This window comes from Gordionus sp. m RMFG-2023, chromosome 1, assembly GCF_954871325.1.
Source record: "Gordionus sp. m RMFG-2023 chromosome 1, tfGorSpeb1-WG-v2, whole genome shotgun sequence".
Lineage (NCBI taxonomy): Eukaryota > Metazoa > Nematomorpha > Gordioida > Chordodea > Parachordodidae > Gordionus > Gordionus sp. m RMFG-2023.
In genome coordinates, this window is record NC_088775.1 from 66,334,272 (window position 1) to 66,406,360 (window position 72,089).

General features: G+C 27.3%; 5 protein-coding genes and 1 long non-coding RNA gene across 8 annotated transcripts in view; 4 read left to right on the forward strand and 2 right to left on the reverse strand.

The window, feature by feature from the left end:
• LOC135931053 (protein PFC0760c-like) overlaps positions 1 to 4,188 on the forward strand; it is a 15,448-nt gene extending 11,260 nt beyond the window's left edge. For all 3 annotated transcript variants that reach the window (XM_065467912.1, XM_065467914.1, XM_065467913.1), the window contains one exon: positions 3,423 to 4,188. In XM_065467912.1, coding sequence (XP_065323984.1) covers positions 3,423 to 4,181 — 759 coding nt within the window. In that variant the 3' untranslated portion in view covers positions 4,182 to 4,188. The remainder of the gene's footprint in view (positions 1 to 3,422) is intronic.
• Positions 4,189 to 13,228: 9,040 nt separating this feature from the next.
• LOC135931234 (activator of basal transcription 1-like) lies at positions 13,229 to 26,493 on the forward strand. Its single transcript, XM_065468204.1, has 2 exons — positions 13,229 to 13,436; positions 25,816 to 26,493. The coding sequence occupies exons 1-2, from the start codon at positions 13,244 to 13,246 to the stop codon at positions 26,340 to 26,342; spliced, it is 720 nt and encodes a 239-aa protein (XP_065324276.1). The 5' UTR covers positions 13,229 to 13,243; the 3' UTR covers positions 26,343 to 26,493.
• A 299-nt stretch (positions 26,494 to 26,792) lies between these two features.
• LOC135931198 (uncharacterized) lies at positions 26,793 to 34,134 on the reverse strand. Its single transcript, XM_065468141.1, has 10 exons — positions 33,051 to 34,134; positions 32,777 to 33,010; positions 32,345 to 32,535; positions 31,907 to 32,015; positions 31,701 to 31,859; positions 28,483 to 29,465; positions 28,226 to 28,338; positions 28,033 to 28,184; positions 27,888 to 27,992; positions 26,793 to 27,845 (listed from the first exon to the last, which is right to left on the reverse strand). The coding sequence occupies exons 1-10, from the start codon at positions 34,131 to 34,133 to the stop codon at positions 26,853 to 26,855; spliced, it is 4,122 nt and encodes a 1,373-aa protein (XP_065324213.1). The 5' UTR covers position 34,134; the 3' UTR covers positions 26,793 to 26,852.
• A 733-nt stretch (positions 34,135 to 34,867) lies between these two features.
• LOC135928413 (uncharacterized) lies at positions 34,868 to 35,377 on the reverse strand. Its single transcript, XR_010572323.1, has 3 exons — positions 35,283 to 35,377; positions 35,033 to 35,242; positions 34,868 to 34,990 (listed from the first exon to the last, which is right to left on the reverse strand). It is a non-coding gene; the product is annotated as an uncharacterized LOC135928413 (long non-coding RNA).
• A 4,133-nt stretch (positions 35,378 to 39,510) lies between these two features.
• On the forward strand, positions 39,511 to 42,326 carry LOC135928757 (craniofacial development protein 2-like). Its single transcript, XM_065465221.1, has 2 exons — positions 39,511 to 39,686; positions 41,279 to 42,326. Exons 1-2 carry the CDS (start codon positions 39,511 to 39,513, stop codon positions 42,324 to 42,326), a joined length of 1,224 nt encoding a protein of 407 aa, XP_065321293.1.
• A 28,836-nt stretch (positions 42,327 to 71,162) lies between these two features.
• Positions 71,163 to 72,089, forward strand: part of LOC135928766 (serine/threonine-protein phosphatase alpha-2 isoform-like) — a 1,068-nt gene continuing 141 nt past the window's right edge. Inside the window, exon 1 of the mRNA XM_065465233.1 lies at positions 71,163 to 72,089. This exon is cut by the window's right edge and continues 141 nt beyond it. Within this exon, the coding sequence (XP_065321305.1) occupies positions 71,163 to 72,089 (927 nt within the window).

The window sequence follows — 72,089 nt, forward strand, 5'->3', positions numbered from 1 at the left end:
TGTCCCAAGTTTAAATTTATTTTACAAATAAATAAAAAAATCCAGCGAGAGCAGTTTGGGACTGCGAATCAATCAAGACAAGAGCGAATATTGTCCTCTTGGAATCATCGACCTTAACTATGATTCTATGTTCAATCATACACCATTGAACTTCTTAACACATCTCGGATCTCCAGTGGGTAAAGACGAGTCCTTTGTCAAGTTCTTCGCCGACACTCTACTAGAGATATCCCTTATGCGCGGTACACTATCTCGCCTCCCAGCCCACCAAGCGTTCTTTCTATTAAAGAACTACCTCCTAATCCCAAAAATTCTATATACACTCCGATCGTCACGTATCTTCCAATACGACGTCAACCTTGCTGCACACGAACGAGATTAAACACCTTACAGAGGATATACTCAATCTCAAATTCGGAGACCTATCTTGGCTACAAGCTACAAGCTACCTTGCCAACCAAATCCGGCGGCATTGGCATACGATCGCCTTCCCTACTCTCTGTTAGTGCGTTCATATCCTCTCGCCTGTCCTGCGAGCCCATCATACACGCACTCACAAAACATCCTGACCCTTTACTTCCCCAGGCAATTGATCTATGGAAATCTCTTTCATTAGTCGATCCTCCCTCATCGACACTGCAGAAGGACTGGGATAAGCCTCTAGTTGGCAACTCCGTTGCATACCTTAAATCGAGGAGCCAACCCGAGGACCATTCTCTACTCTTCTCCATTTCCGCAGACAGCGGGTATGAATTTTTCGAAGCTTTTCTAAGCAATGATGAGCTACGTCACGCCATCGGTCTAAGACTTAATTGTGATATGGTAATACCCTATCACTGCATCCTTTGTCAAACGCCGGTCAACTCCAAAGGCCGTCACTCTTTACACTGCAAGCGCTGTAGAGGCAGATTCATTAGACATTCAAAATGCAATGATACTATTGCCAGGGCCCTAAAATCTGCCGGTATCCCATCAACCCTAGAACCCACTGGACTCTACAATTCTGATGGTAAGCGTCCCGATGGCTCTACCATGATCCCTTGGAAGAGGGGGGAATTTCTAACCTGGGATTTCTCATGCATCGATCCCCTTGCCCCTTCCAATATAAATAGAGATGCTCTAGTAGACGCCGAGACGAATAAACTCGCTAAATATTCGCCATCGCTTCCGGCCAATTACACATTCCTACCACTAATCGCCACGACTCTAACATCGTTCGGCTCTCACGCCCTTGCCTTCTTTAAAGAGCTGGGGAAACGAATCTTTACTAGGACCGAAGATCCCAACGAGGGTTACTACCTACGCCAAAGATTAGCCCTCAATATAATAAAATCCAATTACCTCAGCTTCATATTCTCAATGACTGATACCCCCTAATTACTTACAATTTATATCTAAATTTTATTCATTAATTAATATTGAATTTATGATTTTATTTTTATATTTAGTATTACATAAATTACTAATATCTTAAATGTTCTATTATATGATATTCTAACTGATTAATATAAGTGAATAATAACATATTAAATTCAAAGAAATTCGGAAAGCCAAACAACTAGAGCTTTCCGGTTTAAAATTTATAAGGTAAATAAAAACCGCAACATTCTTTTAAAAAAATCCTTAATTTATATTAAAAGGCCTCTAATATGACATATAATTTTTATTTTTGTCATCATTATTTTTTAATCAATTTTTTTAAATCGTATTTTTCTTGGGCACTGATGATCATTGATACCTCAGAAACTATTAGTACTAGGAAGCTAAAATTTTGGATTCGATGCTTTTCAATGATACTCTCCCAGTATTCAAAATTTAAAAAATCAGGTCGTAAAGTTATTGATTTGGTAAGGAATTACCCGACGACCTTAAATTACCTTTACAGGTTTCTGATATTTATACAAATATAATGCAATTTAAGATATAATTCTTTCCCTCATCTAATTATTAATAAAATCTAAGCTGCACCTATATTTGGTATTGGTGATTTGGAAGCGATGCTGTAGGTCTAAAATTGGCTGGAAATACACTATTTCTCTAAATTTATTTTGGTATTTGAAATATAAATATTTGACTGCCTAACCTTGCTCATAATTCATTAACAAATTATATTTATTTTGGTATTTGAAATATAAATATTTGACTGCTTAACCTTGCTCATAATTCATTAACAAATTATATTTATGAATAACCATAAATTAATTGGCCGTACTTAAGTTTTTATATATAAAACTGATCTTGTAACTATATGAAAATATTTTATTCTTAGATCCCCCCATTTCCACTCAAAGGAACCGATATCCACAATCTAAATATCATTAAAAAATAAACATTTTAAAATTTACCTATAATAAGAAGTTTAAAAAAATTCTAATTTATCTGAACCACTTTCATTTGGAAAATTTGGCACCGTTACAGATTTTTTTATGTGGATGTTGCAGCTCTATTAGAAACTATCTTATAATCTTTTGTCTTTAAAATATCTATATCTTCATCTGATTTATTTTTAAAATAAGCAAAGAAATAATACCTATTTTAAAGAGAAAGGAGATTTTCTCATGGATAATATTTAATACTCGTATAAGCATCAGACGTAAAAACCTTGCGCCAATAATTGGTTGGGGTTTAGTTTCATTCGAATTTTTAATACATAGCATGAAAATATAACATTAAAAAATTAGTTGATGTGTGTATTTTCATTTCATTTTCCCCATCTCTATTTTCCCCAAAATAAAAGATATGTACCAAATAAGCTTACATAAGGATTCATGATTGATTCTGCACATTCATATCTTTATTGTATTTTATCCCCTTTTCATTGCAATTTAATTATATAATAGAAAGTTCTTAAACGTTACATTTTAATTTTTCTAACTAATTATAACCAGTACACCTTATTTTCTGTGTAACATAGATATTACGTCCCATAACTGTAACCTTTAATTTTTTGGACTAACGTGCCTACCAATAACCATTACCACATTTAATCTAAGTTTTTTTTATATTATTCATTCACTCCATTTTATTCAATTTATATTTAGTGATTATGGCTTTGTGGTCCATTGGAGTTTTGATCTTCCACTCTTTCGTTTACCCACCACTTCTAAGCTCAACCTTATTTTTTATATAGTTTTTAGTCCTTCTCATCACATCTCCATACCACCTAAGTCTGTTCACCATGGTCTTTGTTGGGTATACCTTTAAACTTCCCAGTATATTTGTATTTTTTATCCTATCCTTTTCCCCCCTGCTATCATTCTCAGCATTCTCATCTCCATTGTCTGTACACTTCTCTCATCTGATTCTTTTCTTAGTCATGTTTCCGAATAATATAGGATAGTTCATTTTATTAAACTATATATCTTCCCTTTTAATTTGTGAAGTAGTGCATTATATATTAATACTCATTTTTTATTAAATAGATTCGTTTAGATGAGTTCGCGGAAATCTTCACGAGGCATCCATTTAATCCCTATGTGATACTCGATGAAATCGAATCTTTACCAGATATATCAAGCAATTCAAATTTTTTACTCAATATCAATACTATTTTTATGCCAGGCGAAAACGGTGTTAAAATGGATGTTAACACTAAAAAATCCAAAAAGTTTATCGATCATACCACGTCGACTCGTATCTCTGTTAAAGAAAAACTATATGATAAGAAAGAAATTAATGATAAAAAAGTTGATTTGATTCATAATCATGACTCTGAAAAGGATCTCAATATAATGTTAAGCGAAATTTTGGAAGGCAATGTTAATAATATCACCAAAACAAACGGCAATAAAATTTATGTTAAAAATTTTTATCCAAACATTTCCAATGCTGTTTCTTTAACAAGCGATGATACTTCAATAAAAAAGAACGATAATGCTTATATTAAACAGCCAAATATTATTGGTAATAATAACCATATTAAGTATTTTATACCTACAAGCAAATGTAAGATCAAAAATTCATATTATCAATCCAAAAAAATAATCTCAAATAAGGAAAGTATCAATGCCACTAATGTATCTGGTGAACCTATAACCTCTAATAACAAAATCAATGAGATATATGCTGAACATATTGGCCATAATGTTATAAAGAGTGATTACGATATATCCAATAGCCCAATTCTAGAATCGGAAGAATTGTGCAATATCACTATGCCTACTTTTTTATGTGATGATTAATTACAATAATGTGTCATTATAGAAATGCGTTTTTCTATAAATAAAATTATTTATTGAACAAGTTATATGGCGTAAAAACTTCAAATATATATTTTTTATTCCATCTTATAACATTTCTATACTGTCATCTAGAGCGATGATCAGAAAGTATAAGCTATGACTAAACAATCGTTCAACACTAGAATTTGAGGGTAATGCAGTATTAAATTTAATATAAATGTTTTTTTTACAAGAAAAATAATCAAAAATATTCATTTGATTATTTTTAAATTTATAAAAGGCTTCTAAAGGATTTTCAATAGTATTATTATTTATTTCAGAAAAATCATTTATAGTAGATGGCTTTTTTGATCTGGCTAAGGTCAGTCTAAAATTATATTAGTAATAGATAGAAAATAAATATGATAAGTGGCATAAATGGCCAAGTTTGCTGACTGACCAGACCACAACCTATTAACTTTTTATCTATTGAACCAATTTTTCTCAAAATTGGTTAAAATGTGAAAGGATTGAAATATATATTTTTAACATGTTTTGATAAAATGTATAAATATATAATGAGTGGTTAATTTTAAGCATGTATAACATCTATAAATTTATAAAATATTTTCATTAAATCGCATAGTCTGAATAAAAATGAAAATTTAATGATTATTATTTATTGTTAATTTTACTTCATAATATAATTCTGGAATAATATCTTATGGGCAGTTGCAGGGCTGTAACCAAGGGGGGATTTCGGGAGGTAGACCCCCCCCCCATCCCTAAGAAATTTTTTGGCCCCAAACATGGCTTTTTGAAAAAAATTGTGTCCCCCAAATTTAAATTTTTTTTAGTTATTAAATTTTTTCACCATTAACATTTAAATCCAAAATCTAAATTTACAACAAAATTTTTAGAAAAATATTATTTATTTGATTTATACAAAATAATAAACAAGTTGTAAAAACCTGAGCATAATTATTCTTTATATTTTTATGGCGAAATCTAAAAAAATTGAATAGGAATTATTGATTTATTGTATTTTAAAGCAACAATATAATTTGCCAGGCTTATGATGGTGCAGACGTCATGTCTGGCCTAAATGGGTGATTACAAACTCTGCTTCAAAAAAAATGAATAAAAAAAGGGCCTTACATATATTGCTACAACTAGTTATGCAAAATTGCTCCATTTGAGCTGATTTTTAAAAACGGCTAACTCAATGATTTAACCGTTTTTAAAACAAGTTGCATCTTGTAGTTCTAAGTTGGTAATAATAATGATAATTTCTTATTATTAAATTTATCTAATACATTGTATAATTTTTTTAGGCGTTTTAACATATGTAAATATACAGGCCATTCCCTGGTGGACAGGTCTTTAGAAACATCTGTATCATTTATGAGAATTTGGAGCTATTGGTGAAGTATTATTTTACTTTTCTAATAGAACTCTTAACTCAGAGGTTTCCACTCATTATTTAATTGAAGCTTCTGGTCTTTTAGTTTAATGTGTTAATATAAATTACATTATGGCCATTTTAGTTTATGAGGTATTAATAACAATAGATTCACTAAATAATATCTACGGTCAGTTAGTGGATGCTAAAAATTGTATTGATTCCACAATTAATATATTAAAAAATAAAAGATAATTATTTTTGATAAGAATTAAGGCTAAGAAACTTATATTAAAATTAATCTCATCCCTCAAAAATCATCAGGGGTACGTTAAACGCCTATAAATTTCAAGATTTTAGTCGATACCAATTTGCAATTTGATTGTGAAAAGGACTACAATTGATAGTCATTTAAAAGGAATATGAAATTATTAATTACTTTTTAAATGTTTTTTAGATATTTACACAAGATAATTATAATCTTCTTAATAAATTGTTCATTTGGTCTTAATTATTTTATATCAGATAAAATGACCCCATTAGAATCATTATCAAACTTATGGAAACGTTCCAACATAAAATAAAATAACAAAATGAATATTAACTGCAGAAGTTAATGAAATATATTTTGAAAATATCGCAAATATTATGTACAAAAAAAAGTTATTGCATTTAAGGAATTGTATAAATGCAACTCAGCAGTTATCATCATATATCAACCCTTTTTGTGAGGTCTCATTCTCTACACTAAAGCGAGTTATATCGAGCATTAGAGATGATGAAAAATCGACGTAAACAAAATTTTGTATTAATGGCTTATGGAAAAAAAATAACACAGGATTTAGCTTTTAAATCATTTATGTTAAAATTTAAAAATTAAATCTTTTACAAATTTTCAGTAAAAATAGCAAAAAATATTTATGAGCGCTATTTTATTTCAAAAAAATATTGGTCCCCCTAAATAAACAGTAGCCCCCCCCCACAACCTGGAAATTCCTGGCTACCTCCCCTTTATCATAATTTATATTAATTTCCCACTCTTTTAGTTTAAATTTTAATTAAGACAAGTTTTAAATATTGAATTTAAGATAAATAATTTTTGGGTTTATCAATGTCTATAACTAATCAAGTTAAAGATATATACTAAATGAAATTATAATTATTGAAGTTGTAAAGGAAGATAATCTTGATAATATAAAAGGTCTTTAACATTTTCTTAACTCCGTAATTTTTTTTTTTTTTAGAAATTAAGCAAATGAAGTAGATTGCTTTCCCCTTTTGGGGATATTGATACTATTGCCGCAATGATACATCTAAGATATGACTATATTAATCTGACAGAATATATTACTCATTTGAAAAATCATATCAAGAATCGAATTCTAATAATAATGGATGAGTTTAAAGCTTTTTATAAAAATTCACTTTATGATCTTTTTTTATTCAAATGATGAATCAGTTAATATTTTGATAATTGAAAATAAATATATGCAGAATATAATACTTTGTCTTCAAGCATATAGAGCGCTTGTGTAATAATGCTTAATACGTTCCTAATGAAAGACGTATTTAAATAACATTAATTTTGAAAAAAAGTTATTAAAGGCTAATTTAGAAAATAATAAGGTCATAGCAGGTCCTCATAAAAGGAAATTAGATAAAAATTCTTTGCAAAAAAGAAGCGTTACAGATATTAGTATCAATAAAAATATTAAAAAGATACAAAATAAAAGTTATTTTTAATCTTTATTAAATGGGTGTATCTTAAATGCAAAATATTTGTTTAAAATATCATTACCTATTTTCAAATTGAGAAATTTAGTATTTTGCGGGAGAAATAAAATTGCGGTAGAAATATAAAAACTGCTAAAAAAAAATTTTTTGCGAGCCAATTCACTCAATTATCCGTCTATTATTTTTTATAGTTAGTTTATATAAATGGAAAGTCGGTCAATATTTTTCAAAATAAAATAACATCTTGATAAAATATATTAATTTATAAAAAAACAACGATCTTTTTAGATATAAAAGAATGTAAACAAGATAAGATTTTATAAAAAAAACGATTAACAATGTAAAAAATATATTTTATGCGAATATCCCGCAACATCGCAATTGGAAATCTACAGTGTGTGTGTAACATTATAGGGATAGGCGTTTAATTATCAGATATCAAGTTTAAATACATAATAAGATAATATTGTACTCATTTCAATTATAATTATTTTATTTATTATAGTTTAATCACATTATTATAATCAGTGCAGGGGAGTGTATCTACATTCATTGCAAAACAAAAATATTCTCCATATATAAGAAATAATATACAGATGCAACTACAGTTGCGGCAATTGTAATCACTTATCTTGTAGTACAACATTCACAGAGCTACTTATCATTACAATATAGGTGGAATCTATCCCCATAATATTTAATGACTCCAAGATAAGTGAAAACTTTACTTGTAGAACAAAAATGAGCAAGGAAATCATCAATGTTTTAGAAACTGAATCCAGGAGGTCAATTCTTGACGATTTGAAAGATGGGCATTAAGGGGAAAAATATTTCCCTTGATCCTCCGCTGTTTCAACAAAATTAAGATCGTTTCAATAAAACTATTAAATTTTTTCCCCTCAAATAGTGAAAAATCCAAAGACATAGCTATATAATGGTAAAATAGCAGATTCGGGATTATCAATAAATTGCATATCAGCTTTCTGATCTGATAATGCCTCAGTGAATTTGGAAAAACCAGAGTGTATTTATAGAATTAAGTCAGCACAATTTTGGTTTTGCGATTTGTTTCTAATACCCGCCATCGATAGAATTATAAAATTTTATAAACCTTTAAAAAAATATTTCTTAAATATAGATTATAAAAGCTGTCCTAATAACATTTTGAAATTTTTTTTCAATAATGAATGGCAGAGGTATATTTAGGAATGATATTACATGTAGGAAATCTACTACATGTTGTTCATGTGCAGTTGCAATCAGAAGAATCTTAACAATAATTCACAAAATTATGCTGCAGATAAAAAATGACAATAAATTTTATGATGCCATTGCTAAAACTATATTAAAATGTTCAAATATTTTAAAAATACCGATAGACATTGATTTCTTGTTTGAGGAGATTGTAATGCTCTCTATTTTTGATTTACAATAAAAAATATATTTATTTTATGCGAATGTATAAATAAGATTTTATAAAATATAAAAAAATATGGAAAATTAAATAGTTATAATGTTAATTATATTTTATTTGAGATTTAAATAATGGAACTAAACGTTTACCGTCGTTATTGAGATATTTATATCCTGGTATGACATATTATAAATTTGTTTAAACATTAGTCGGCCTCTAATGTTGTTAAAGCAATCCGATTTCTCTCCTTTTTCCAGGCAGTCCTCATCAGGCTAAAAATGCGCTCGGGTGAGGCATTAGAATGAGGTAAGGAGAAGAAATACTCGCATATTTTTTCCAAGCACGGGGATTTATCGTTATTACGAAAAAATTCTACCCATTTCTTATCTGCTTTTAGACTATCTAACTTTAAGTATTTTGGCGAATCATAAAAAATAGAGAGAACTATAATCTCCTCAAACAAGAAATCAATGTCTTTCTGTATTTTTAATATATTTATTAAATTACAAAAATCATCAATTGACGGTTTCTGTTCCAAGGTCATAATATTTATACATTTGTAAATAAAGTTATTAAAATCAAATTTTCATTGTAAATATTCTAAAATTGTCTTAATAAAAATATCTGCTTCATTTAAAAATGTATTAATTAGAGTATTAGTTGAACATTTTAATATAATATTTTTAGCAATAGCGCCATAAAATTTAATATCAATTTTTAACTGTTGAGATGAACAGACCTGTAGCATGATTTTGTAAATCTTTTTTAATAAAGAATATTCTGATTGCAACAGAATATTAACTGCATGAAGTAGATTTCCTACATGTGAAACTAATCCCAAATATGCTTCTGCCATTTCATATTCGAAAATTCAAAATTTTTGGACAGCTTTTAAAATCTTTATTTAAGAAATATTTTTTTTTATATTAAATTCCATCGATGGCAGGTATTAATGATAACCACCTGATAGGTACATATGGCAAAAACTCACACCATTCCAATCAAACCACTCCATCAACTCTTTTAATTCATTAACACTTTTAGTTGATGAACTAAATTCGTTAAAACACTTTAGTTCGTAGAAGGATAATAATTAAATTTTTCTATTTCACATAATTCAACCTCCCTAGTTGGTGATTTGTTGTTAAATCTGATGATTAAAGTTTAATTATGTACTAGTACTAAATTTAGAGCTTCACGCTTCTCTTAATAATATATTTTGAAGGTATTTTTTTATCATCTCATTCAATCCATATGTTCTTAAAGTGTATATGTGATAATGATGCCAAAAATTCTTCCTTATATTCATCATCTTGAAAAAACTTTCAAAAATCCTCCATTTTGTACAGCTTTTAATAAAGTTAACAATATGAAACTTGAATTTTCAAGTTTACCAAAGTTCCTCTTCCAGAAAGTGTATGGGCACTAATATTCCATAAAAAGAACTACTTTGCACTTGTAATTTGTCTAATGCAATAGCTACCGGGCTTAAGACTTTACGGTTCTTCAATATAATTTATATCTTTTAATGTTGAACTATCAATTTAATAACAAATTTAAATGTGTTTTAATTACGCTCCTTATTTTTTCTGAAGATTTGGGCCTTCCACGTGCATTAGCTTTGTTTCTCATAACTATAGTGAATTCTTCCAAGAGACTTTGAGTTTGATATTGCTAGAAAAGGACTATCTTATGTAGTAACTGAAAAGAAAGTGTCATTTGCTGTTTTACTAAAGGGAGTTCTATAGAGCACTAGAGACGATGAAAATGTAAACAAAATTTAGTACTAATGGCTTATGGAAAAAAATAACAGAATTTAGCTTTTAATTGTTAAAATTTAAAGATAAATATCATCTTATACAAATTTTTAATAGAAATAGCAAAAAATTTATATGAGTGCCTAACTATTTGTTTTATTTCAAAAAAAATTGGCCACCTAAGTAATCAGTTGCCCCCCCCCCCCCGCTATAAATTCTTGGCTATGGCCTTTGCCAGTTGAAGATACCATATTTGGACTAGACTACAAAATAGTCTTTTACATAATCATCTAGCTCTAAAACTATTAGAGATAAAGCTTTGATTCAAATTTAATTTTCAAGATTAAGGATTGTACAAATTGATATTATATTTGTTTGATATATTACTTTTAATAATTTTCTTGTTGAAGCTACTAGTCTTGTTTAATGATAAAACCTTCGCACATCTTACAATAAAATTTATATCCCATGTTAAATTTTTTTATCGAGATTAAATTACTTTACGACAGGAAAATAAAATTCCATATTATCCATTTTCCAGGAAAATTACTTTGTCCATATGATCTGTACCAATATCAATCTCTATCGTCGACATTTTAAGATATACATTGTTTGAAAACTAGATTTATAATGCAGATTTTAAAATTTAAAGTTCTAAAAAATTAGATTTTAGAATTATTAGTAAATATATTTTTATAATTTTTATGTCTCTTAATTTTATAAAGTAGCGCACGACTTTAACAACATTGATTGTTTGATTGAATAAAGGTTTATTGTATAATACAATAAATAGCTCCCAAAATTTCAAAGGAATAAAACAGGTCTCCTTTCATTTCTAAAAAATTTAGTTTTTATATTAAAAATATAAATAATTATTGCTTATACTTCAATAAAGCCATGAGATTACCAATTATTTAATTAAAAATAATTATTGTTGAATAAGGCTTTCAAAATTACCAATTGTTTTTTATTATGATTTGATGGAAATTAAGTTACTATAATAAAAATATAAAGAATTATTACCTAAACTTCTTATTATTTCCTTAAATAACAAGAGCGTGATGTTATAATCTAAATATTTGCTCGTTCATCATTGAAATTCCATCGATTCGATAAGTATGAACAAGAGAAAACGATAGAATTTTTACCTTGCTAATAGGCATATGACGTACGACTATCATCTCCCTTTGAAACATTAAGCAAAAGAAAAAAAATTTGCTGTCCAGATTTTCATTTTGCAGCAAATCGTTAGCACCCACATTATTTTGGCAAAAGCTTGTCTGCTTATGAATTTTCAACTGCCTTTATCACTCTACATAAATTAAACAATCGTATAATTTTTGATTTAAACAAAGTAATAGTAAATATAGCTAAATATCAGTGCAAATAATGTTTTTGGAAACGTCATGCTAAATGGAAAGGTATTACAAATATTTCTATTTATACAAGTCAAACAATCTGATTAATAGCTGCAAGTATTCTTAATCCCCCTATCCATTAAAGTCCTAGAAAGAATAAGGTCCACCTTTGGAAACACACAATCAAAGATAAGAAATTGACTACACCATGAAATAGTGAGAATATTGGTTTCATCCAATAAAATGAGAACAATCAATAAAGAGATATATATTTTCTAGAATGTATTTCTGATTCTGTGGATGATTTTTAATTTATCTTATATTACTCATAATAATATAAATTCGTTTCTATTTGGGTTTTTATTATTTATATTAATCTTATTATATATATATATATATAAATGAACTTCAATTTTTTCTTATTTTCCCGGGAATTTCCTCAAGTTTCAAAATATATATAAAGTTTTATTCCATCTTTCCAAGGTGAACATTGAATGAGAATGCTTTTTATTAATGAACGTTGGTGCGTTAGATTTTTAGAATGTTTAAAATTATTCATGATAAAATTGTAGTTATTATTAAATAAATAACACCAAAGATGAAGTGTCAAGTTTATTAATATGGAATAGTCAAATTATTTTTATAAATCAAACCATATAAAATATTTGACATATTAATAAGCAGAACGTCATTGTTTTTGAGCAATAATAATCGGGGATTATAGAAAAATGCATCATTGAAAAAATATTGCATTAAAAAAGAATCGTGATAGATATTTTTATTTTTAAAAAGAAAACTCGATTATGCATTTAAACCTTTTTTTAAAAAGATCATGAACGTGATTCATTCCATTTATCGATTAATAAATCTGGTCACAAGATTTTGGAATCAAAATCACTCCTTTCGAGCTGATTTTTATTAACACTAATAGTATTTTATCTGGAAAAATATTACGAAAGCCTGAAGATTGCTCATATTTGGCAAAAAGACTTGGACATCTATTAGCGAAATTTCGAGATTAGGCAATTTTTCCTAGCGAAAATATTGAGTTAGCAGATTTTATAATCGGCTTCAATGGAGCGATTTATCATCACTAACAAGATTTACATATATCCTGTAGCGTCACTGGGCGGAGGGGCAGGGGGTATAAATTTTAATTTTTTTTATACCACTAATAAAAATAAAAAAATTGAATAATATTAGCTAGAAATAAAGGATATTTTGGATAATCTTAGCTAAAAAAAAATTTATAAAATATTTTGGAGCCCCCAGAGATTGTAAAGGCTAGTGAGTTCCCCTGCATATATCACAAAAACGTAAAATGGCTATAAACCAACATATAATTACTACATGATGTCAACTATTTAAATTGAACTTTCAAGCTAACTAATTCAAACCTACTTGATGTTCCGTTAACAATGTCAATATTTAATAGATTGTCACCTGCTATGAATCTCGAAGTATCTTTTTGTTATCCAGCAATGAACATAAAAAGTGAACCTGGAATAATATATATATCTTTTTTACCTCCAAGGATGACCGTTAAACGTATTCGAAATATATTTACCAGATATGGTGAAGTTGACAGAATATTTTTAGACCCCGAAAAAGGTATTAAATATTAATATCTAAATTTAAACATTTTGTTTGCATTTATACTTAACTTTTATTATGTTATATTTTAAATGTTTTTTTATTCATGCCCCTTGTACCATTCTTACAAATTTAACATTTATTTTTCCTTCTCAATCACAATTTAGGAAATGTTTTGATCTGGAGAGTTAATAAATAATCTTCTTTCATTTTGACAGTTCTTATTTAAACATTAATTTTTTAGCCCAGTTAAATTCTATTTTACATCAGATCCACCAAAAAAGGTCTATTTTCAACCTAACCTCTTTGGAATGTGTAAAACTTTCCATTTTAATATAATTATTTCCCAGTCATGCTTACTTCTAAAGATATGGGCCCTTAAAAATGGAAATTTTAGAAAATGAACCAAGGAAATAATTTTGATAGAGCAATGATTTAGATTGTATTATAATGATTAATAATTTTTTAATATAAATTAGATTTATTATGGTAAAACATTTATTACTAAAAATGAGTGGCAAATATTAAGCCATGATAAAAATGGTGTAAGTTATTTAACCAACCATAAAATTTGCTAAGGTAATTAGCCACAACCATAAAAATGGCGAGGATAATTAGCCATAAATGGCTAAGGTTAATTAGTCAGCCATTTTATTATGTTAGACACTTAATAAACTGGCTAAGTTTTTTTATAATTGTAAGATATTATTAAGAGATATGGGTGAGAAATATTGCTTATTCATTTTATACTCTAATCTTTCTTATATTAGGCTTCTTAAATGATCAATTATTTTTTTTAAAATAGCCTTTCTCTTTGGTTTATTATGTAAAGTGATAAGGTCAATTTTAAAGTCAAATAAATTTTATAGTGTTCTTTCTTTAAATATGCAGTTTTTTTATTTAAAAGCAAAGCTTAAATTATTTAACATTAATTAATTGAATAAGCAGTTTTTAATTAAAATATACTGTTTTAAATTAAGAATGAGTTTTAATGATTGTATGGTTTTTTAATAAAGTATGCATATTTAATTATTAAATATCTGCAATTTCTACATAAATCAAAATGCAATTTTATTAAATAGGAAATTCTTAAAACCAACATTCCTATTCCATACATAATTTATGAATCATTTGCTGATCAATAGAATAATTAAAACAAATTTTCTATTCAATGTTATATGCTATTTTCTATTTATTTTTAAAATCTCAAATTATTATTTATATCCCCATATTAAAGTAAAATATAATTAAATATAAAATGAATTTTAAAAGATCTAATAATTTATATTTAAAATATTTTCTGATAATTTTGTTTTTATCAATGATAAAATTTAACAATTGACAGCTCAGGTGGGGTTTATGCGAACACCAAAAAATTTAAAAAAATGTTAAATTCTATAGGTATTTCTAGTAGTGATATGCAATACCTGGTACCCAGACATGGACTGGATAACGTTTGAAAAGAAATTCATTATGCTAAGCCAGCAAAATACTTAACGGGCCAGGCTTAAAAAAAAATTATTGGGCTAGATTATTGTTGAATTCTGATTGATAAAAGTGATAATCCATAAATTTTGGCATTTTTAATTTAATCACTCCCTTATAAATAGATGTTTATTTTGGTGATCATTATATATGGTTAGGGACCTGTATTTAAAAAAAATTGAGCTGGGCCTGACAACCTTAATAAAAGTAAATGGGCCAGGATATGCAAAGCTAAATTCTACTGAGCCGGGCCTGAAAATTTTGCCATTTGCAAATCTTTAATTTCGATGTAGATTTTTTTATAGCTTAATAAATTTTTGGGAAATATATGCAAATAAGTTATAACTGTTTTAGGCTTGGGGTGACCACAAACCCCTGCCTATTTATCCTTATAAATTTTTATATTTATTTTAACATTGATATTAATCACAAGAATAGATTTCCACAAATATCGATTTTCTCAAAAAGATATTTTTATGAATGGATTCAAGCAGAAATGTGAACCCTGGGTAAAATAAAAATAAGTGGGTTCGGGTTTGGTTCCAGGTTCATCTCGGGTTTAAGAATTTTTGAATTGATGAAAAAAAAATTATATATTTTTCATAATTAAAAAACTAGACATAAATTTGGCAAAAAAATAAATTTTTTATTTTATTTATAGGCAAAATATAGTTAAAAATACAAAGCATAGTCATGTATTTAATTTTAAAAATTTAATGACATATTTCCAAATTAACAATATCCAATATAATATTTTTTAGCTTGACTTGTTCACTTTCATTTCCTCTAATTAATAATCATTGAGAATAAGTTAAAAATTAAAAATAAATGGCGATGAATTTAATCAGGGGTTCGAACCCGAATCCGGAGAAGATACCCCGGGTTTTGGGGGGGAAAATCTGAACCCAAACCGAACCTGAACCCCGTTTTCAAAACCCCGAACTGAACCCAGGAATTTTATTTTGAACCCGGGTTCATTGTTTAAATTAATATAAGATATTTGTATAATTGTAAATACAAATATTAATAATTTATTTGATATTTTCAAATTTCCAATTAGGTGAAGTGTTAATAAATTTTAAACAACTTAATTCATTTACTCCATTTTTAAATTTTTTTAAATTTGTTCTCAAATTTCTATTAGATTGTTAATAAAAACAATTAAATTCATTTACGCCATTTATTTTTAATTTTTAACTTACTCTCAAAGATTATTAATTAGAGGAAAAAGAAAGTAAACATATTGTTAATTTAAAGAAATGCATCTAAATAAAATTTTTAAAATCTATACATGACTATGCTTTGTATTTTTAACTTATAAATAAATAGAAATTTATTTTTTATACCAAATTTATGTCTAGTTTTTTAATTATGATTTAAATATAAATTTTTTTTTTATCAATTCGAAAATTCTTAAACCCGATCTTAACCAGGAACCAAACCCGGGTTTAAAAATATCCTAAACCGAACCCACCTATATTTTTTAACCTTAAACCGAACCGCGCCACCCTGAATTTAATTGTAACACTCCAATAGGAATCTTTAAGAATAAATTAAATAAGTTTTAAAAATGGCGTAAATGAATTAAGTTGTTTAAAATTTATTAACACTTCACTTAATTGGTTGAAAATATTATAAAATCTCAATCAAATTACTAATATCTGTATTTATAATTATACAAATATCTTAATATATGATTTTAAACAATACACTAAACCTGGTTGACGGGTTCAAATAAAATTCACGGGTTCGGTTCCTTGAAAATTTTATAACGGGTTCGGTTCATGTTCAGATTTTTTCCCAAAAACCCGGGTTTTCTTCTTCGGGTTCGGTTCGAATCCCTGGATTCAAGAGATAACAATATGATAGATTCTGAAATATCTCAAATGAAAATATGTTAATAGATGAATTTGATATTATAAAATCGATAAAATGTGAAAGTAGCAAAAGTTTTTTAATATTTTACATTAATTTTATAAACATATAGTCAAATACAAATAAATCACGTTAATGTCACGGCATTCCTTTGCGGTAACACATTTACTACTGTAATGTTTTTACTGTTATGCTTCTGTAATAATATTTTCGCAATAATTACCTTAATATTTTTGCTATAATGTTTTCGCAGTTACATTCACGATAAAAGTCGCTAAATTGTATTCGTGATGCTTTGCAGTAATACATTCACTATAATCCTATTGCGGTAAGGTTTTTATCCTAATGAATTCGCGATATTGTTTTCGTGGTTATACATTCGCGGAAATATCTTTTCACGGCAGTGCATTCAGATTATCTATCGCGGGAAAAAGTTTCGCGTTGTTTATGTGATAATATGACTAAAAACTAATCTTGCGCCTCGATTTAGCCGATTTTTAAAAACGGATAACTCAAGATTTTAGTCAAAAAAGTATTCCCTAACCGATATTTTATGGTAGAAAGGTTCAAGGCTTAGGTAATATTATTTTGGCTAAAATCTCTAAGCCGTTTTAAAAAATTGGTTATATGCAAGCCACTTGGCAACACTGCTCAAAACCAAAAGTAGGTATAATAAATTTTTTTGAGAATGCTTTTATATTTTTATTAAAATCATAGATTATTTAAAACTTGAGAACTTCTAAACCCATAGGCTATAGTCTTGCAGGAGTTGCCCGTGACTTGAAAAATAATGATATATTTCTTTCCTAGTCCCTTTTTTGCCTGATTAAATATCACAATTATAAAATGAATTTAAAAAATATGAAAAGTTTTTTAAAAAAATAAGTGGGTTATATTTAGTTACTATTCATTTTCATATCATAGTTTGTAATAAATAGAATATAATAAATACATTAAATTATTAAAGTTATTGCTTAACATTAAAATAAATAAGAAAATAAATATTTTGAGCTAAAAATTGGGGCTGTGACGGGTCAGGACTAGATCCAAAAAATTGCCAATGGGTCATCTTGGGTCTAAAAATTTTGTTATTATAGGCCATACCGAAGGCGCAATCTGATTTTACAAATATAATGCACTCTATGCTTGTACATTTGAGTTTATATTTTAAGAATAGAGTAAAAAATCAGGGATCCAAACCGAACCTGAACCATTACTAAGAACGGTGTTTTTTATCGAACCTAAACCTCTAAAAAATATTTAGCCTAACCTGAACCGTACCACTAAAATGCCTTTGAACCGGTTCGAGCCTCATGATTTCTTCATGCTTATAAAACAATTTGTAAGTTATTACTAGTATATTGCAAACATTTTAATTATATTCGAATTGTTTTAGATTATTATCAATCACATTTGTTTGATAAATTCATAATTTTTATAAATATTAGTATATTGCCATTTACAACATTTTTAAAATATTTTAAGCTTATAAATTATAATGCCTAGAGAAAAATTAAATCCAATGTATAAATTATTTACATATAGTATTATAAATGACTAGTGCTGTAAACATTTTTAAAAAAATCGAACGCGTTCAACGTTCATTGACAAAAATCGAACGCGTTCACGTTCAAATTCAAAAAAAGGAACGCGTTCAAGTTCATGAACGCGTTCATGCGTTCAAAATTTTATGATAAATTTTTTTTAAAATTTAATTTAATATAAATAAATGCCTTATATTTTTCAACACAATATATTAGCCATGATAAAAAATAATAGTTTTATTTTGATAATATAATTATAAATACAATATAATAGAGCGATAAAAAAATAAATTTATTAAAAAATTTTCTTATTAATTTTTAATAATAATTGCTTTTCAAAATTTTTATCTGATAGGCATGAACGCTTGGCAGTTAATACAGCGTTAGCTATACTAAAAACTCGCTCAACAGGGGCAGATGAAGGGATTGCGGTGTTATACTTGATAAACAATTCTTTTAAAAGGGAGAATTTATTAAAAACATTTAATGTTTTATCCATTGTTTCAAAAAATTAGGGCTGTGCCGATCCACATATTTTTCACCGATCCGATCCGATATTTTCCGATATTGGTTCAAAACCGATCCGATACCGATATTTACATTAATTTTTCACCACCCCTCTTTGAACCAAATGTAATTAATAAATCAATATTTTTTATGCATAAAAGAATTATGCATAATTTAATTTTTTTATTTCAACAATAATTTAAAAAAAAATATATAATAATATATCCATTTTATGTTGGTTTATAAAATTGTAATATTTAATATATAAAATTATAATATATTAGATTTTTTTTAATAAATATAAGAGCCTCTAGATTTTCAGACAATAGGCTTCTACGATGAGGACTACCAATATCCCTTGCCGTACTGAAGGCAGACTCAGATGGGACACTTGTTGCTGGAGGAGCCAAAAATTTGCGTGCAAGTGTTGATAAAGTTGGATATTTTACAGCATTAACTCTCCAATATTCAAGTGGATATCCCTGGGGATATAATATCAATATCATCAATGTTATTCGAGTTTTCTAAATAAATAACACAAATATAAAATTAGCATTTATAAAATAGTGGGTTTCATACAAACCCAATCTTTTGTTGATTTTGAAAAATCACCCAAACAAATGGGTCAATCATAGCCCAACCAAGCAATATTTAAATTAATATGAAAAATATGTTGTTATACTTTCTATATATAAAGATTCTTTTAAATATTCCTTGATTTCTATTAGGTATGGCAGGTCATCATTTACATTACTATCGATTTCATTTATTACTAGTTTTTCTTTGATTTTCAATTTATAAGCATCCCTTAAATTAAATTTGCATTTTTTAATGTTATGTGGAACATTTTTCTCATTGTCATTACCTAAGTTAACAATAAAATCTTAATTTATTTTAAAAAATATAAAACCTGGCGAATCTTTATTAGAAATTGGAAGTTGAACATTATTATCACCATTAAAAAAAGACTCACATGCAGTCCTGAGCTTTTCTATGTATGATATGTTTTTTGGCAAAAAGAAATCCTTATATCGAGCGACAACATAATTATCATCATCATAAATATCAAAAAACCGAGTTGTTAATTGATTATTAGTGGTATTCTTCATAGTCTGCACACCTCTATCTGTGTCCCCATTAATTGTTAATTCACTTTTCAGAATTTCAACAAAGGATATAACATTGCTAATTGAACATGATTCCGTACTTATTTCTTTTGTTACTCTCTGAATTGGTTCAAGAACATCAATTACCCTTTCTGCTAATTCCCACTCATATAATGAGAGATTTCTCAAATTAGAATTATCAATAATGAACAGCTGTACTGCCCTTTTTTGTTCTATCAATCTTTCGAGCATATAGTAGGTAGAATCCCAACGGGTGGGCACATCCTGGATTAATTTGTGCTGGGCTAGACTTAATCGAATTTGGATTTCCTTTAGACAATTTTGTGCAATAGAAGAATGTTTAAAGTGTCCTACTATTTTTATAACCCGGGCAAGCATGTCAATAATAGATCTCTGTGATAAAATTGCTGCCTGTGCAACCAATTGCAAACTATGTGCAAAACACGAAACGCATTGAAATTTCCCATTTTTCATGGCCTAAGTTATATTGGGTGCATTATCTCTAATGATTAGGTGTATTTTATTTTTCTTTATACCCCAATAATTAATGATTTCATCTAAAATTTGAGCATTATTTATTGCTGTATGCGACTCATTAAATGTTTTAACATTTAGAACTCTATTAATTTGTTGAAAATTTTGGTTTATATAGTGGCATGTTAATGAGATGTGAGAATCGCCACCTGAATTTCTAGTCCATATATCTACCGTAAAGGATAAAAAAGAATCGTCAACCAAAATTTCATTACCAATTTTTTCGGAGAGTTTTTCATATATATCCGGAATAACTCCTTGCGAAAAATACTTTCTATTGGGAATTTTGTAATTTGGACATAAATGATGTTAAAGCCTATATCCTCCAAGATAGAAATCGGCTGGTGGTCACACGCTATCATTTCCCCTATAAATTTAGAAATTATTATTGATTTAGGATCAGAATGTTTCGAAATATTAGTTTTATTAAGAATGGCTGATATTGTTGGCTGACTTTCAGGGCTCTTTTTAAAAAATTTGATTTGTTTTTTCTAATATTTCTCGTTCTTTTTGTGTTAGCTTTTCGAATTCCTTTTGATGGCAACGCTTCAGATGTTTCCTAATGTTAGTTGTATTGAACGAATTTTTCAGTATTCCTCCCCGTGAAATTAGAATTCCGCAGATGACGCATTTTGCAAAATTACCTTCATCTTTATCAAAATATTTCCATAATTCAGAAACCATATTTAAAATAATTTTTATTTAAAGTATAAATAATAAAATTGGTGTTATTTTTTAAAAAAATTAAAAATAAATAAAACTTTGGGTGTTCTTTTCTATTTTTATAAAAAAACTTGTAAAATCTATTTAAAAAAATAAATAACATTTGCATTGTATAAAAAAAAATTATTTATAAAATATTATTAATGAAAAATAGAAACTCGAAAAAATTTATTTTTTTATTAATTTTTTTTTAAACAGTGCAAATGTAATTTTTTTTTAAAATAGATTTTACAAGTTTTTTTATAAAAATAGAAAGGAACACCCAAAGTTTTATTTATTTTTAATTTTTTAAAAAAATAACACCAATTTTATTATTTATACTTTAAATAAAAATTATTTTAAATATGGTTTCTGAATTATGGAAATATTTTGATAAAGATGAAGGTAATTTTGCAAAATGCGTCATCTGCGGAATTCTAATTTCATGGGGAGGAATACTGAAAAATTCGTTCAATAAAACTAACATTAGGAAACATCTGAAGCGTTGCCATCAAAAGGAATTCGAAGAGCTAACACAAAAAGAACGAGAAATATTAGAAAAAACAAATCAAATTTTTTAAAAAAAGAGCCCTGAAAGTCAGCCAACAATATCAGCCATTCTTAATAAAACTAATATTTCGAAACATTCTGATCCTAAATCAATAATAATTTCTAAATTTATAGGGGAAATGATAGCGTGTGACCACCAGCCGATTTCTATCTTGGAGGATATAGGCTTTAAAAGGCTTTTACATCATTTATGTCCAAATTACAAAATTCATAATAGAAAGTATTTTTCGCAAGGAGTTATTCCGGGTATAAATGAAAAACTCTCCGAAAAAATTCGTAAAGAAATTTTGGTTGACGATTCTTTTTTATCCTTTACGGTAGATATATGGACTAGAAATTCAGGTAGCGATTCTCACATCTCATTAACATGCCACTATTAAAACAAAATTTTCAACAAATTAATAGAGTTCTAAATGTTAAAACATTTAATGAGTCGCATACAGCAATAAATATTACTCAAATTTAAGATGAAATCATTAATTATTGGGGTATAAAGAAAAATAAAATACACCTAATCATTAGAGATAATGCACCCAATATAACTTTGGCCATGAAAAATGGGAAATTTCAAAGCGTTTTGTGTTTTGCACATAGTTTGCAATTGGTTGCACAGGCAGCAATTTTATCACAGAGATCTATTATTGACATGCTTGCCCGGGTTAGAAAAATAGTAGGACACTTTAAACATTCTTCTATTGCACAAAATTGTCTAAAAGAAATCCAAATTCGATTAAGTCTAGCCCAGCACAAATTAATCCAGGATGTGCCCACCCGTTGGGATTCTACCTATTATATGCTCGAAAGATTGATAGAACAAAAAAGGGCGGTACAGCTGTTCATTATCGATAATCCTAATTTGGGAAATCTCTCATTATATGAGTGGGAATTAGCAGAAAGGGTAATTGATGTTCTTGAACCAATTCAGAGAGTAACAAAAGAAATAAGTACTGAATCATGTTCAATTAGCAATGTTATACCCTTTGTTGAAATTCTGAAAAGTGAATTAACAATTAATGGGGACACAGATAGAGGTGTGCAGACTATGAAGAATACCACTAATAATCAATTAACAACTCGGTTTTTTGATATTTATGATGATGATAATTATGTTGTCGCTCGATATAAGGATTTCTTTTTGCCAAAAAACATATCATACATAGAAAAGTTCAGGACTGCTTGTGAGTCTTTTTTTAAAGGTGATGATAATGTTCAACTTCCATTTTCTAATAAAGATTCACCAGGTTTTATATTTTTTAAAATAAATTTAGATTTTATTGTTAACTTAGGTAATGACAATGAGAAAAATGTTCCACATAACATTAAAAAATGCAAATTTAATTTAAGGGATGCTTATAAATTGAAAATCAAAGAAAAACTAGTAATAAATTAAATCGATAGTAATGTAAATGATAACCTGCCATACCTAATAGAAATCAAGGAATTTTTAAAAGAATCTTTATATATAGAAAGTATAACAACATATTTTTCATATTAATTTAAATATTGCTTGGTTGGGCTATGATTGACCCATTTGTTTGGGTGATTTTTCAAGATCAACAAAAGATTGGGTTTGTATGAAACCCACTATTTTATAAATGCTAATTTTATATTTGTGTTATTTATTTAGAAAACTCGAATAACATTGATGATATTGATATTATATCCCCAGTGAATCCACTTGAATATTGGAGAGTTAATGCTGTAAAATATCCAACTTTATCAACACTTGCACGTAAATTTTTGGCTCCTCCAGCAACAAGTGTCCCATCTGAGTCTGCCTTCAGTACGGCAGGGGATATTGATAGTCCTCATCGTAGAAGCCTATTGCCTGAAAATCTAGAGGCTCTTATATTTATTTAAAAAAATCTAATATATTATAATTTTATATATTAAATATTACATTTTATAAACCAACATAAAATGGATATATTATTATATATTTTTTTTTAAATTATTGTTGAAATAAAAAAATTAAATTGCATAAAAAATATTGATTTATTAATTACATTTTGTTCAAAGAGGGGTGGTGAAAAATTAATATAAATATCGGATCGGTTTTGAACTAATATCGGATCGGATCGGTGAAAAATATGGATCGGCACAGCCCTAGTTACCTTATTATGTATTTTAAATTTCTTTAGAAGGTTTGAAATTGTTTCAGCTAAATAATCATATGTGTTTGCTAGTTAGCCTTTGGAAAGCTAAGCATGCCGATTTTCTTTCTAAAAGTGACAGCATCTAACCAGTGTACAGTCATGCCTAAAAACGAACTAATAATATAAAAAAATTGATATATTCAAATTTTAATGTACAAAATACCGATGGTATGATGACCATGAATCTGCTGTGATGCAAAGAATTGTTTGATTGCCTAAACAAGTTATCATTTTATTTATCATGATATTATAATCTTTTGATATTTTTGACACAAGGGTCGGGCGTGACATAACCTTTTTATTTGGTTGTAATGTGGTTATCATTTTTACAAAAGCAGGTTTTTCAACAATATTAAAAGGCTCTAGTTCTTCTATAATGAAGTTAATTATTGCATCATCATTTGTGATTGAATCACATTTGATGCATTTTTTTATAATTTAAGAGTGTCTGTTGTTTAAATTTCTCAGCCTTTACTTTTTTTAAAATTGTATCACTATAATTTGTTAAATGATCATTAATTTCTTGCATCATACTATCATGATAACTCTGTAAAAATTAAGGAATTTTTGATAAATTATGCTACAGATAATATTATTTTATTAAATTGGTAATAGCAAAGTTATGACTTATAAAATAATTCTAAAATCAGTGTTTGGCAGTACCACGATACAAGATCCTTTTGTATCTTGTACTCAGTACTTTTTGACATTTTTAACTAGTCTGAAAAGAATCTTTTTTTTCTTGACAAAAGATATATTCTTTTTAATATTTATGTTTTTTAAAATTTTACATATCACAGTATATATCTTATTTTCCCCTATTTTAAATACATTGACAAACAAAATTAGCTCCCATAAAAATACTAGCTTCCCTTTCATATCTATGCTAAGAATGGTCTAATACTAATATTAAAATGCCTTATTATAATTAACTATATATATATTATGTAATTATTTTTACTTAGAACAATTAAAATAAATTATTAACTGGCTATATAGTTATACATATTATATAATATAAAATAATTAATGTTACAATCAGATGTCTTTTTAAATTGGAGCTTGGACACATTTTACATCTGGTAACTATTGAATTACCTTTTGATTTTAAAACAGTGAAATATTTTTGATATTTGGGCCATGGTAATTCTAATTCATCTAATATTGAATTTTGATTTTCAGAATCTGATGATGAAATATTGATATCCATGCAAATGCTAATCTATTAAATTAAAATATAAAATATTCAAATTAATAAACTTTAATCTTATCTTCTCTAGCAGTAGCACGTTATGGTACGTTAATTGCAATATGAAAGAGGAAAAAGTAAAATATAAGACTTTTTTGTTAAAAAATTGGATTAAATATTAATTTTTCAATTAAATAAAAATATAAGACTTTTTTGTTAAAAATGCGGATTAATATTAATTTTTCAAATAAATAAAAATAAAAAGTGTTTTTAAAATTGAACGAACGTAAAATTGAACGCGTTCATCAAAGAAAAGAAACGCGTTCACGTTCAAAGTTCGTCAAAAAAAAGGAACCATCACCTTTTTCAAAAAAACGAACTTCGTTCACGAACGCGTTCATTTTGTATAAATGACACATCAAATCTAATATCATAATGGCAATGTTGGTTACCCAAGTTAGTGTGGAAAAATATTTTTCAACATTTAAATTTATATCTTCTTATAAATGAAATTGAGTGAGACGAATCTTGAAAATATATTAATTAAAAATTATTTCCGAGATATTTAAAATTGAAAATAAATTATACGCATTTTCTCAATTTTCCGTTTCTAAGAAAAAATATCTCTAGAAATGAGTGGCTTTAGGAAATTTTTTTTAAAATTTAATACGTACTCAATTTAACCTTATATATTTTTTTAATAAAAAGGGGATGAAAATGGTTATTTCAACAATTTTTCGCATAACAAATCAAATTCTAAATCTCATTCGAATAATAAAATCCGTAATAAACAGTACTCTGAAGGTTGGGTAGAGTTTAAAAACAAGAGAAAAGCCAAAAAGGTGGCGAATATGTTGAATGGAACTCCCATAGAAATTCATAAGAAACGAACACCGTATAACGGAATGTTATGGAATTTAAAGTATTTGAGTGGATTTAAATGGGGACATCTTTCGGAACAATCAGCTTACGAGAGAGCATCAAAAGAACAGGCCTTGAGAACGGAGGTCTTTAAAATAAAAAGGGAATCCCAGAATTATATAGAAAAACGGGAGAATGAAATGAAAAGATCGTTCAATCATTCTAATAAATCTAACACTGAATTCCAATCGCAAGGTAATACGAATACGCGTGATACATTTACGGACTCAAAAAATAATCGTATAGATGAGAAGCAAAAACAATTACCTACGATGAATTTCGATATTAAATTGTTATTATCTATATTTGATTAACTTTTTAAGCTTGATAAGTATAATATATAAACGAAATCTAATAAAGCAGGATTTTAGAAATAATTTTTAAATAAAAGCATTACCGATTTTTTAAAACGAATATTTCTATTTGATTATCCAATTGGGATTTTTCGATTCGGTAATACAAATATAAATTTGAATGAATAATTGTAAAAAAATTAATCACTCATTATCATAAATATGATTGCTAAAAAAAATTAAAAACAAATATACAAAATTATTAACATTTAAAAATATTATTTATTCGAATCTAATATTTGTGAATACTAAAATAAAATTATTCCAATATGAAAAATTGTTCGATTCTAATATATGAAATATTCGTTATTTTCAAATAATATACTTTTTTTATACCAATTTTAATAAGTTTATGACAAAGTGAAGCATATAAATATCATTTATTATCTAATCTTCTTTTTTTAGCATCATTTCATTGAATTTAACATTCACAATACATAATATTCATTTTAAAAAATGCAAGTTATTTAATTAACTAGAGGAAGATGGATCGAATAAATTTGTTAAACCAATTTCATTATTTTCTTCCATGTTTCGATTCTTGTCGGGCTGGATAGAAAGAGAATTATCAAAATTACTCCGCAATGGGTTAACTATAGTTGCATTGGCATTTATGTAATTTAAAGATTGACTATTGCTATCAGTTAGACGAGCTGCAATATTTAATGAAAGTGTTGTCTCTACTTTCTTAATAATTTTATTTCTATTATCTACTTTATAAATGCTTTTTGACTTATTTCGCTCAATCGAAGATGTTGATTTCGCATTCTTTGAAAAAAATTTGGTTTGTCGATTTGAGTCAGCTGCTTTGTGTTTTTTTTGCGGCATTTTGTCTAACAATTTTTTCCTGGAAACGTCACTATCTATATCCTCAATCAAATTATCATCGATTTCACAATCATTTTTATTGTCATTGAATAAAAAAAATTTAAAGATGTCTCGTTTGTATTTAAAATTTTTGGTAGAAGTGTAAGAGGAGCAGAGAGTATTCAAGTATTCCATGTATGAAGGGTATAAGGCTATGTCAAAATCGACCAATATCTTGTCTGCTAAAACTTTAATGCGCTCATTGTAAGAATTATAAACGGTTTTATATTCATCATTTTCATAGTTAATTATCATATTAACTGATGTATCTTGCCATTTTTGTCTTGCGTATATAAAGCTTATAAGACTGGAGTCAAGTAGTTCAGAATTTAAGGGTCGAAGAATTTGATATGCCCATAAAGCTAAATTTAAAAAATTAGGATCTATATCTAAGTTACCATCAGCGTCATTTGTATTGAAATCAGTATGCTGATTCATAATTGTAATTGGTAAAGTATAGGGAGGAAAATTATTAATTTTAAACAAAGCCTTTAATATATTATTCATTATAAAAGATTTGATTCGATCAGAATCGATATAATAACTGGCTTGATTGGCATCGAATCCATGACCATCTTCAAATTTTTGACTTATCAGCTTTTTTAAAAAAAATAGTTTATAAACATTATAAAATATTACCTCTCTTAGAATCGCCTTGGATAATAACATAGCTTTCCCAGACAAACTCTTATCTTTAGCTGATAATGTACGAAATATAACTGGTATCAAAACGTTGATTAACGTCTACAACAATATCAGAATTATTTTTAAAATATTTGAATACCTGGTTTTTCATAATAATTTTTCCTAAATCACCCATAACGTCAGCCGACCAGTTATCAGGAATATATTTATTTTTATCGTTCTTTAGATCTTGAATTGTGGCTTCTTCATTACTTTCATTTTTATATATTTCTTTGACTTCCGAAATTACGTCTAATAAAATTTTTACTATTTTTAACTGATATTAATTTAACTTTTTCTTTTTTTGATAAGTATTAGTAGGAGAAATTCGAAATATTCTTTAGAATAGGTTCTTAATAAATAATCATCAACGATACCTCTGGATTCATTGTCAATGAGTTTTAAACTTGTGGGTTTATTGATTTAAAATATTTTATGTTTATGTATAAATTTTTTTTAAATAAAATAATCCTTATAATTAATTGCATAATATTTTTAAAAAAATTCTTCTATATTTAACAATTTTTTATAATTTAATTAAAAATATTACCTTTTGTAATCCAATTCATTTTTCACTTCAACAATGCTATTATAACCAATAATATCGATTGTATTTAACACCAGAGTTGGAAAATATTGATCACCAGGAATGATTGAACAATAATCGAGCTCTTTATCAACTAGGCATCTCCTAGTCCAATTTAACGCATAAATCTGGGATAAACGTTTAATAAATCCGGTCTGAGTTGAGATAAAATTTAGCAAATTAAAATTTCGTGTTTCGTTACTGAGAGAACAGTTGGTAAATAAGGGCTTAGCAAAATTGATTAGACAGCATTTAGCTTGGAACAACGTTGGGATAGGGTCGTCTATATGTCGATTTACGAGTTCACTCTTTATTGTAGGATAAAAGTCAGGTGGCGTATCGAAAAATGATCCGGAAAAAAAATATATGGTATTTTGTTCGGTGTTGCTAAACCAGAGTTGGCCAGAATAAAAATCGGATGAAAACGATTTACTTAAGCCTGATGGAAAATGTAAAATCTTTTGAAAAAGCCCGCCTAGAATGCGATATATTCGATCGAGATTGCAATTGAAGAATTTATTAACCTCGAGCAATCTCTTATACATAATATCGCCATGACCGGTATTGAAACTTTTATCTAAGTAAGATGGGCCATTAGAACTTAAGTTGGATGAAAAGTTGTTTAGTATATTACGTTTTTCTGCTTCAGGAACATCTAGTACAGAAAAAATGCTTAAAACATTGTCTGAACTATTATTTTTTAAAAGATACATATCATAGTAATGCTGGTGCAAGGAATAATCGTTATTTTTCCCAGTTATTTTGAATGAAGAATCAAACAATGAGAGTGTGTTTTGAGCGAATTGCATAAATGGACTCAATAAATGTTTAAATGCATCAAAGATATATTTGTGGGTTTTTGTATGTTTACCATCAGGATCGGCAAAGCATTCCGCGAACTCGTACCTATTGACGACTGTAGCAAAGGCTAATAGCGAGTAACCGGTCTACACATAAAATAATCGTATTAAATTGGAATTTTAACCATCCGAGTTTATTAGTAAATAAATTTGAAAATAACAATATCACAATGTAAAAATTTCAAATCAATAGGTAAATAATTTCAATCAATATAAGAAAGATTTGATATTACATAAGAAAAGATAGGTTTTATCCAAAAGGAACATTTATGAGACTTTAAATAAGGTGAAAATTATGTTTTAATATAGGTAAAATCGAAATTAAAATTTGTTAAATAGCATAAAAAATAATAGTTTCTATAAAAAGTATATTATTAACTCTAAGAATGTTTACATATCTAATAAAGTTACGCGATGTTTTTTAATAAAAAGGATTCTGGTGAGATTCGGACTCGGAATCTCCTAAATATAGTCAAAATATCCATTTTCAATAAGCAAGGTCGCGCTAGGTAATTGTATATTTTTTTATAAAACGGTCTTTATGGGCATATATGCCACTTTAATAAGTGAACAAATACAAGAATATTGATAAAGGCGGTCATCATGAATTTAAATTGTCAGTTCTTCTTATACCATTATTCAAGTAAGTTTATTTTGTTTCATTAACATCGTTCAAAGTTCATTAAAATAATTAGCGAAGTGATGTCTCCAGGCTTAGACTAGATCGTTTATCGATAATATTGCATATATAAATAATGGGGTTTTGTTGACTTGTTACCTAAAAAGTTTTCTCAGGAAAAATCAACTATGGTATCATTAAATATGAAAATTATTATGTGTTCATGTGAATACTGCGATTTCTTTAATTTTAATCCGATTTCTTTTTGTCAAGTACTATATCAAGATTCCTGTAATTGTATCGTTTAATGGACGTTAAACTGTCTCATCAACTGATGGGAAATTGGAAAAAACTGTCTTGCGAACATTGGACTAAACAGTACTAACCCATTCCAAATCAATTTTAGATATTGTATCATCATATTTAGTTAATTTTTTTTACCTATAAATATAAGTATAGGATAAAGATAAAAACACTGTTGGTGTCTTTGGCAATAAAAAGATGTTACTAATAGATCGAAGTTATAATACCGGAAAATAAGTTCAGGCCACCAGAAAATGTACCTCAATCGTAAAATTTTAAATAAATTTTTTATTATTTAATATTTGCAACTTCACATATTATGAGTTCATAAAATTTTTCTCTTGCATACGAATCACATGATATCGTAAATATAAAATTCTTTATTTTTATTTGTATCATATATCATAAATTTATTATAACGTTAAATTATTGTATTTTGCCATTTTAATATTTTTTTAATTGATTCAAATTTCCTTTTACGGGAAGAATAAACGGTATTGTAACGATTGTATTTTTATGCGCAAATAATATATAATGTAATTTTTCTATCATATGAAAATATAATTTACAAAATTTATATTATAGCGAAGATGTACCGACAGCCAGCATTTTTTACTTTTTGCCAATATCAAATATTTTGGCTGAAATTTTGAACTAAAAAAATTAATTTTTCATTGCAAAATATATATATTTTTATAATTTATAATAAAAAAATTTTTGCGCCCAAACCCTCTTTTAAATATTACAGCTTTAAAACTTTTAAGAAATATAATGATAAAGTTATGAAAAATATGTTATGGCCATATTTTTATTTTCGTATCATACAAAGTATATGTATTCGACAAAGTTTTGAAAATTTTCGAATTAATTTTTTTGATATTTTGATCACAACCTAATAAAAAAAAGCTTGTGCTTCCCTATATTTTCAGGCTGATATTAAATTTTTTAAAATACCTTTATTCTCTTCTTAGAAAAGAAAGTTTCAAAATACTTTATATTTCCCGCCTGATTGCCGCCCCTCTATCAAAAGAAACGAATCACAATCAGAAAGAAAATCATCAAAATAATTTTTATTTCATCATTGGCTGACTGCGGTATTTGAAAAGTGGCTCAGTGGTAACTCTGTACATCTTAAAATGAAAGAGTAATTTTCCGAAAAATCAATAAAGACTGGCAATATTGAAAATTCAAGAAGTCCCTCTTCCAAATAATTTTGAGAAACAAATTTTTATTTGATTTAAATATTAATTTTATTACATTCTAAATAAAATTTAAATGGTTATAATATTGTGTCAATTTTTTAGTAATATTTTAATATTGGCATCAACCTGATACCAGACATTTTCTAGTATCGGTATGAAAAATAAGTGGTGTCGGCGCATCTCTGTGTTATAGTGAACCTTATTGTAAGGATAATCTGATTTAAGTCCACCACCTATATCTAATGTCAATGGATCTTTGTTTAGGCCAAAAAAATTTATAAAATTTTTAACAGAAGATAGAGCACCACTTCTGAATTCTGCGGAAGTCCAGAATTGTATAGGCATGTGCAATAAATTCTATAATATAATTATAACACATATAAAATAATATGATTTTTAATAACTTGATAAAATTTTAATTTTTCTTCAGAGAATTCTTGATTTTCGTTCCAAAGAAGAATTAAAGATTCCAATAATGCGAATTTATGAGTGTATGTCAAATTTGTTTCGTCACTAAGGTTCATAAAATATATAAATGAAAATTCATAATTTAACATTTAAAAAAATAGGACAATTATTACCGTATAATATAATATATTTTAATAGCATTAACATGTGATATCGTCATGGTATAAAAATTTAATACTATACCATTGTATAAATTCTATATTATATAATGTATGTATAAATATATTGCTTATTAATTTTACAAGTACAATAAAATAAAACTAAATTTTGACCAAAATTGGATTAAAAACACAATATACAATAAAATAATTTAATGTTATTTTCAATTAAAAAATAAATTAGTATATAACTGTAAAAATATTGTTGTTTCTTACTTTAGGAAAATGGATATGATACAAGATTTGATGTAATCAAAATGTGGTTTTAAATTTATTGTATTATTTTGAGATAAAACTATGAGTAATGCACATGAATGGCGAATCAGCTCCTTGCGAGAAATTTTATATGAATATGGTTTGCATAAGTCATCTTTAATGTCATCTCCATTTTCAAGATATTTAAAAATCTGCAAATTAATAAATTATGTGAGAGGGGGTGATATACAGTGCTGACCAGATTGGATGAAAAACATTTTCATATTTTTTAATTTATTCAAAAATAAAATTATTTGACTTGCAAAAAATTGTTAAAATAACATATTTATATATTCCTATCAATTTTTACAAGTTAAATTATTTTATTTATAAACAAATTAAAAAATATGAAATTTTTGAATTAAATCTGCACAACACCTTATATAATGATACCTTTTCCAGAAGGAGTCGAAAATAGTGTTGTGTTTTAGAGGGTGGAAAAAATGATAAAATTGATTTAAAATTGGATAGGCAACTCAATATATATGAAAACGTTTGGGAAAGATCATTATATTCCTCAATTTTATATATAGGAAAACAAGCTAGAGCTTGATCATTACTGAATTTATTGATAACATTGTCTATACTTAATAACTTTTGATACATGATCAAAAAATTATCTTTCACCTAAATAAAAAAAAATATATTTATAAATTTAATAAATCACTTCATTTGAAAGTGTAAGAAATTGTGCCTCTGACAATTTCTTGTATATAGCTGTTACAAAAAATAAACATTCCCAACTTATACATATGGCATTTAGATTGTAGTCGTTTAGATTTGAACTAGTCATTTTATAGATTCCTTCCATTTTAGTATTGCAGAAAGATATAATGATAGATAATATTTCATTGGGCCAAAGCCGACTGATATCAATCAATAAAAAGCGAGCCTCTTGACGAGCTTGATTAGTGAATTGACAAAATTCTTCTACATTTGTCTTTGAAGTAATTTTGGGGAATAACTTGGCTTTCTGAAAAATCTTGTTGCCATCATTTTTAACATCTTCTTTAAGGGTATTATCATCATTGGTATCTATGGAATCATCTTCATTTTCATAATCCTTAATATTAAGATTCAAGTGCTTTTCTGATAAATCTATATGAAAATCTTGCTGAATAAAGTAACACCATAAAAGTAACCTAAATTGCTGCAATTTTGTGATATCAGTTGTGTCATTGATCATATTGTTGATATTTTGAGTGATAGAATCCTGATATTTTGCGAGTATGGAAAATGTATAGGCTGGTTTCTCAATGTGTAAGGGAATTAAAATAAATTCAACAAAATTTAGCATCACTTTTTGAATATAATTTATGGCATCACTGTTTTCAATATTACTATTTAATAAGGTAATTTTTGGAAGGGTTAGCTTGTCTAATTTGCCTTCACAAATAGATAATTTACATGTTATCTCTTTCCACAAAGTGAAGATTATAGGATACGATTCCCAATTAGGGTAATAGGATATGGCGGTAAGTAAATCAATACACTTTATTTCTATATTTGATAATCCATTTGATTGTTGTGGTAACAAAGCATTACTTGAAAAAATAGATACATATTTGGAGGATTTATTAATGGCAATTAATAAAGGAAATAAAATGTGATGAATTAATGGGATGCTCATTTTTATTGCCATCTTAGATTCCTCTAATTTTTCTTTTTCAATTTCAACTAACTTTTGAATTAAAGGTTTATTTAGAGTGTTAGGATTATAATTAATGATGAATGCAATTATATCAATCATTCTGTGACAATATTTTATACAAAAAAATAGTTGCCCTGTTTCATGTAAAATCTTTAAAAATTTTGATAAATCCTATAAGCATTTAAAAAATATAAATGTCACATATTAATTAATATAACCTTTTTATCCAATATTTTTATTATTATTTCCAATGCTTTTTTTCTAAGATTATAAGTTTGACAGGTATATAAATTTTCATTATTATGATTCAAAAATTGAATAAAGTAAGGCATAATATGTCTGATAATAATTTTACCCATTGGACTTTCTACTTGAAAATCAGTATTGGAAAAATTAAACCATTCACAATAACTATTAAGTGTCTCGAATAATTCCATATAAGTTTTATGTGTGACATAATCAAAATTATCATTAGTTTTAATATTTTGAGTTTTAAAATGTATATTGTTCATAGTTTCGAAGATCGTTTCAAGTATTTCAGAAAGTCTATAATTATATCTGTTACTCATCATAAATTTCTTAATATAATTTATAGCATAATTTGAGGTGGATGCTTCTGAATTAATACAAAATAGTACTAAGTTTTCAGAAAGGTAAAATAATATTGTATTAATAAAGCTGATCTTAACAACTACTGATTGATATAATTCAATAAATTTTGAGTTTTCATAGTTTGCATTCTTAAAATCATTTGGTATATTAGAATCATTAATAATATTTTCACAATATTTTATTATTCCTGGTAAAAAAACAGCTATTTCCTTTTTACAAATTTCAATAATAATTTTTGCAATAATATCTTTTATAAGGCCATAAATATAATATTTCTTAACATAATTTATTTCATATAATTTTGATAGATTACATATAGGTATTGCATCATTAAAGTTTGAATCCTAAATATTAGCAAATATATCTATGATTATTTCTATATTAACTTTTATTTTCATCATTATTTCAGTTATAAAAGTTCTAATATGTTGTGTCATTTGATATGATAAAGTTTCCCATAATATTTCTACAATTTCCTTTATCATTTGATACCCATATAAGACAATTGGTATATCATTATCTTGTAAAATATCCGTTTTGGCAATTTTTGTGGCATTCTCAACAATATTAGAACCTTTCTTAAATTCTTCTAACAACTGTAAACTTTTTATTACAATTTTTAAATATTTTTCATACCTGATAAGCTTTTATCCGATTATCGTTTGATTCAAAAAGATTATTTATAGTTTTAATTGCCGATCTAATATTTAAAAAAAAACATTGCTCCATAGTAGATAGGTGTGTATAAACGTTTGTAAGACTTATGCTAGGCCATAACCACGAGGAATATTTTTGTGTGATAAAAAAAAAGAAAAAACACAATTTATTTGTGCAATTTTTTATTATTACTGCAATTCTTATGGAAAACAGAAACTCTATGTTACAAAATTTTTATTACTACAATCTGTCATTGAATCAGTAACGGTCTTTTTACATGTAAAACTCAAAATTTTGAAAGTAATCTGGAATAATAATATATTACATCTTTGTGAATATGGTCTATTTAAATATAATCCAAAGTATTCGAATATATATTTGCTTGTTTTTACTAACCTTTTCAAAAAAATTTTAATATACTAGTAGAAAGCCCATTAAAAATCACGGGGAATGAGAATTTTATTCGTTTTTTTACGATTGATGTTACCTTTTATTTAAAAATCATATCCAATTTATATTCTTTTAACCCTCCCCCCCCCTTTCACATTTAGATCAAGTCCAAAAAACGTCATTGAGTCCAACCCATTAGGATTAAGAGTGGAAACTATTTTTTGAATCAAACTATATTTAAATGAGCTTTTACCCCATATCAAAATTCTCAAGCAAGGTCCAAGCTCACAAAGGCGCGTACACAATGGTAGGGAAAGGGGCCAACCCCCCCCCCCCCCCCTCTAAGCCAAAAACTGCAAATATGCCGGATTATATTTTTAAAAAATATTATTGTTATTATTACTTTATATTTGTTAATATTTATTCCGATATCATATATATATTTAATTACATTTATTTATCACATTCATCTACTAATTTATTTTATTAATTAATTTCGATTTCATGTTTTCCTTGGCGTAATTTACCTAATATTTTCAAATTTTAGTGCCTTATTATTTATCTAAATTTCTAGTAAAATAATAATTAACTCTGAAACTCCTTGTCCAGCGTCTACCTGACAGGATATTCACTGGAGGCAAACCCCCCTGAAAAATATATATCTACCCCCCTAAAAAAAACCCGCCACCTTAGGCGGCGATGTTGTTTTATAATTAAATATAAATGTTGAAATATACTAGTTTTATTAAACTATTGCCACATGTTTATTATGATATACTTGAATAAACATTTATATAGTAATATTTCGAAAACAGGGAATTATAAAGAATAATTATTGGTATAATAAATTTAAAAAAAATATATATTATAATTGTTACATAATATATTTTAATATTGTACATATTTATAATATGACATTATAAATAAATGTGAAGCAAAAAGCTATGTATAAATGACTAATAAGGGACTAGTAAACAAAATTTATTAATAGTCTTAATTTTATAAATTTATTAAAATATAAAAAAAAGTAAATTATAATGACAAATTCCTAAATTTATTTGTTTAATATAAAAAATATGGATTAGGCGATTAAAAGATTAGATAGTCTTTTTGAGGTTAGTGCAAAATCTGTTATAATATCTACCGTTCTAAATGTATCAAGTATATCAATTTCACTTGATATTAATAATAAATTTTCTAAAAAAGCATCAGAAATTTTATTTCTTATACGCGTTTTAACAATTTTAACTTTACTCATGGCTCTTTCAGCAGAGCATGAGGTAGTTGATAGAGTTATAAGATGTTTATATAATGTTTTTAAAGAAGGAAAGGTACTCAATATTATTAGTAATCGATATAGTAGAATAAATGAATAGTTGAGCCATCTTTTTGTATTTGTAGTTTTAGTATCTTTTACGTTTTCATCTATAAATATATTAAAATTAAGTTATAATATAATTATTTACTTTAATCATATAAGGCATATTTTTCTAATATTCATTAGATCATTACTATAAATAATTGATGAGGAATTTAAGTATAGTGGTCTGAAATTAGAAAATTCATCAACAATCTTCTCTGCTTCAAAACCATATAAAGAAACTATTTCAGATATTTGGGAAATTTCTATAATTTCATTCTCTACTAATCCAGCAGGAGTGAAAATAGAAATCTGATTTAAAAAATTTAATGATTGATAATCAAATCTTTCATTTAAGCGTTTAATGATCATATTAATTATTGGGTAAAAATTTTCATTTTAATATCTAAAAATGTAAATATTATTTTTGAAATTTTTTTTAACTTCTCTTTTTTGTTATTCCATAAAATTATCAAACTCTGTTTGATCCAGCTTAAATAATGATTTTATATTATAAATATCTGTTATACATCTTTATGTAATTTAGAGAAAATATTATCACCAATTGCTTAATTAAAAAATATAATTAAACATATAGATAATATTTTGCCCCTTAATCTTTGGAATTTATTTTTCGTATGTTGAATTAATTTATTCACCATGGCTACATTTCCAATAGCCTGCATTTCAATACAGGTTTCATGTGTATATTTTAGGTGTCTTTTTTTGTAATGTAAATTAATTTTGTCTTTTCTAATTTTCTTGGAATTACAGCTTGTATGCAAGCATTTTACTTTATATGATATTTCATTGCTTGGCATCTAACAATGTATATCCAATATAAAAATTGATTTAATTAAAATATAATGTTATAAAAAATGTTGTAAGGTTGATATTTAGCAATCTATTAATATTATAATATGTCTATAATTGTATTATAAATTATTATAGAAAATTTTATCCATATATAAATTAAAAATGTCATAGATAATATTCTAGATAATTTTATCCCACAAAAAAACTTATACTTACCCCTTACCCCCTGCGTCTACATGAGCGGGAGGGGTAGGAACAGTTTGCATCCTATTTTTTTTGAATGGGTAGGGGCTAAGCTGCTAATGGGGGTAGGATAAATTTTTTTAGGGGGTTATCTATTAAATTTTGAGATGAAATAAGACAAAATTTATTGCTGTAAAAATTAATACTTTTATTATAGTATTATTATAATACAATTCATCGACCAAATCTATATATTGCAAACAATCATACACATTGTTTTCCAAATAAACTATCCTTTTAAATATAATTTAAAAGGTTTAGATATTTCAGCAAGCTCATAATGCCATAATAATTAATTCATTGTAAATAATGGAGGTTTTAATTAAATTTATTATCTAAAAAAGAAATTCTTTATATTCACAAAATATCGATAGTTGGTAGTAGAGATAGATTAATTTAAGTTATCCTTTATAAATTATTTTAAAAGAGTATCAATAAATAAATAGGTAAAAATAATAATAAAAAGACATTGCCGCCGAAGGCGGCGGGAATTTTTTAGGGGGGTAGGCCAAGGTTTTTGAAGGGGGTTTGCATCCAGTGAAAATCCTGTCATTACGCTGCCTACCCCCTTTTAGATATTAAGATGCAAACTGTTCCTACCCCCCCCCCCGCTTATGTAGAAGCTGTCCTTGTCCAACAGGGTGAAAGAAATTGCAAGCTTGTCCAACGAGATCGAGTCTCCGCCATTAAGCAGTAACAGCTTTTATGGAGTTAGAAGAGCCGATTACTAATGCTATTACTGAAATATCACAATGGCTTGAAAGAAATATTTCCTCAGAAGCAAGAAAATTATTGGATTCAATACTTACTCCAAATTTATTTTCTCATTAGAATGTATTATTTAAATATACAACTATTTTATGTAATACTTTTCAAAAACATGACATTGACTTGATTAAGAAGATAAGAATAGCCGATAGCATTTTATTAGAACTCAAGGAAATTAGAGCTAATGTTGATGAATTTCATATTTTATATGTTATTGTTGTTGTGTTTCAACACTGTTATAATTTATATTATCCTTTATTTGTACGATATAACTTGTTTATCATTTATATTTTTCTCTTTCTTTGTACAATATTCGTATATAACCATTTATATTTTTCTTTGTTCACTTATATCGAGCCTGTTTTGATATCATCCACAAAACTGGTTCTAGCCTGTTTTCGAGATGGACAAGGATGAAATTAATATTTGTTTATTATCGTTTAATTGAAAAAAGGGGGACTATATAAAGACCTCGGATAAATGAATTGTGATCATTAAAATATTTGATTTTGTTTTGCTGTTTATAATATGATATGATATAAAATTGATGTTTTACTGTTTGATTACTAATAAAAATAAATTTGTGTATCATTATTTCCCAGTCTTAGTTACTGGGATTCCATTATTAAAATGATATCCAAATCCGGTACCCCCGTCCTCATTGTCGACCATCCCAGACCCCCGAATTCGGACAATATCTTACCTTCCCCGACGATGGGACCCGTCTGTCCAACCACAAAACTGGCGCCCAACGTACATTCGATACCCTACTATCAAGAGGAAGCCACCGACCAATATCTCGAACGGTTTATGCTCATCAACCGTAACCAGACGGAAGAAATTTTTTAGCATTATTCATATCTTCATGCGGCCAGCGTCTACATGGCGAGGGGGGGGGCGGGTAGGTTAAGAATGCCTCCAAAATATATTGGCAATTTTGGTGGTAGATATTGATTTTGGGGGGTTGATATTGATTTTGGGGGGTTGATATTGATTTTGGGGGGTTGATATTGATTTTGGGGGGTTGATATTGATTTTGGGGGTTGATATTGATTTTGGGGGATTGATATTGATTTTGGGGGGTTGATATTGATTTTTTGGGGGTAGGCATTAATTTTTTGGGGGTAGGTATTGATTTTTGAGGGTTACGATGGTTATCGTTGATTTTCTGACAAATGTCAATTAAAGTAAATATTATCATTGTTTTTATTAGCTATTTACTTTCATCATGAATTTCACAACATTTCTATTGTATTCGGAAAAAATCGTCTGCGGGAAAATGGTTGATGTTAAATTGTTTTATATATTTTCTTCAGTAGATACATTTAAAATATTTGCCTTTAAAATGCCACCTCCGAGAAATAATGGAATGCCATATCTTTATTTGAATGGAAAAAACATGAATATCTCCCAGGCCTATTTAATTTTTTATTTAATCTTTTATTTTTTATAGATATCTATCGATTCTACATATATTTCTACCACTCACAATTTTATCACAAAATCAATCAATACCCTACTTAATTTATTTCACACTAAATAAATTATAATCACTCATATATTTAAGGCACACTATATTCCTTAAATATTTGCAATGTGACTAAATGCATTTTTTTACAACATGGAAGGCCTGACTCCTAGTCTTGATTCAAAACTCTAGTAGATTCTTTCAAATGCATAGAAGATGATTGGGAGAGTAATGAGACTTTCTTACTATTTGTTGATGATTACATAACTCAAAAGACATCTTATTCAAGTTATTATTTTCATATTTTAATTTTTTATATTTTCTAGATTCAAAGAAATTTTCTTTCTTTTCTCACATTTACATTAATCATCAATCTTTTTCAAAATTATATTATCCTTTTATAATTTCTAAAATATTCAAGCTTATCAAGTATTATTATTAATGTTCTTCATTACTTTCTATTACCTGATTTTTTTTACTTTTATTTAAGCTTCACTTTTCATTTTTCTTTTTATTTTTTAATTTCATTAATACTCACTTTTTCAAATAATATAAATCAGTATTTAAAATGTAACTAAAAAATCACCCTTATCTCCTTAAATATATTAATATCTAGTATATTTTTTTTTAGCATTATTTCATGGTGCCTTTTTTTCTCACTCTTTTTCTCGTCTGCTTTTTTGTTTCTCAATTCTCAGTATCGTCTGTTTCCATTTTTTATCTTTTTCTTCTACTTCAAATATTAAATTCTCCTTTCCAACATACCTTAAAATTAATATTATGTCAATTTCCAAAAATCTAACAATCTATTCCTACAACATTCCTGGCCTACAAAAATAACTATTCTTAGGAAACTCCTTGATCAATATGATATTAACATTATTTTAACACAAGAATCTCTTATTATCAATAATATAAAAAAAAATTAAGAGGTTTTACAATATTAAACTCTAACCTCTCTACTATCCATAATGGTGTTGCATTCATCATCAAAGACTCATTTCTGAAATTTATTTCAAACTTCATTCCATTCAATGATAGAATTGCTAGTATTACTTTAAATTCTAAAGGTAAAAAAATTCACCTCATTAACATCTATGAACCAGTTAAACCTTCAGAATATCCTTCCTTCATTTCCTCCCTGACTAGTCACCTTAAACAAATTAACCCCAATCACTTCATAATTATTGGAGGAGACTTTAATATAAAAATAGGTAATGAAAATATTGATTACATAGTAGGTCATGCAGCTCTAAATCAAATTACTAATAATAACGGCAAATTAATAATAGAAATATGTAATAAATTCAACTTAAAAATTATCAATACCTTTTTCAAACAAAAAAACAATAATTATTTCACCTTCTTTAAATACAACTCGCCTTATAAAAGTCAACTTGATTTCTTTATCACCAGCAGAAAAATGTCCTCATTTATCCGTAATTTCTCCATCTTAAATGATTTCGACTTTCTCTCAGATCACCGTCCTATTTTCCTGAACCTATTCATCAAACCTTACCTATTGAAAAATCTTAACAAATTTAAGATCAATCAACCTTCCCCCTCAATTAAGAAATCTTCTAGTGTAAATAACTTAGCTATTCCTTCATTAGCCACCAAATTCCACAATGATTTAAAATCAATTCCCACTGACAACTCATGGCAATCTATTCAGAATACTATCATTAAATCAGCCAACTCCCATCTAAATATTAAAACAATTTATCCAGACTGGATTAGTCCCCACACCACCCAACTAATCCTATCTCTACCTGCCAAAAATAAAAGAAAATTAAAAAAGAATGCTTCCATCAAACTCAAATTAAATCAAATCAAAAAATCTATTAAAAAAGACAAACGTAATTACATTTCATCTAAACTCAATCTCATTTCAGACTTTAAACGTTCCAACAACCTTTACGATGTCTTTAAAACTCTCAAATTTATTACTTCTTCTAATGAAAAAAAAAATTCATAACTTAAAAATTGGAAATTTTTCAATCAAAAACCCAGAAGACCAATTAAATATCTTCACAGATCACTATCGATCCCTATTTAACACCAAATTCCCTTCTCCCAAAATAATTTCCTCATCCCAAATCCTATCACACCCCCCTTTCCCTCTAAACAAGAACGAATTTATTACAATAATAAAAAATTTAAAAAATCATAAAGCAACTTCAGACAATACTCATTACGAACTTTTAAAAATCTTCCCAGAAACTATTATTAATCTTCTTTTTCCTACCTTAAATAAAATATGGAACTCAGTCACTTTTCCACCCAACTGGTGTAATTCCACTATTATAAACCTCCCAAAAATCTTCAACCCCTCCTCCATCCATGATTATAGAGGAATTACCTTAACCTCCCCTTATTACAAAATCCTCACAACTTTCAACCTTAATCACATCAAAACAACCATTGAAAACAACACTCACCCTTCTATAGCTTCATTTAGAAAGGGTCGGAATACAATTGAACTTATTACGGCCCTTAAAATTAGACTTGAAAAAGCCCATATTTTTAAAATCGATACCTTTATGATCTTTATAGATATCTCCAAAGCTTTTGATTCACTTAGTCATGAATTTTTATGGAAAATTCTTTTTAAATAAAATATCAATCCTCACTTTATTAAAATCATTATGTCTATCTATGAAAACAATCAAACTAATATCAAACATAACAATCTCAGTTCCTCCTTTTTCATACCTAAATGCGGTATTAAACAAAGATGTCCACTTTCTCCTTATCTTTTTAATCTATTAATTAGTGTTTTAATTCATAACTGTAACTTCAAAAATGTTGATTGGTTATGCTATGCAGATGACATATGTATTATCACTGAAGATCTAAATTATATTAATCACATTTTATCAACAATAACTTCTAATCTACAATTAATGAATTTAAAAATCAATCTTAATAAAACCTTTTTCTTATCATCCTCACCTAAAGTTCAACATTTTTTATTTAATAACAAAATTATCAATTTCAATAACTCAATAAATTATCTTGGTATTTCAATCAATTCCAAAGGTTCAGTCAATCCAAATTTTTCATCTGCATTATCCAAAGCTACAAAAATATTTGACTCTCTCAACAAATTTTGGCATTCCAACCTTATTTCCAACAAATTTAAAATTCAAATCCTATATTCTTCCATCATTAACCTATGGAATATGAGATAACACCAGATCCCATATCAAAAAAACACAAACCTTTATAAATAAATCCCTAAGAAATATTTTATATTAAATATCCTTTAATTATTTCCAATTTTAGTCTTCTTAATACTTGTAATATCCTTCCTTTATACAGACTTTTAACCTACAGAAAAATAGAACTTTTTTGCCATTCTTTAAGACATGAACATCATAGTACCATCTCAGATGCCATTTTATATAAATCATCCAAATCTAAAAACTAAAAACAATATCATCTATATCATAATTCTTGGCTTGGTCATATTTTGTACATTTTGAAAATTAACAATGTCAGCAACTTATTTCTCATTAATATCTCTCAAAACAAAACAGATCTAAAATTTTGGCTTAACCAAGCCATTCTTGATTAATTTTTTTCCTTTTTCATTCATTTATCTAAACTATATTTATCCACTTATATAAAATTAAATTAATATTATTGTACATTTTTATTTATTTATTATTTTTGTTTTTTGAATTGATAAAATTTAAATAAAGTTACTTAAATATCATGTGTCTAATCAAACTCAATACCTCACATCTTTTTATCTTCTTTCTTCTCTTTCCTTTTTATTTTTATCTTTTTTCTCTCTCTTACAATAATTTCTTTATTAACGGATGCCTGCTTTTCCGTGATAGGTACTGTTATTCCTCTTTAATTAAACGGGCCCTGGTAGTAGGGTAAATTACTATCAAATTTTTTTTTGTGAATCTCTGCTTATTCACGAGAGGTACCGTCATCCCTCTTAAATTAAACGGGCCCAGACAGTAGGGTAAATTCTGCCAACAGTGAATGCAAATTCACTGCACTGGAGACGCCCTCTATGGGGTGGTGGAGTGCCCACTTAATTGTGGGATGTCTCCCCAGTGTTTGATAGGATAGGCATGAATTTCACAATGTTATTTATACTAAGTTTTCTATTGTTTTTACAGTCATTATAATATTCTTTTATGATTTCTTCATGTGCTCGCAGATTTATATTAATCTGCATCTATCATGCCTATGAATCTTTCAAGTATATTTTCAAAATGTTTTAACATGATCTTCCTAACAAAGACAATTTATTAATGTTTATGATTAACGCGTTCAAAATTTGTCAATTCCCTTTGTATTCTACATTCACTTGTGCTGTACCTATCACTTGTATCATCTTGCCATTGTATACTTTATGTTGGACTTCATAATATTTTTAATGCCTGTTTTCTCAATCATGTATTCTTGTAGAATTAAAACATTTATTAAAAACTTAATTATAATGTAGTTAAGAAAAAATTACCATTTGGCTAAAATTTTATTAAAAATATAGTTTTTCATAAGGAAAGAAATTAAACACCTCTTTATTTATAGAAAATCTCAATTATTCAAGATTCACAAATTATATTATCTCCTCATCCAATCCCCAGTTCCAGCGAAACGCTTACTTTGCATGATGAGGTATTTAATTTAAATACGAATTATATCATAAATTTTGAAGGAAATAAATTATGATTATGAGGTTATTCAAATATTTCCAACATTTATTAAAAATTTAATTATAATGTAGTTAAGTAAAAAATTACCATTTGGCTAAAATTTCATTAAAAATATAGTTTTTCATTAAAAATATAGTTTTTCATTAAAAATATAGTTTTTCATTAAAAATATAGTTTTTCTTAAGGAAAGAAATTAAACTCCTCTTTATTTATAGAAAATCTCAGTTATTCAAGATTCACAAATTGTATTATCTCCTCAGCCAATCCCCAGTTACAGTGAGGCCCTTACTTTGCATGATGAGGTATTTAATTTAAATACGAATTATATGATAACTTTTGAAGGAAATAAATTATGATTATGAGGTTATTCAAATATTTCCAACATTTATTAAAAACTTAATTATAATGTTGTTAAGAAAAAAATTACCATTTGGCCAAAATTTTATTAAAAATATAGTTTTTCATAAGGAAAAAAATTAAACTCCTCTTTATTTATAGAAAATCTCAGTTATTGAAGATTCACAAATTGTATTATCTCCTCATCCAATCCCCAGTTCTAGTGAGGCGCTTACTTTGCATGAGCTATTTTATTTAAATAAAATTTATATAATAACTTTTGAAGGGAATAAATTATGAGGATATTCAAAGTCCAAGTCTTATTCAGCTATACAAAAAGAAGGAACCAAATGACCCATTTCACTTCAAATTATTTAGGATGACAAATATTTTGAATAATTTCATAATTGCTGTAGGCCCTTGTCAGCCATGTACAAATAAATTCAATATCCTGTTACTTTCAAGAGGTTTTAAATAATATTTAATTTTCATTAATTTTTACCCATCCATTATTTCTATACCAGTTTTAATTTTTTTTACTTTTTAAACAGAAGCATGAATATAACATATTATAGAAAGGTTAATATAAATGGTTCCCTCAACCCCAGAAATTGGCTATCTTATAGCACTACTTTAGACAAAGTCTTTTGTCTATATTGTATTATGTTTGATGGCCCTAAGTCCAATACTTTTTGGACTCAATTTGGGGTAAATAATTGGAAAAACATAAAGCGTGACTTAGAGAGACACGAAGCATCTTCTCTTCAAAAAGATTGTGAATATGCAAACATGACTTGGCTTGCAAATAAACGCATTCAAGATCATTTGCTATCAAATAAGCTTGATATGATCATGGAAAATCGTAATATAGTTCAATAATATCAATGCCATTATGTACCTTATAAAATGTAATATAGCCTTTTGGGGTTCTAATTCGAATGAAGGTAATTTTATGTGTCTCATAAAATTAATGGCAAAAACGGTTCCAACTTTACGTGCATACATGGATAACAACGAAAAATTGCGGAGAAAAAAATCAGATAAAATTTCGAGATCTTATATAAATTTGCTGTCATATGGCCACGTAAAAAAAATAACTGAAATTATTAAGATGAAAATAACAAAAAGCATTATTCAAAAAATTAAAGAGAATCATGCCTATAGCTTCATATTAGATGGAACATATGATGTGTCTAAAAAAGAATGCATAGCTTTGCTTGTACGGTGTATAGAAGATGATCTGCATCCACATCCTGTAGAAAGGATCATACATGTTTTTACAACATCAGAAACCAGTGGGAAAAATATAAAGAAACATGTTTTTTCTAAGTTTAATGATCTTGGTCTTTCTCTTGATTATTTGGTTGGACAAAGTATGGATGGTGCAGGGAATATGAGAGGAGTATACAAAGGAATGCAGGCTTTAATATTGAAAGAGGCTCCAAAAGCCATCTATATTTGGTGCCATGCACATCGGCTAAATTTAGTAGTTGCTCATGTTTGTGGATGCAAAATTGAAATGAAAAAGGCAATGGGAATATTAGATGAGTTATATAATTTTATGAATGCAGTTAGACGTCAAGGTGTGTTTGTTAAATATAAAATGAGAAAGTCCAAGAAATCTCTTAAAAAAATTAAAAACACAAAGGTAAATAAAATATTTTTAATAAAACTGATATATTTTCAGAAATTGGTCATCATCCTACAAATCTGTAGAAATCTTTTTAGATTATGAACATATTTTAGCATCATTAGTTGAATTAAAAGATTCTAATGACCCAAGCACCTCTTCCATTGTCGATGGATTATTATCCAGAATTAAGGATGAAAATTTTATATTAAGTCTATTTATTTTGAAAGAAATATTGAAATGTACACATGAGGCTTGTATAGAAATGCAGGCAGTTGGTAATGATTTGGCTATGGTAACCAAATTAATACAACATACAAAAAATAAATTACAGACTAAAAGGTTAATATTAGTTACTATTTCTATAAATAATTTTAAAATATAGCTAATGGAGAAAATATTTTTTTAAAATTACATTCCTTATCTACTAGTTTTTTGAAGAAGAATAATGTAATAACTGATTTGTATAATATAAAATCAATATTCAAATTGGATCAAACAAAATTCAATAATTATGTTGAACAAAAAAAAACAAGTTGAATAAATTAAAAATTTTAAATTATTATTTATTGTTATAGATATAAAACGTAAATATTTTTCCCTGTGCTAAATGCAATAATTAACCACCTAAATGATCGATTTAATTATGATTGTTTAAATTTTTTATCACAAATATCCATTTTTACTCCCGCTGGAATTATGGATAATGAAAAAATAGAAGGATTGCAAATATCCGAAATTTGTCATACTTATCAATTGGATGTCCAAAACATTGTTGATGAATATAATGATTTTCGCTCTTTATATTTGGAGTCTCAATCAATCATTTTTTGCGAAGATCTTTTGAAAGTTAAAAAAAATGACGTGTTATATATTGATGAAAGTAATTTATTGATATTTTATTTGTAATTGTATATATAATTAAAGGTATTGCAAACGATCAAACTACCGAAGAAAATATCAACAGCTAAATCATGACCAAAATAAAAATATGGATAAAATATTCTTTTATATTACCATACCGACTTTTAAATCAATTAAATTCTTATTCTAATTTAAATTTATTAAATAAATATTTATTAACCCTTCCTACAACTTCCTGTTCAGCCGAAAGAGCCTTGAGTAAAGTAAAAATTAACAAAACTCGAATGCGGTATAAAATTTCGGACCCATTTTTAGAAAATTTACTGTTAATATCCAGCGAAATTGATGTTTTTGAAAAATTTACAATTGATGATATTATAACACAATTTGCATTAACATCTATAAGGTTATCCAGATTATTAATAAAATAAGTAATGTATCTTTTTCACAGCGAATATATACGCTTTTAAAATATATAAATTTAATTTAACATTTTATAATTTCAATGTAAAATATACTATAATTCATTTTATTCTAATATTTTATATAATAGCTCTATTTACAAAACATGTTTTTAATTAATTAAAAGGTAATATAGATATGTGGAATCAAGCTAAATATACCTCTTTTTTATTCGTCTTATATTTTTTACAATATTTTAGATCTTTTTTACAGAAATATTAATATGTTATCCCATTTAATTCACTTATATATATTTTATGAAAAGATTGCATTTAAATATAAGTTGATTAACACCTACAAATTTTTTAAAAATTTTTTCCCTAAATAGGCTTGAAGGATTGTAAATTAAATTATGTTGTAAGGTTATAAATGGTGGCTTATTATAAGATTTTTTAAATAAAATCACTATACCATCGTAGGTCTGTAAATTTCACGGCCGAAGGCCGCGGAATTTTTTTTAGGTGGGTATGGGTAGATTTTGGAGGGGTTTGCCTCCATCAAATTTTCTGCCATGTAGACGCTGCATGCGGTCACTGGTTATATAAAAAGATAAAATTGGCCTATGCTCCAAAATCCATGGCAGAGCTATCAATGTAAGATATTAAGGTTATTCTAAGCAACAATAATAGTAACCATTAGTGAAGGTCACGGTCCGGACTGGACCGATACCCTCGGACCGGACCGAACCACGGTCCTTAAGAAAAAGATCGATCCAGACCGTGGTCCAAATAAAAAGACCGATCCTGGACCGGTCTTTTTATTTGTTTAAAAAACATATTTTTTTAGCCTAATTTGATTTGTTTTATCATTTTATTAAATATAAGAGTATTATATAAACAATAAAATTTATCCAATGGTATTGAAAAAAATGATTTTGTGCTTGTAGAGGGCATATTAAAATTAAGAGTAGATTGTGTTTTTTGAGATATTTTCATTTTCATTATTAGAAGTATATATTTTATGTTTTATCAGATGTCTGCTTAAGGTACCTAATTATTTTATTAAGAATAAGGTTAAGTAATTTTTACAATAAATTATACAGACAGTTTCTTTAAAAAAAATAGAACTATATAATAACTAAAATATTTTAATAATATTATTGCTTATTTTGATTAATTTATTGCTTATTTTGATTAATTTAGTGCTTAAAAAATTATAAAGTAAAGCAAACTTAAACAATAATAAAAGACCGGTCCGGACCACGGTCCTCAAGAAAAAGATCGGTCCGACAATCGGTCCGGTCCGATCCCGGTCTAAAACCGATAAAACCGGACCGTTGACCTTCACTAGTAACCATGGACTTGCAATGGATAAACTTCGCCAATGTATACAACAGGATAGGGAAACTATTACCGAATATGCAAATGCCTTAAAAAATTTTATTATCCCCCTCCAGACCAAATTCCTGCGTACTGCCTGAGCTCACAATATTTGGGAAAAATTTCCAAGCGTCCAAGACCTTATAATTTTGAAAAATTTCTCAAGCCCAGCTCAACCCGTAATAATTTTGAAAATATTTTCCATTTTGAGAAATATTTTCCAAGCCCAGTCCAACATAATAATTTTGAAAATTTTTTCCCAATCCCGGAGATAGTTAAATTTCTTATTAATTTATCATCACATGAAGAGGACATCTCCGATTTACCAATTAGTCTACGGGTTAACTCCTAGTTATATATGCAAAAAAACATGTGAATTTCGTAATAAGGAAAATTGGGAAAGCCTGGGCAAACCATTATTACAGAATCATGACAAAATCAGCCTGCCCTAATATTTTTATAAGAAATATCATATCTTACTTTAAGCTATGGAGAAAAATATGGATTGAAATTATGTCCACTGCAACAATTCTAACAAAATTTATTTTTTATAATGCTTAATGATTAGTGTTTGTACCATTTGTTATCCATTAAATAAAAATAAATGATTCTTATACCTTTTTATACTATGATCAATTAAAATTATATCTAAAAAATATATTGTTGTTTATTATATTGGGTTATTGTTGTTTTTAGATAAATTGCATTTCTGAAATTATTTATCAAAGAATTTGATAAGGCCTATCTATATCTTTACGTCAAGTAAAAAAAAAATGCTATCTATTTAAATTACAAAAATGCCATTAAATACTAATGAAACTTATATGAAAATTATTTATATATTTTCTAAGAAATTTGTTTTTCTTGCCATATAAATTTAGGCTAATTTATTAGAGGATTAATTATAATTATGTGTATCTGATAAAATTAAGATCAAATCCTTGTTGACCTTTTAATTTATGATGGAAAAGGCGACAAAATATATCTGGGCGGTTGTCTGGAGATGATATAATTAATGAATAATTTCATCCCATTTAGGGTTGTAGGTAAAAGTAATGAATAATGACGGATTACCAAGACAGTGTACAACACCCATTGCGTCCTGATAAAGCTGATGCATAGGCCTTGGACAACTGGTAAAAGAAGAACGCAAAATGATATTTCTGCCAAAAGTGTCAGCTTTGGTATCCCGCTCTAAAATAGTCATGAACGACATTGTTAACTCAACCATAAAACGGTCGTAAATATTTGTTATAAAGGCCATGACAGAACTACTGCATATTTTTCCATTAATAATGTTGATGAAATTAGCCGCACTGCACATTCATTTTGGACATCCCTCTAAATATTCATGAAAGTTCTTCAGAGAATCGGATAAAGTATTATAATGATAGTACGGAATTTAATGCTTATATTAGTTAAAAATTAGGAAGCATAGGGAATGAGTGGGGATAGAAATATTATTTGGAGGCAACTGGGTGAATAAACATATTATAGATAAAAAAAACAAAATAAACCTCCAGAGGAGTTTATATCAGGCGTAGTTCCTTATTATCTTGGCTACCAGTAACCTAGAGGGTAAGGCTTTTGTTGAATCATCATTTTTTTTCTATGCTTATCTTTAATAATAGCTTCAACATGTTTTGCATCAATGTGAGGGATTAAGGTTTAGCCTAGACAACAGGCAAAAATATAAATAAACTATTGTTGAAATTAAACAAACATTAAAATACTGTAAACCTGTAGAGGGGTCAAAATTAGATGCATATTTCAGTTGGGGGCCTATCATCAAAAAAAATATATTTGGGACTTATCAAGCCTATCATATTCTTCTAAATTTTTATTTTGTATTTGTTCATTATTAATGGCTGATATATCAATATTTGAACAATTATAAAGAGAAAATAAGATGGGGATAGTTATCTAAAGTAAAAACAATAATGAATTGGGGTTAACTCCTAGTATACATACAAAAAAAACACGTGAATTAGTAATAAGGGAAACTGGGAAAGCCAGGCCAAACCAATTATTGGAGAATCATGACAAAAGCAGGTCTACCCTAATATAAGAAGAAAAAAAATCTTACCTCATATTATTGGAGATAACTCCAAAAATTAAGTTATGGAGAAAAATATGGATTGAAATTGTTGTTCACTGCAACAATTATAACAATTTATTTTTCATAATGGTTATTGATTAATGTTTGCATAATTATTTGTTATCCATGAAATAAAAATAAATGATTCTTATACTTTTTTATACTATGATCAAGGTTATAATTATATTTTGATTTTATAAATTTATAAAATGCTTTTATAAAAAAAAATAAATCTTGAAATTTAAATGACGATTGATCTATTTAAAAACAATTAAATAAGAAAATTAATTTTGAATATTGTAATATAATTGATATAATGAAAATATTTTGTATCATATTGTATTTTACATTTATAAATATTTTCACTAATAGCAGCTAGCTCGTTTTGTGTATATTTTCGTAAATGGCTAACTCAATATATTAGCCAGAAAAATATTGTCTAAGCCTCAAGATTTCGATAATATATGTCTAGACCTTTGTTCCTTTTATAAACAAAATCTTCATGGCTTGCGTAATATTTTTCTGGATAAAATAAGGAGTTAACCGTTTCTAAAAATCAGCTCAAAACGAGCCATTTAACAACACTATTATTGAGCAGGGTTGCCATGCCCCCCCCCCATCAACGGGAGACTCCCGCAATTTTTTAGTTTACACGCAGACATCTCTCTCCCGCTAATCTAACGCAATTTTTTAATTTCTCCCGCAATTTTTTTAAATAGTATTTTAACGTTTTTAATATATAAATTATAATTTTGAGAGTTAATTGATTATTTTTATATTTTTAAAATAAATTTTAAATAATTATTCGAAAAACATGTCTAGTTAAATTTCTTTCTATCCTATTTTATTTTTATCCAATAATAAATCAACATCATTTCATTCATATAAGTCAGTACAGGGGAGTTTATCAACATCGATTGCAATATAAAATATTCTCAAAAATAATAAATAATACAGATGCAACTACATTTGCATTGTATACATCTATCATGTAGTTTAACATTCACAGAGCTATATCATCATAATGTGGGTCGAATCTTTTTCTCATGATATTTAACGACTCTAATATAAGTGCAAACCTTACTTGTGGCAGAACAAAAATGAGCAAGGCTATCACAAGTGTTTTAGTACCTGAATCCTAGAGGTCAATTCTAGACGATTTGAAAGATGGGCATCCATATACAATTCTAACAGATGCATCTAATAAGGGAAATATTAAAACATTTCCCTTGATCCAGAACATTTCAATTAAATGTTAAAATTTTTTCCTCGGATAGTGAAGAATCTAACAATGTAGCTAGCCACATAATGGTAAATATAGCTGATTCAGGGTTATCAATGATTTGCATGTCAGCTTTCTTCGCTGATAATGCCTCTGTAAATTTTGGCAAAAACCAAAGTTACCGAATTGAGGCAGTACAATAATGAGTTAATACCAATTGGCTGTATATGCCATATACTACATAACTCTTGCAAGAAGGCAATGAATGTACTATCCAGTGGCGTAGCTAGGAATTATCTTAAAAATCATAACCACATCTTCGACAATATATAAAAATATTTTTAAATGCATGAATAATGTTATTATAATTTAGTAGATAATGTTATTATAATTTAGTAGATAATGTTATTATAATTTAGTAGATAATGTTATTATAATTTAGTAGATAATGTTATTATAATTTAGTAGATAATGTTATTATAATTTAGTAGATAATGTTATTATAATTTAGTAGATAAAGTTATTATAATTTAGTAGATAATGTTATTATAAATTAGTAGGTAATGTTATTATAATTTAGTAGATTATTCTCAATGACTTTATAATAATACTACCCAGAATAAATTCAATAGTAATATAATATCCTTTCACAAACATCAAAACCAGAAAAATATAAATATTAATGGTATTTATTTGATACAAAGTCACTTTTAAGTCTTTTGAACGTATAATCTATAAAAAAAATTTGCTCTGGGAGGGGTCCAAACCCAAAAACCACCCCCGTAGGTACGCCACTGGTACTATCTGTGGATGTCGAAATAATTGTGATGAAATCTTTTAAAGAATTTAGTTCATTAACTAAAAGTAATGAATTAAAAGAGTTGGTGAAGTGGTCTGACTTGGAATGATGTGAGTTGTTGCGATATATACCTATCAGGTGGTTGTCAAACCTGCCATCGATAGAATTTTAAAATTTTACAAACCACTTCTTAAATAGAGATTTTAAAAGATGTCCTAAAATTTGAAAAATTTTTTCGAGTATGAAATGGCAGAAACATATTTGGGATTCGTTTTACATGTAGGAAATATACTTAATGCAGTTAATATTTGCAATCAGAATATTCTTTATTAAAAAGGATTTACAAAATCATGCTACAGCTCTGTTCACCTCTACAGTTAAAAATTGATGGTAAATTTTATGGCGCTATTGCTAAAAATATTATATTAAATGTTAAAATAATACTCTAATTAATACATTTTTAAATGAAGCAGATATTTTTATAAGACAATTTTAGAATATTTACAATCAAAATTTTATTATAATAACTCTATTTACAAATGTATAAATATTATGACCTTGGAAAACCATCAATTTATGGTTTTTATAATTTAATAAATATATTAAAAATACCGAAAGACATTGATGTCTTGTTTGAGGAGATTGTAATTCTCTCTATTTTTTATGATTCGCCAAAATGCTTAAAGTTAGATGGTCTAAAAGCAGAGGAGAAATAGGTGGAATTTTTTCGTAATAACGATAAATCCCCATGCTTGGGAAAAATATACGAGTACGTCTTCTCCTTACCTCATTCTAAGAGCGCATTTTTAGCCTGATGAGGACTGCTTGGAAAAAGGGGAGAAATTGGATTGCTTTAACAACATTACGAGCTAATGGTTAAAACAAATATATAATATGTCATGCCAGGAATTTTATTAATATCTCAATAAAGACGGTAAACATTTAGTTTTATTGTTTAAATCTCAAATAAAATATAATTAAGTTTTAGCAAAGGCGCCATAAAATTTATTGTCAATTTTTAAATATAAAGATGAATACATCTGCAGCATAATTTTGTGAATCTTTGTTAAGATTCTTCTGATCATAACTACACATCAACAGCATGTAGTAGATTTCCTACATGTGAAATCATTCCTAAATATACCTCTGCCATTCATTATTGAAAAAAATTTTCAAAATGTTAGGACAGCTTTTATAATTTTTATTTAAGAAATATTTTTTTTAAAGGTTTATAAAATTTTAAAATTCTATCGATGGCGGGTATTAGGAACATATCGCAACCAACATTGTGCTGACACAATTCTGTATAATACACTGTTTTTACAAAATTCACTGAGGCATTATCAGATCAGAAAGCTGACATGCAATTTATTGATAATCTCGAATCTGCTATGTTTACCATTATATAGTAGCTATGTCTTTGGATTTTTCACTATTTGAGGGGAAAAAATTTAATAGTTTTATTGAAACGACCTTAATTTTGTTGCAGCGGAGGATCAAGTGAAATATTTTAATATTTCCCTAGATGCATCTGTTAGAATTGCATATGTATGCCATCTTTCAAATCGTCAAGAATTGACCTCCTGGATTTAGGCCCTAAAATATTAATAATAACCTTGCTCATTTTTGTTCTACAATTATAGTTTTCTTTATATATGAGTCATAAAATATTATGGGAAAAAGATTCTACCAACATTGTGATGATAGGTCTCTGTGAATGTTGTACTACAATCTGTTTTATTTATTATTTTTCGAGTACCTTATTATCTATTTAAACGTGATACGTGATAATTAAGCGCCTATCCCTAAAATGTTATACACACATACTGTAGATTTCTAATTGCGGTAGTTTTGCGGGACATTCGCAAATTATATATTTTTAATTGTAAAATTAAAATCGTTTTTTTTATAAAATTTTATCTTGTTTACATTCTTTTATATTTAAAAATGATCGTTGGTTTTTTTTTATAAATTAATATATTTTAATAAATCAAGATGTTATTTTATTTTGAAAAATAGTTACCGACTTTGTATTTATATAAACTAATTATAAAAAATATTAGGCAGATAATTAAGTCAAATCAAAATTAGCAATTTTTATATTTCTCCGGCATAATACTAAATTTCTCCCGCAATTTGGAAATTTTGACCTGGCAACCCTGAATGTGATAATCAATGTAATTAAACATATATATATGAGATAGGAATAAATATTAACAAATATAAATTAATATTAACAATAATATTTTTGAAAAATATAATCCGGCATCTGCATTTTTTGGCTTGGGGGGGGATTTGTCACCCTGCCCCCCCCCGCTGCGTACGCGCCTGGTTTGTATTGATTGAATACACCCTATTTTGGTTTATTTTAAGTATTTGGTGGCAATGCTATTTTTTCTATTTTACTCTCGTTTTTTTTTAAAAAAATTTTCTTTTGTAACTTAAGCTATTTAGACGATACTTAAAAGGCGGTGTAATAGCCGACTATTAAGTATTAAGCCGACATAGGACAAGCCTAACACCTTTTAGCGATATACCCAAACCGATACTATCGGTAAGTTATTATATTAAAAACAAAAAAAAAACATTGTGTGTTTTTATTTTTGCATAATACGAAATAAATGACAATCCATTAATATATAACAAAACAAACACTAAAACAATGGTAACTAACGGTATCTCGGGGAAATTTTCCATCTTTTTTTATAAATTTATTTATTTTTTATTTATTTTTTATTTATTTTTTATTTATTTTTAATTTATTTTTATTTATTGTTGTTATTTTTAATTATAGCTTTTTTAAAAGACCATAATTATAATATTATAATGGAATTTATTATTTTTACCGATATCATAAATTGTTATACAAGAACCATAGCTTTTTTAAAAGACCACGAACTTCTAGATAATCACACGTGTGCAGCATCTTATAGAGTAAGATGCAAAATATGTACAAGCAGCAATTCTATATGGAAGGGTTTAACAATATATTATTTTTTAAATTTTAATTTATTAATTAGGCTCTATATTTGAAAGTGTTAATATCTCTGTTAACAAATTTATACATCTAATATATCTTTTTGTGTCCTGTCAATATCCGACAGCCTTCCTTTAATAGAGTTAGCACAATGTACCATTGGAAAATGGTATATATTTATTTGTAAAATTTGTCAATAAGTATTTTTTAGGTATGCTATATTTAGAAAGATTTGCTGCCATACACAGGCAATTAATTTTGACAAAATATGGGGCCCTGGGCATGTGATTGAAATAGATGAATCCCATATTTTTAAAAGGAAAAATAACACAGGGAGGATTCTAAAATCTAATGCCATTTGGGTTGTAGGAGGAATTTCAAGAAATGATGGGAATTTTTTTATTTCTCATACAGAAAAAAGAGATAAAGATACCCTTCTAGGTATAATCAGCAAACATGTCCATACTGATTCAACTATAATGACGGACAAATGGAAGGGGTAATTTAAATATTGATAAATCTTAAAATTTAATATTTGTTAAGTTATAACAATCTAAATGAAAATGGCTATGACCATTACTCAGTGAATCACACTCAAAATTTTGTAGACCATAATGATATATCAACCCATACTCAACGCATTGAGCGTTTATGGAGGGATCTTAAGGCAAGCATACCCAGAAATGGAAAAAAATCTTCAACTTATTTGTATATATGTCAATACAGTTATTTTCGCAAAATTAAAAATATGTCCAATTTTAATAAATTAATTAAATTTTTAAATGATATAAATATGTATAAACCTATTTTTGTTTTTCCTTAAAATTATATATATCAATATTATCATTGTTTATTGAAATAAATTGGTTAATTATCTAGAATTTGTTTGAAAATTTTAAGAAAAAAAATTATATATATAACTATATTATCAGTGTTTATTCAAATAAATTGGATATTTATCTAGAATTTGATTGAAAATTTCAAGAAAAAATCTTAATTCTCTAGTATACTATGATTATATTTTTATCTTAAATATTTAGTATTTGATTCAAAATTTTAAATTAAATTGAAAATTTTTAGAATGAATATTAAATAATTGAAAATTTCAAGAAAAAATCTTAATTCTCTAGTATATTATGATTATATAGTTTTAGAAAATTTAAATTTTAAGAAAAAAATCTTAAATATCTACTATTTGAAAAATTTTAAATGAATCTTAAATAATTAAAAATTTTAAGAATAAATCTTAAATAGAATTTTAAATAATTGAAAATTTCAAGAAAAAATCTTAATTCTCTAGTATATTATGAATATCTAGTTTTATCTATAAAAAAATTAATAAAAAATAATAATATCGAAAATTTCCCCCAGATACCGTTAGTTACCAAAAAAATATATGGTAAATGTATGGTTAATATAATTTTTTTTGCATTTACAATTATTATATAACTTAATTATTTTATAAAATACAGTTTAATATTTTTTTCAAATGTATAATATACAACAAATTTTATCTAGTAATAAAAATAATAAAAATAATACAAATTCATTTACATCAATTCCTGATTCTTTTTTATCTAATTCAAATTCTATTATCGATCCAACAAATTTAATCTCGTCAATTCGAAGAAGGAAATATAAAAATTGGAATAAGAAAAAAATAGATAAAGAGAAAGAATTATTATCTGTACGCGAGAAATCGCGAATGAAAATGAAGGATATCGCAAATTATATATATATTTCCTTATCGTCTATTAATAAATTATAACGCAAAACATTTCCCGAAATCATCGGAGACCCTTTGAAAGATTATGTAATTGGAAAGAGAGATAGAATAAAAGACAATAGAAAGAAAAATAATGGATCCCTTAATGGCTAATAATTCATTCACTATTAAAGATATTTTAGAAAATTTACCTCCGGGTTCCTAAAATCGAAGGAACTATAAGAAAATTATAGACTTATTTAGGGCATAATTGCGCTATATTTAAAAAATAGGATGGTCCAAAAAACATGCAAGAAAAGAGCCTGATAGAAGGAACACACCGGGCGTTAACAATAAACGTCAAATTTATTGTATAAAAATATTGAATATAGCCAAAGAAAAAATATTTTCTTAGACAAGACAGGCATAAATTGACATGCTATAACGTTTGGGCACCATATAACTTTACGCCAACTCTTAAAGTCTACCGTATAAGGGCAAAAATTTAAGTATATTATGTATTATGGGAATCGAAGGTATGATACATTATTGTATCGAAGGACTTAATAATTGTCTATTATTTCGAGATTATATGATAGAACTATTAATATCATACCAAGTTATGCGGTTATTGTTATGGATAATGCATAGATCCATAAAAGTCTATTGATAGTTTTAAAGAGCGAATAGAATATTTACCACCCTATTCGCCCAACTAAACCCATAGAAATTTTTTTTGGAGTATTAAAAAACAAATATCGCTCAATCAATCCCCTACCAAATAGAAGAAACGAAATTGTTCATAATATAACATCAATTCTTAATGAATTTACTATTCCATGTGATTTTTCAATTATTATAATAAGATGCATCAATATTTGGAGATTGGTTATCGTGGACAACCAATTAATTAAGGTAGATTTATTAAAATATTCAATTTTTTAAAATTATAATTTATATTTTTTAAATATGTGTTGTTATATATTATATATTGGGTCATTTATTTTTTAAGTATTATGCAAAAATAAAAACACATATTGTTTCATTTTTTAATTATGTTATAAATAGAGTAACTTACCCTATAAAATAATATTGTAATATATTTATTTTAACAGGCGTGTAGCCAGCACAGCAAAATTTTTTAAAAGATATAGAAGGTTTTCATGAATTATAAATTGTAGTTTTCTATTTCAAATATGTTATACTCTATTTTAAATTTTACCAAAAAGTTAAAATTAATTTAAATATTTCTTCCTTAATTTAATGTATATTTTTTTACATTCTTTTTTAAACCTTAAACATTGATAGATACAAGATAATTACCAAAAAAATTTCTATTTAATTATCTCTACTAATAACTATTAAGTAACATCTAAAGTGTGTGAAACATTCTGATATCCAAACAGATAGAATTTGGAAGAAGGAAACTGCAAAAAATATTCGATGAAATCTTTGACATAAAGCTGTTACTGCATTTTTTATTCTTGACGTCTATTTTGAATACCCTTATATAAATATTAGATAAGATACTTTACCTGAAGCATATACACTATTAAATTCAATATGAAAACCGATTTTTTTGTATTCGAATTAATTAATTATATCACAATTTTATGCAATATTTTTCAAAAAATGATATGGATTTGGCAGAAGCTTAGAGAATCGCGAATATTGTTAAATCACGTAAAAAACTGAGATACTATCAACCATTCTAAGTGATTTATGTGTTGAGACTAAAGCCAAATTATATGATTTTCTAATTTACAAGCTTGGACTTGCGCCTAGTTCAAAGAAATCATATATTTTAATCTGCCAAAAAAATATAATATCCCATCCAGAATATCTATATTATAATTTTCCGATGTCCTCACTATGTTATCGTGACGCATATTATCACGTCATGTCATCACTACGTCATGCCATCGGTACGTAATTATTATTTTTTTTATTTGTTGATTTATTTATTTATTATTTTTTTCTCAATATCTATATAAACAGATGAGCTTATAACTTCCGTTAACTATGCAACTGTAGGATGCCAAAGTAAAACCTTTATATTCTTTTAATTTATCTTTACAAAATTTACAACCAATGCAAGTATTGGATGTTAAAGTAATTAATTAAATATATCTTATTTACAAAATATTACAAATTATTCATATTATCATTAATATTTTATAAAGCTACCATTAAGAAAATTACAATTACTCAATAAAATACCAACAGTCAAAACAATTATTACTCAAGAACAGGGTTGCCAGGTCAAAATTTTCAAATTGCGGGAGAAATTTGGTATTATGCGGGAGAAATATGAAAATTGCGGTAGAAATATAAAAATTGCTAATTTTGAATTGACTTAATTATCCGCTTTTATTTTTTATAATTAGTTAATATAAATACAAAGTCGGTAACTATTTTTCAAAATAAAATAACATCTTGATTTATTAAAATATATTAATTTATAAAAAAACCAACGATCTTTTTTAAATATAAAAGAATGTAAACAAGATAAAATTTTATAAAAAAAAAGATTTTAATTTTACAATTAAAAATATAAAATTTGCGAATGTCCCGCAAAACTACCGCAATTAGAAATCTACCGTGTGTGCGTGTATAACATTTTTGGGATAGGTGCTTAATTATCACGTATCACGTTTAAATAGATAATAAGCTACTCCAAAAATAATACAGATGCAACTACAGTTGCAGCAATTGTAATCACTTATCTTGTAGTACAACATTCACAGAGATACTTATCATCACAATGTTGGTAGAATCTTTTCCCCATAATATTTAACGACTCTCATATAAATGAAAACTATACTTGTAGAACAAAAATGAGCAAGACTATCATTAATATTTTAGGACCTAAATCCAGGAGGTCAATTCTTGACGATTTGAAAGATGGCATACATATGCAATTCTAACAGATGCATCTAGGGAAATATTAAAATATTTCACTTGATCCTCCGCTGTATCAACAAAATTAAGATCGTTTCAATAAAACTATTAAATTTTTTCCCCTCAAATAGTGAAAAATCCAAAGACATAGCTAACCATATAATGGTAAATATAGCAGATTCGAGATTATCAATAAATTGCATGTCAGCTTTCTGATTTGATAATGCCTTAGTGAATTTTGTAAAAACAGTGTTATACAGATTGTGTCAGTACAATGTTGGTTGCGATATGTTCCTAATACCCGCCATCGATAGAATTTTAAAATTTTATAAACCTTTATAAAAAATATTTCTTAAATTAAGATTATAAAAGCTGTCCTAACATTTTGAAAATATTTTTCAATAATGAATGGCAGAGGTATATTTAGGAATGATTTCACATGTAGGAAATCTACTACATGCTGTTGATGTGTAGTTATAATCAGAAGAATCTTAACAAAGATCCACAAAATTATGCTGCAGATGTGTTCATCTTAACATTTAAAAATTGACAGTAAATTTTATGACGCCTTTGCTAAAACTTAATTATATTTTATTTGAGATTTAAATAATAGAACTAAATGTTTACCGTCTTTATTGAGATATTAATAAAATTCCTGGCATGACATATTATATATTTGTTTTAACCATTAGCTCGGCTTCTAATGTTGTTAAAGCAATCCAATTTCTCTCCCTTTTCCAAGCAGTCCTCATCAGGCTAAAAATGCGCTCTTAGAATGAGGTAAGGAGAAGACATACTCGTATATTTTTCTCAAGCATGGGGATTTATCGTTATTACGAAAAAATTCCACCTATTTCTCCTCTGCTTTTAGACCATCTAACTTTAAGTATTTTGGCGAATCATAAAAAATAGAGAGAATTACAATCTCCTCAAACAAGACATCAATGTCTTTCGGTATTTTTAATATATTTATTAAATTATAAAAACCATAAATTGATGGTTTTCCAAGCTCATAATATTTATACATTTGTAAATAGAGTTATTATAATCAAATTTTGATTGTAAATACTCTAAAATTGTCTTAATAAAAATATCTGCTTCATTTAAAAATGTATTAATTAGAGTATTATTTTAACATTTTAATATAATATTTTTAGCAATAGCGCCATAAAATTTATCATAAATTTTTAACTGTAGAGATGAACAGAGCTGTAGCATGATTTTGTAAATCCTTTTTAATAAAGAATATTCTGATTGCAAATATTAACTGCATGAAGTATATTTCCTACATGTAAAACGAATCCCAAATATGTTTCTGCCATTTCATACTCGAAAAAATTTTTCAAATTTTAGGACATCTTTTAAAATCTCTATTTAAGAGGTGGTGTGTAAAATTTTAAAATTCTATCGATGGCAGGTTTGACAACCACCTGATAGGTATATATCGCCACAACTCACACCATTCCAAGTCAGACCACTTCACCAACTCTTTTAATTCATTACTTTTAGTTGATGAACTAAATTCGTTAAAAGATTTCATCACAATATTTTCGACATCCACAGATAGTACATTCATTGCCTTCTTGCAAGAGTTATGTAGTATTTGGCATATACAGGCAATTGGTATTAATTCATTATTGTGCTGCCTCAATTCGGTAGCTTTGGGTTTTGCCAAAATTTACAGAGGCATTATCAGCGAAGAAAGCTGACATGCAAATCATTGATAACCCTGAATCAGCTATATTTACCATTATGTGGCTAGCTACATTGTTAGATTCTTCACTATCCGAGGAAAATGTTTTAACATTTAATTGAAATGTTCTGGATCGAGGGAAATGTTTTAATATTTCCCTTATTAGATGCATCTGTTAGAATTGCATATGGATGCCCATCTTTTAAATCGTCTAGAATTGACCTCTAGGATTCAGGTACTAAAACACTTGTGATAGCCTTGCTCATTTTTGTTCTGCCACAAGTAAGGTTTGCACTTATATTAGAGTCGTTAAATATCATGAGAAAAAGATTCGACCCACATTATGATGATATAGCTCTGTGAATTTTAAACTACATGATAGATGTATACAATTTCCGCAAATGTAGTTGCATCTGTATTATTTATTATTTTTGAGAATAAACGTTAAAATACTATTAAAAAAAATTGCGAAAAATTGCGGTAGATTTTTGCGGGAGATTTCCAATTGCGGTAGTTTTACGGGAGAGAGATGTCTGCGTGTAAACTAGAAAATTGCAGGAGTCTTCCGCTGATGGGGGGAGACATGGCAACCCTGATCACATTCATCTACTAAGTTATTTTATAAATTAATTTCGATTTCAACTTTTTCTTGACGTAATTTACCTATTATTTTCAAATTTTAGTAGCGTATTATTTATCTAAATTTCTAGTCAAATAATAATTATCTCTGAAACTCCTTGTCCAACAGGGAGAAAGAAATAGTAAGCTTGTCCAACGATATCAAGTCTCCATTAAGCAGTAACAGCTTTTATGGATTTAGAAGAGTCGATTATTAATGCTATTACTGAAATATCACATGGCTTGAAAGAAATATTTCCTCAGAAGCAAGAAAATTATTGGATTCAATACTTATTTCAAATTTATTTTTTCAGTAGAATGTATTATTTAATTATACAACTATTTTATGTAATACTTTTCAAAAACATGACATTGACTTGATAAAGAAGATGAGAATAGCGAAGAGCATTTTATTAGAACTCAAGAAAATTAGAGCTAATGTTGATGAAGAATTTCATATTTTATATGTTATTGTTGAGTCAAAAGCACAGCTATACGTGTTTAATATTTGCCCCCCTCGACTTGCAGATAGCAAGCTCATCGTCAAAACATTAATATATAGGATCAATAGAAGAGTATTATAAAACAAATGTCCCCTCTCTTAGATACATTTATAACCCAAATAAATGTGGTTTTTAATTCATTGCAGCACTTACAAATCCGCAGATTTTACTTCCACAAAAGCTTTTCTAACCTTTTTCAGATGGTGATAGAAAAAAAACAACTATATTTGTTAGATTTTTATCATGAAGATGTTAAAATATCTTATGATGCCTTATTAGCTGAATACCTATGATTAAAAGATTAACTGGTTGATACAGTCCAAAAAATGCAATGGATGCTTTGCATTATTTCAAACACATTTTAGATTATATTCCCAATTTATTAAAATGGTTATATATATATTAGCAACTTTTCCCATTAGTAAACTAATGAGAGAACATTCTCTTTTTTAAGAAGAATAACAGAGCCCTGCAGAAGTAACATTTGCAGGGCACGGCACAGATTATTTTTAAAAAATTTTTTCGGCCCGGGTTTTTTTTAATTCAGGCCCGGCCCGGCTTTTTTGAAAATAAAATTTTCAGGCCCGGCCAGAATTTTTTTAAAATAAATTATATTTATTTTTGTAACTAATAATGGCGATTTCGAATATTTGGTTTTAAAATATACAGCTCGGCCCGGATATTTTTTTTGAAAAAATTTTCAGGCCCAGCCCGGGTATGTTTAAAAAAATTTAAAATACGGTCCGACTCGGGGGCCGGGCCTGCAAGTCTCTGAAATACATATTTATGAAATACAACTTCTGAAAGTAGATTGAATATTTTGGATCTTTTGAATATTCATAGGCATTTAACGCTAAACAAGGATAGATAATTGAAAATTTATCTCAAAATATACAAAATACAATTTATTCCTAAGAAACTTTTTGTGTATTAATTTATATTTTCAACATTTAAATTTTTTATACTTTATATATTTTAAAGGCTCAAAAAATTCAAATTTCCCTTTTGGGTCATTTAAGCAATTCATATCGTGGTTATATTTACTTTATATTTTATAATTCACCTTTATTTTATAGTTTTTCAATGCCGGTTTATATATATAATTTTTTTGTAATTCACATTAATTTAAAATGTGTATTAGAAAAGTTATTAGTCCTATTATATGCTTAGTATTTTTAATTAACAATAATATTTCTTAAAAAATTTTATTATCCCCCCTCCAGACCAAATTCCTGCGTATGCTCCTGATACAAATCTATACTAAAAAGCAATTTATCCAAATTAAGTTCACCTAGGACACTACCTTATCGCAGCATCTCAGATTATAAATAACGAGACTGGTAAAAATCGAAAGCCTATTATGAGATTGAGAACCATGCCAAAAAGAAAATATTGGATAAAATTATTTCCTTTACTAAAAAAGAAATAAGTACGAAATTTATGAATATTTATCACATCTTTTAAGTTATTTTATTATATGCGATGTTTAAATTACCTTTCAGAGGTCATAACAAAATATACAAAGTAGTAATAAAGGGACAATTTACTGAAATATTTTAAACTTTCAAGATAAATGATAATTTTTATAATAACTCTTATTACGTCGTATTCCCATTATTTATCTTATAATTCACAAAACGAATTTGTTTCTATCATTTTCACTTATATTAGTGAACAAATAATGATGGATATAAATGACTCTAATTATTCTATATGGCTATAATATATAAGAATTTCCGAACAGTTTCGCCAATGTATAAGAGGATCATTTATAGGGTAGAAGGACTATCTGAATTAGATACTAGCTTTTTAACAAATACTATTAAACACATAGATATCAGAATTCAAATTAAATAATTATTTTTCAAAATGTACTATAGATTTAAATGGCGTGAGATATATATTTACAACCATATTGTAAATGATATTAAAAATTATTCACCATATTATTATAAAATGCAGCTAAGAATTTTATCTTACTAGCTTCTTTTTTGTAAACAGTGTTATAATATATTATTTTCTATCTAAGGTTTACCAATAGTATTTTCTATGGATATTAGGATAAGGCAAGGAACTCATCTTGCATCATGCAGGAATTTATATAGGCCTTGGTTAATTTATGTTTTGAACAGCTACGCACACTCGAAGCCACAGTAATGAGAATTATCAGTAGAATTTAAAAAATTAAAATATTAGAAAATGCATGATTTGTTTAAGAGTGTTTATGGTATGTAGATAATATATTAAATAAGGTTTTTTGGTTTGATCATTAGATTTTAATTGATGCCACTTTCCAGTGAATCTTGACCTGCAAGCAGAATATTTTATATAATGGATTCTTAAATCAGCTTCGATGCGTTTGACAAAACAGATATCAAGAGAATTCAAAATGGTTTTAAATAAATAAACTGTTGAAAGCGTTCACATAATCACATCCTAGCTGGAACGAGCCATACATTGAAAAATTAAAAGTGATATTTTTCTTCAAAATAGTGTTTTGGTTGGTCCTAAATCAAGATTTATTTTGCTGAATTGACGTCATTAATGGTAAGCATTTTTCCATAAACTCAAGGAGACATGCCAATATCAAATTTTAACGCGAAATGCACTATCGCGAATATCGACTAACGAGAAAGGTTATTATTAGGAATACCAATGATATATATATCGTTGGGGAATACATTACTGCGAATATAATTGTAATAGAATCAATTAACCTCAAAAGGCAATTAATAATATGATAAATTGTATTCAAATATATTGTTAATTGTGTATGTTAATTATTGATGTATTTAGATTGATTAGTAAAAAGTATATAAACTGAAGTACAAAATATATTAAATCAGTTAAAATATAATAAATTGTAAAATATGTCACTGTGCAGAAGGAATAGTGGTAAGAAGGAATATATTTGAACAATAGATGTCGAAAAGGAGAAAGAAAGTTTTGAGGATTGGCATTTTCCAGAGGAATAGCGAAAAAATTTGAGGTGAAATTATTGATAGATAAAAATATATTAATTTTTTAATTGACACAGGATCGGCAGTCTCTATTTTGAATATAGAAGATGTTTACCGTTTAAAAATACCAGTAACAAAGGATATTATTTTAAAATCTTATAATATTATAATGATCGATATTATAGGCAAATGTATATTACCCATTAATTATAAGAATAAAATTATATATCATGAATTTATAATTGTAAACAATGGTATTAATTTGATTGGTAAAAATTTAATAAACAAATTAAAGTTAATAATAATAAATCAATGTAATACAATGAATGAGGTTTGGGAGGATAATATTGGAAAAAATTTTCATCATTATTTACTAAGAAATTAGGTTTACTGAAAAAGTTTAAAGCGTGCTTATCGGTAATACCCAACCCCAATTTTCAATGTTTCAAAAGTAGACCGATATCATTTGCGTGGAAGACAAAACTAGAAACGGAATTAGACTGGAATCCATGAGAGTTATAGAAAAGCTAAAATACTCGAATATCGCTTCACCGATCCCTGGAAAAAGATGGATCCTTACGAATTTGCGGTGATTTCCGACAGACTGGTAATGCATATATTTTGATTGATAATTATCCTATACCTAGAATTAATGAATTATTAGCCACATTAGGTAATGGATCAAAATATAAGGTATTAGATCTATCAGAAGCTTATTTTCAAATAGTACTAGATGAGGAGGCTAAAAAGCTGTTAGTGATCAACAGACCAAGTGGATTGTATCGCTTCACACGAATTCCGTTTGGGGTAACCTCAGCGCCAACCATTTTCAACAAGCAATGGATTCGTTATTAAAAGGACTACCTGGGGTAGCGGTATATTTGGACAATTATTACTGAGGAATCAATTGAGATTCATAAAAAAATTTGATAAATATATTAAAGACGCTAGAAATAAACGGTATAAAATTAAATCTAAAAACATGTAATTTTTTTAAAGAAAAGATTGAATTCTTAGGTCATACCATTAGCGAAGAGGGAATCACAACAACAAATAAGAATGCCAATGCAATTTTAGACGCACCGTTACCAAATTATCAAAAATTTATAAACAATTTTTCGACTATTGCCGCTCCGTTATATAGGCTTTTAAGGAAAAATGTGCCATGGAAATGGACAGAGAATGAAACAAAAGTAATTAATAAATTTAAAAAAATTAATTTCAAAAGCATCAATTTTAACACATTATAATCCGGAAAAACCAATAATTCTAGCTGCTGATGAACATGAAATAGGAGCATTTCTATCTCATATCATTAACAACGAGGAGAAATGATTGGATTCGCGTCTCGAACATTAAATGCTGCCGAACGGAATTACAGTCAGATGCCATATATTTGGATTAATTAAATTTAAAAAATTTAATTAGTAAACATTTTACTACTGATCATAAACCACTTATATCGTTACTTAATCCACATAAAAGTATAACAGATATGCTATCGATTAATAAGATAGTCATTACTACTAGCAAATTATAATTATGAATTGCAACTTCGAGAGACGAAAAAAATAGTATTGCGGATATGCTGTCCCGTTTCCCAATTGAAGGTGAACCATCTTCTTAGGAAGAGCTAGATATTAGTTTAATAGTATCGGATGCTCCACAATTTATTTCAGCGTTAGATATAAAATCACACACAAGAAATGACCACGTATTATCAAAGGTTTCACGGTACTTTACAACTGGGTGGCCGGAGATAATAGAAGAAAATTTAAAACCGTTTTTCCAGCGCCGAAATGAACTCACGATGGAGGCAAGGTGTATATTATGGGGATTAAGAACCATAATTCCAAAAAAATTATAAAATATTTTGTTTTTTTTACATATGGGGTATGAGGGTTATACTAAAACAAAATTATTGGCCCAAGAGAACGTTTGGTGGCCGAATATTAACGAAGACATCGAAGTACATGGTAAAAATTGTGAATTATGTCAGACAAATAACCAAGGCGGTAAAACGATCATAGGGAAATGGCCCTCCGCAAATAAACCATGGGGAAGAATTCATTTAGATTTTGCCGGACCAATTAACGGAGATTTATATCTAGTAATAATAGATAGTTTTAGTAAATGGCCTAATATACAAAAACTGTCGAGAAATAATTTTATGGAAATAAGAAAAATATTGTTAAGACTTTTTGCTATTTTCGGTTACCCCTAAACGATTGTTATGGATAATGGGCCCCCATTTAAAAGTAGAATTGAGTTTATTTTGCAAACAATTATCAATTATAAATGTATATAGTGCCCCGTACCACCCTAGAACCAACGAAGAAGCGGAGTGGTTAGTATTTAAAATTTTTTACAAACATAATGATTATAATAAAATACAAGATTTTCTGTTTAATTATCGAAATACGCCACAAATAACCACAAAACAATCACCAAGTTCAATTATGCTATTTACAACCCATAGGACCCCTACAATTAATAAAACCAATTTATCCTCATCCATACATACCCCAGTTACCAGGTTTTTTTAATATAAATGAGAAAATATATGCAAAAGATTTTAAAAGTATATTTGGATATCAGGCATCATCTTTAAAAGAACATGACCAATGGCGTTTTTAACTGAGACATTAGGCTTATGGAGAAGACATTTTAATCAGTTAAAACATAGGTTAGAAGATTCCGATTTTAAAAATAGAGGAAGGAAGAGAAGGAGAAACGATGCAAACTACACCATGAATGGGTGAAAGTGATCCTATACAAGACTCTATTTCTAAAAATGATCATATGCACAACTCGATGACCAAAGACATTGATCCTATGCACGACTCGATGACGTAGGACATTGATCCTATACAAGACTCAATAATCAAAGATACTAGCATAAATGATAAAATGGAAATCGACAGTACAGATCAAACCGTGGTAGAGAACGAAAGTACAAGTAGCCGTTATCCAAAAAGGATAAGAAAACAATTTATATAGTCTAAATTTGAGAGCCCAAAAAGGAGAGAATAGATGTAATAAATTAACCTCAAAAGGAAATTAATAATATGATAAATTGTATTCAAAATTGTTAATTATGTATGTTAATTAATTGATGTATTTAGATTGATTTGTAAAAAGTATATAAACTGAAGTACAAAATATATTAAATCAGTTAAAATATAATAAATTGTAAAATAAGTCAGTAATATCACGAAATTAATATTTCTAGTGCACACGAATATGTCATAGCGAACGTATTATCACGAATGTATTACCGCAAAAGCATTATAGCGCATCAGTGCGAATGCATTATCGCAGATGAATTACCTCAGTTGTAATATTGAAAATGTAGCTTGATAAAAATTATCATAATTATTATATTTATCAGCTTTTAGACAGATTTACTGGAACCTGAAATGAGCCAAGTCGGGCTTAGGTTTAAAAATTTTTTTTTTAAAGTGGGCTTGGGCTTTTCACTATTTTGACTCAAAATATATTTAAAAAATTCTAAGCAATAAAATAGAATGTTTTCTCTGTTCAAAAAAATTAACATCATTTTCAGAAATATATAAATTTCCTTTTTCGATTTTGAGATTCTATTATTTATCATTTTATCTTTAGTTTTATTGTGATCGTACTCTTTCGCTCATAAAATGATTCAAAAAAATCTTAGATTACAAAATAAAGTTAATTTAGCAAGGCTAGTTAATATGATTGTGATATAAATTTTCTAAACTAAATGTCCAATTTTTTACGGCATTTTTTGAATAAAAAATAATAAGAAGTAATTGGGTATCAATCATTTTATTCAAATTGTGGAGGTCATCCAAATTTTCAAGCATTAATTAAGCACGTTTTTACTTTAGTTATATTTCATGCTATATTACAAATTTATTTGAAACAATATCTACAATGATAAATTAAATAATGTAAATTATTGTAAATTACAAACGTTTAACGTATGAGTGACATCAATTGAAAATATAATAATAAAGTAATTTAAATATTATGATTTTTTATTGTAAAGTATTAATTTGCTTAAATGGCAGAAGTTAGTAGTATAAATTTAGATGGGATTGTGGAACGTTTGCTAATAGCAGGGACTCCTGGGGGGGATCTTAAAGCGGCAGCTAGGAAATCTATAAGAAAAGCTTCAATAAGTAGTAATGCGCCAACACCATCGACATCTACAGGAAAATCAATTAAAATTGGATATGGAAGTGATTCAAAACCTATTGTATTGATGGAAGAAGAGCTAAAAGGTTTATGCTTAATTTCGAGGCAAATATTTCTAAATCAGCCTATGATGGTAGAATTGGAAGCACCTTTAAAAGTATGCGGCGATATTCATGGTCAATTTTACGACTTGATAAGGTTGTTCGAAAATATAGGATATCCACCTGAAAGTAATTATTTGTTCCTAGGAGATTATGTGGATAGAGGAAAACAAAGCTTGGAATGCATCAGTTTATTATTAGCTTACAAGATAAAATTTCCCGAAAATTTTTTTTTGCTAAGAGGAAATCATGAATCAGCAAACATTAATCGGGTTTATGGATTTTACGATGAATGTAAAAGACGATGTAATGTCAAATTATGGAAAACATTCGTTGATTGCTTTAATGTGTTACCCGTAGCGGCAATGATTGAAGAAAAAATATTTTGTTGTCACGGGGGTTTAAGTCCGGATTTAAAGAATTTAGATCAAATAAATAAGATTCCAAGGCCCATCGAAATTCCCAATCAAGGACTCTTATGTGATTTACTTTGGTCCGATCCTGACGAAGATACAGAAGGATGGGAGGATAATGATAGAGGAATATCATATATTTTTGGACCAGATATCGTAGCAAATTTTAGAAAAAAACACGGAATTGATTTAATATGCAGGGCCCATCAAGTTGTAGAAGATGGTTATGAGTTCTTTGCAAATAGAGGCTTAGTCACGATATTTTCGGCCCCAAATTAT

What these genes read in the sequence shown, in the direction of transcription:
- LOC135931234 (XM_065468204.1), top strand. Translation starts at nt 13,244, where the DNA reads ATGTCAATATTTAATAGATTGTCACCTGCTATGAATCTCGAAGTATCT. An exon ending in ATTTTTAGACCCCGAAAAAG is followed by an intron (nt 13,437 to 25,815) that starts GTATTAAATATT and finishes TTTAATAAAAAG; the next exon opens with GGGATGAAAATGGTTATTTC.
- LOC135931198 (XM_065468141.1), bottom strand. Translation starts at nt 34,133, where the DNA reads ATGATTGATATAATTGCATTCATCATTAATTATAATCCTAACACTCTA. An exon ending in TTCGACTCCTTCTGGAAAAG is followed by an intron (nt 32,536 to 32,776) that starts GTATCATTATAT and finishes ATTAATTTGCAG; the next exon opens with ATTTTTAAATATCTTGAAAA. An exon ending in CCAAGGCGATTCTAAGAGAG is followed by an intron (nt 27,846 to 27,887) that starts GTAATATTTTAT and finishes TTTTTAAAAAAG; the next exon opens with CTGATAAGTCAAAAATTTGA.
- LOC135928757 (XM_065465221.1), top strand. Translation starts at nt 39,511, where the DNA reads ATGATATCCAAATCCGGTACCCCCGTCCTCATTGTCGACCATCCCAGA. An exon ending in ACCGACCAATATCTCGAACG is followed by an intron (nt 39,687 to 41,278) that starts GTTTATGCTCAT and finishes AAAAAAATTAAG; the next exon opens with AGGTTTTACAATATTAAACT.